Genomic DNA, 72089 nt, shown 5'->3' with positions numbered 1-72089 from the left:
ACTCCTGCTCCCAGAAATGTTCCCATTATTCGGATGAATGGTGCAAAGGTTCTTATTCAGTGCTTCTATCCCAGGTGGGTGTATCTGCCTGTGCCCAATAACTATATCATGGATTTCCTTGGTGTTTATTCCCCCAGGCAAAACTTGGTCCAGACATCTTTAATATAACTTGTCTAACTAATCAACTTTTCAGTTGGTCCTCTATGAAAATCATGCAGTAGCTGCAGCATGTCTCTAGAAACTTTTTGGCTATCTTTTATTGGATGTCCCCAATGAATTCCAATGCATCCCAATTCAGTTGTTTCCCAGGTTGGTGGTCCAAAAGCACCAGTCTGGGTACCTTCTCTGCCGTCTTGCTTTCTCAGTTGTACCTCAAAGACTTGACACAATGCCGAGCATGCCCAATTCTAAGATTGAGAGCCGACTGAAAAACCAGTAAAATGGGTTAGCACTGACAGAAACCACCGTGGGCTGTTTTTTCAAAAAGAGCACCAGCCTGGAGAACAAACTTAAGATTCACAAGGTGGTGCCCAAAATATTGGCAAGCCTATTGAAGGTGAATTTCCTTGTCCTATAAGGTAGTGACCTTGACCTATAAGATGGTGGTGATCAACTGGTAAACTTCTAGCTATCTCAAGAGTAGTTGGGACTTAAAATACTACCACTATTAACACTAGGAATCAAGCCTTCTTATCCCAAAGAATCCTTGTGTGTCAGGACAACCTCAAAAGGTTTGTTGCGGTCTATAAGGCCCTGTATCTTGTACCTCATACTCGATGTGCTTTTTGTGTTTATGATCACAACTTTCTTTTCCAGGAATGGAAATGTTAGTAGTAAGGCCATCAAACCAACGTGGGTACCATTTAGCTCCACCATATCGGCTGAAGATAGGCTAGCATTCTCATTACGCCTTGTGACAGGTTTGTATGTTTAGCCTTCTCATAGGTACGACATGGCTTTAGGCCTATACTAATGTTCTGTTTAAATACTTTCCAGATGACTGGTCCTCTCCAAGGGCTTCAAATCTCTTTCAACTGGGTGACACCTTCCACATAGAAGCTTCTATCAACATTGCAAACCATGCGCCAATGACAATTTATGTTGACAGCTGTGTGGCCACAGTCACGCCCGATATCAATTCAAACCCTCGTTATGAGATAATTAATCAAAATGGGTAATGACTGGGTTATTGTGATTACTTTTAAGGTGGCTAAATGGGCAAGTCTAATTGGCTTTTTGTCCGTAGGTGTCTGGTAGATGGGAAACAGGATGACTCCTCTTCTGCCTTCCGATCGCCAAGGCCAACTCCGGACAAGCTTCAGTTCTCTGTTGATGCGTTCAGGTTTACTACATCAGATAGCACTGTGGTAAGTCTTGAATTTTCATATGTTGTATGTATTTAAGAACTGTCTTTTAATTCTAAATATTAATGGGGGAATGTAATAAATTTGCAAAGAGCAAAATAATTTGCACCAATAAGAAAAAAATCCACGTCTGCAATGTAGTATCATTCCTTAAACTGTAATTGCGTTGTGGACTTTAATTGTGCACCCTTAAGAAGTGCTTGAAGGTGTTTTAATCTTTTGGAGCAAACCTACTACTTTTTCAGTAAGGTTTTATTACATTTACTGCACATTGGTGCAAACTATAAAAATCTCAGTCTTCCACTGTCGGAAGTGGCTGTTCAACCGTTTCCGGGTTCACAAAAGCTATATTAAATCCACGCAAAGCAAAATTTGTTAGTACAATGGCATTACTTTTTGTATTGGGAATAGTTTTTCTGTTACCGACTTATTACATTCCCCCCATTAATGTCTTACTAGATCTACATAACTTGCAATCTGAGAGCTGCTGCAACCACACAAGTCCCAGACACCATGAACAAAGCTTGCTCCTTCAGCAAAACCACAAACAGGTAACTGGAAGGCTTTCCAGATGTAGGACCAAGATAACTGGCACAAATCGAGCATTATAGCCCTTTCCCTAGAATAGGGGATAGCCAAATGTCTTGTGTTCTAGAGGCACACGGTGTATGTTTGTCTCCACAGCTGGTCTCCTGTTCAAGGACCAAGTAACATATGTAGCTGCTGTGATACTGGAAACTGTGTCTCTCTACCAAGCCAAAGCAGAAGATTGGGACCACAATCAGCTTCTAGGTGGAATAGAAAAAGAGAAGCCATACATGGTAAGTAACTGAATACTAGTTTAGAGTTAACTATAGCACCATTTGGGTTATAACCCCCTGGGGTGGCATGCTTACTGCTCAACTGCCAAATGGGAGGCACGACAGCTGATGTATCTACTGGAAAGTTAAATTTAAAGTGCAGGTCTTGGCTCATGGGTTTAACTGCAACAATTGGTTTAAAGGGTTAGGTTATATAAATTTGCCTGGATACCACCAGGTCTTCACAAAGCAAAACTTTATAGGTCACCGGTGCCATCTTCTGCATGTCAGATTCAGAGCCTGTAAAACTAGTATTGACTGCAATGCTCCTGCTTGACTTTTTTTTTTTCTCTAGTGACTAAAATGGAGGAGGAAGAAGAACATAGCTTGGCTACTCTAGGGCCCATATTGGTGGTTGCACCTGAACAAGCCCAAGCCAAAACACAAGCTGTAAAGCAGGAACTGGAAATCAAGACCTTGGAACTGTGGGAGCTGGTGGCATTGGGATCTTTGGGGCTTGTTGTGCTAGCTGCCTGTATTGCTGTCATTGTCACTAAGCTAACTAAAAGGAAGCAATATATATCCACTATCCAGAAATAAAGACAAAGTATCCACATAATCAAAAGGACTGTATTGTTGTCTTATTATACTACTTGTACCCTTATAAGGTAATGTTACAGTGCTGTACCACTGTTAACTTGCAAGTGACTCGTGTTTTTACCCCAAATATAACCCTAATACCATTTAGGGAGGGAGAAGTCTGAAATTTGGAGGGTTTTAATATACCATAGTTGCTTTAGGGATAATGTTAATATTTGTCCTAGGTCTACAACTCGGGCCTGTGCTTGATTGACTGTTGGTGGTTAAACTTGTCTATTGTTGGCAGGGCGCACTTTTTTTTTTTTTTTTATTGCCCATCCAGGCATACCTTAAGCCCCTATTAAGGATAGTCTTATCAAAACGCTTCCAACAGTTTTGCCCGCCTCACAGGGTAAACAACCAGTGCTTACAGGTGAACTGTGGGTGATCAAATCTTCTTGACCTGAAAATAGTTGTCTGGGTTAAATTTGGTAACCAGCTTTGCCATTGCAGTAGGATGAGTCCTCAAAGTAAGTCAGCCTTAACTAGTTGCAAGTGTCTTTTCTTATTACTTAATGGCACCTGTCAGATAACTGGTGTTTCCCTCAGTCACTTGCTTATTTAACCTCAAACCATATAGTTGAGTTTGAGTCTGGTTTTTGTGGAGGAAAGTGGCAAATCTTACTTTAATTTTTCAGTGATTATGGAAAAACTAGAAACGAAATAAAATAAACACTGACTTGTATTAAATCTCGCCAGGCTTTATGTAACTTTTTTCCTTTTAAACTCCAAATGAGTGCAGAAAACTGAAGATTTTATATTAAAGGACCTGAGAATTAAATGGCAAGTGAAGACCCTCCACCCTAGAACTGAGAGTCCTCCCTATTGTAGAGCCCCCTTTCTAACCAGTTCAATATTTTCCTAAAAGACCTTTTTGCCTTAATCCATTCCTTAAGAATCTTTGCTACATATCTGACTGTGACTGCCATCTTGGATTCACCATTATATACTAAAGATGGCCACAAGACACTTGTCAGAAGAAAGAGAAGCCCAATAGCCGGCATTAAAGAATATTAACAAATGGCACACATAGCAGAGGTTCATTATGTTCAGGAACTTCCATTACTATAGAGGTAAGGCGGGCAATCGGGGGGAGAATGAGTCAAGCAAAGGCTACATGATTTTCACATTATCAAGACTTTTTATTCAGCATCATTATATTCATGTACGAACTCTGACTATGCAATGAGTAAAAATTAACGCAAATAAGTACATTCATTACATGCTGAAAGTAAATGTAAAGCTGAACTTCCCTTTAAGGACACCGCAGAAAGTAGAAATGACCAAAATAAACAAAAATTGGAAATTTATTTTAGGGGAAAAAATGCAATTAGTCTTCTGATAACCCAGCTTTGTTAAATGAGCTCTGGGAGTTTATTCCCCAAAAGTCAATGAACTTAAGGATGTTCTAGAAAACCATATCTGCAAATGTGCAGGTCAAGTAAGAAGATTCTAGAAAATAATCTGTTTTTATATAAAGTTTTTTCAAATAAAATCTTGTGTAGAACCCGTGTGCCCTAGTTACTGGAACTATCGAATGATAAAAGGAAAGTAAAACATAGGACTAGCAAGGGGGTTGCCTTTTTAACATTTCTGACCCAAGTTATTTTGGTAATTGTCAAGTGTTTGTTTGGGACTAATGTATGTTATGACATCTGGTAGGATGAAGGACAGAACCTACAAATTATGTGGCAATATGGACAAAACTTTTCAACACTGATTTATAACATATTCAACCCGTGCTCATCTCAGGGTGCCAAATATTTTTATTGCTGATTGACTGTTCCAATGCTCCAAGAAAACCAAACCATAATCACTGAACTTTATTTGGTTTAATAATTTTAATAACAACCATTTATATTATGGCATTAATGAGTAATGTTCTTGTGATCATCTTGATTGCTACCTGCAAGAGCCTCCATTCTCCATATGTATTTCTTACTTCGCTATCCCATTTTTTTCACCTCCAACATTGTGCCCAATATGCTCATATTGGTAGGAGGAGGGACCATGTCTGTAAATGGCTGCATCACCCAGTTCTATCTCTTGGGTGTCCCCGCCATTGCTCAATGTTTGCTTTTGGCTGCCGTGTCTTTTGATCGCTATGTGACTAAATGTAAATCCCTACACTATAATACTATTTTGACTCAAACATTGTAATGTTCTGTTGGACCTCTGGATTCACATTGGCCCTTCTCATTAAAGCAATTTAACTTTTTAAGTTATAATGTACTGTGTCAAACAAGGATTTTTTCTAAGGCTTTTTTACTCCATACTGAACACAAATTGGTTCCCAAAAATCTTAAGAACCCCCTTTAAACAAACTGCTAAAGACTATACAATTAAAAATACTCTTGGCTTTTCATGACTCTAAATCCAAGAGCACTTTTCTTTTAAATTTAACACTAATACCCTGTTCCTAACCTCAGTTTTAATTCATTTTCATTGGACACTTTTATTTTTATTACTTATTAAAAGTTGTGTTTTATCCTTTATACATGAGTTATCGGATTCAATAGTTGGGAAGGCGCAGTTATATGGGTCAGTTATTTTCTCTTTTTCACATGTAAACTAAAACTGTAGAGGAAATATATATTGAACATTGCTAGACAATGAGTTTCCCTAACAATGTCTGTTTGTACACTCATTGTTGATACAGTACAGAGGGTATGGGATGGTTTAGGTGTGTCTTGGTTACAACAACTTATTTTACACTGGTGTAAAAATACACCATGAGTGACTTACTCAGTAGAGTGGACCTCTGGCCAACCCCTACAGTTCTAGCCTTGGTTCTTTTTGATTCCAAAATACTGCATAGGGTGTCTGCAGCTGTGACTCTAGAGCCAATCATAGTTGGCCTTATGTTCAGAAAATGACAATCCTCAGCCTGTCAACCCCAAGTCCAAAAACTATCATAATTGTTAATGCATTAATAACTGTATATAGTAAATGGTGTACTTCTAAAAAGGTCTGCTCATTATTTCCTAGTCCTTATTCCCTATTTTTATTCCATTTAGATACTTATCTTTTCCCCACAAATAGAAATAGGTTTCTGTATGGCTCTTTTAATATCCTTATTTCTGAGACTGTTAATAATGGGGTTGACCAATGGGGTCACTGAATTGCTACTAGGGTGCCGTAGTACACACACACACACAACAATCAAGGTGGGAGCTGCAAGTGGAGAAGGCTTTTTGTCTCCCACAGCTTGAGGGAATCCTGAGGATGGTGATAATGACAATGACTCTAATACATTTTTGACAACAGTTTTCACAGTTCACTCATCACTAGCACTGGCTTATTTTTGACCAGTGTAAGCAAACACAATTTATAAAAATGTAAGATTAGAACTTACCACAGAAAAACTAAAAAATAACTCAAAACATTCTATTCATTCCTATGGAATTTTTTAAACCATGTTTACCAAATGGGGAACTCTATTGATGAATACTATTCTAAAAATCCCAAAGAAATGAATAGAATGTGAGTTCACCTTTACACCATAGAGTAGTCCTATGTCCAACCCTACAGAGTTAACCTTGGTCCATAAGATACCAAATGGTGCAAGGGGTCTGCAGTTGTGATCCTTAGAGCTGTTCATGATGTGGAGCACAACATTCATCTCAAATTTTTATATACATTTTGAACTTATCTTCAAAAATCCACACACTCCTTAGCCTACCACCTCCAATATAACAATATATTAATAGTCAATGCATTAGTAAATGTAAATTGTAAATGGTGCATTAGGAATGCAATGTTGCTAGAAAGAGGGTCTGTTGATTTCATAAGAGCCTTCATTTCCTATTTTTATCTCATCTAGATATTTATTTTTTTCCTATATATAGACACAGATTTCCATATGGCTTTTTTAATATCCTGATTTCTCAAACTGTAAATAATGGGGTTGAACACTGGGGTCACTGAGGTGTACAATAAGAATATAAACTTTGCATTCACTAAATGCTTCCCAAATGGATATATATAAATTGCTACAAGGGTGCCATAATACACACATACAACAACCAGGTGGGAGCTGCAAGTAGAGAAGGCTTTTTGTCTCCCACGGCTTGAGGGGATCCTGAGAATGGTGAGAATGATGGAGATGTAAGTGCCAATAATGAACAGAAATGGAAAAGCAATAGCAACTGTAGAAATAAAAGAGGTGACCAGTTCCAGGCTGGAAGTGTCTGAGCAGGAAACCTCCATAACAGGACCAATATCACAGGAGAAATGATTGATAATGTTGGAATGGCAGAACTCAAGTTGATATAAGAATGCAATAATAAGAATACAAGATGAGAAGCCACAGACCCAACAGAAGATGGCAACACATAGCTGCAATTTGAAGGTCATTACAGATGTATAATGCAAAGGATTACAAATGGCCACATGGCGATCAAAGGACATTGCAGCTAGAAGCAAACATTGAGTAACAGTTGGGACACATAAGGAAAAAAACTGGATCTTGCACCCTGATACAGAAACGTTACCTCCCCCAGACAATATAAGTCGGAGAATGGTGGGCACCATGTTGGAAGTGAATATGATTTCAGATAAAGACAGTTGGCTAAGGAAGAAATACATGGGCAAATGAAGAGTTTTGTTGGTAATAACCAAGATAATAACAAGAAGGTTTGCCTTTAAGGCCATGAAGTAGAGGAGCAAGAACACGCTAAAGAAAAAATATTTTGATCTGTGAAGATCGCCGAAACCAACTAGAAATAATTCGGTAATTATTGTCTTGTTCCATTCTTGCATTTCCTAGGGGTAAGAAAGCTACGGATGGCACTTGATGTAACCTAATCTACTGAACAGGTGGGCTACCAAATATAAAGTCTTGGGGGGTCGATAATTTTGCCAGTGTTCATTTATTCAAATCTGATGAGTTTTGAATGGAATGTCGAAGTTCTGTAGTCTTAAAAATGAAACAAGGAATTTGGGAAACCAGTTTTTGTAAACTTCAAAATTATTTTCCAACAGACCAATTTAATTTAGTCATTTGTGAGTTATTTGAAAAGGTTGTGCCAATATCTTAGACCATGACTGTATATTAATTTAAATTCTCTTCTTCTTATCAAAACAAACTGAATGATACCTTCCCTTAAATGTAAAGTAATCCTGAAACATATTATATTTTTACAGTTGAGTGGAAGTATTGATTTAAAAATATTTCTGCCATTAACATTAAAAAACATATACTTTATATAGCTGTTCTTACCTGTGTCAACTGCAACACCTCTTCTCTGGTACACACTGCCTCAGCGATGTTGGGCTTCAGGGTGATGGTGCAAAGACCCAGTAGGAAGGAGGACTAATGTTAACATTGCCAGGAAGCTTTTTAAAAGTAATATGGCATAAATAGTGGTCCCATGAAAATACTCACTTGTGTTAGTGCTTGTATACTGTAGCCCAGAGCTGTTGTGCCTCTAAGTGATCACAACAGACAACAACTCCGCTCAGAAATGATCGGAAGGCAGGAGCCCATGGGACCAGTCCTTGGCAGTCAACACAAAGAAACCTAAAACAGAGCTGGTGGAAGGTAGTGACACGAAGGGGGGAATTCACAAAAGTGTTGGTAAGTACACAGTTCTTAAAGTGTCACCAAACTGTAAAAATTCGAAAGTAGGACAAATTTACAAAAAGTGTCTTATAGTTTTATGGATTTGATGTAATTCCACCAAATTTTAAAAAGTGTTGTAGACAACTATTTGTGTTGTGAAAATGTTGTTTACATTCCAAAATATTTCCTCTATGCAGTCTTAAGCCAAATCAACCGATCAACATTATTGCTTAATAGATATTTTGTTGTGGAATAAACTCCTACAACACAAAGCACCCAACAAACATCAGCCTGTAAGACGGAGACCTTATACCACCTCAAAAATCAATAAATAAATCAGATAACTATCCCAAATTAAGAATTATGCCACATTAAAAACAATGGGGGTAATGTAATGAAATTCACAAAGAGAACAAAAATTAGCATTAGGTTTTTATTGCTTTGCGAATCTTAATTGCGCATCGCGAACCTTTAACTCCTTCTTGAAGGTGGCGTAAAGCTTTGGAGCAAACTTAACAACTTTTTCATTAAGACATTTTATTACATACACTGCACACTGGTGCAAACTATAACATTTGCAATCCGTATCCTACTGCTGTGTGAGGGGCAAAGTGCTTGCAAGGGTTAAATTGTTTACTTTGCAAATAGTTATTCGAAGAGCAAATAAATTGCTAAGAATTTTTGCTTTAGCGACCAATATTACATCCCCCCAATGTCTCCAAACGCCTACCCCAAAAAAAATAAAGTGATGGGTCTCTCCAACATACATCTACCTAAGCAATAGTAAAATAGATCTTAAAGGATGAAATCTTTTCAGTATATACTTTCCATTCTGTGAATGGGATCTGTTATCTGGAATGCATGAGACCCGGGTATTTAAAGATAGTAGAGCTGTTCGCAGTTTATGGCACATGCCTAAAAGTTACAAAAAAAATCTAAATATAAAAAATAAATAAATAAAGTTTGGACAGATCCCAGGTCAAAAGTCTGCTGAGATAAAAAAGGTATCAATAGATATAAGGCCAGTCTGAGCAAGATGTAAGTCTCTGCCATTACAAACATGGACTTAAAATAATGTACTTAGTTCAAGTCTCCAAACATAACAGGGGCATGGGACTCCCAGATTGTTCCATGTCAAATGTGCCTATGTGTGCCATAGTGAAATGAGCAGCGGTAATATATGCCCAAAAAAATAGAGCAAAATCAGCTTATACCATTTTGGTTCAAGATAATTTAATAAGATCATTCCATTCCAGTGCCTAACAGGACGTGTTATTTTATATTCCAGAGTTCACTCAGAAAAAACACAGGCCAGATTTATGGTTGGGTCCTACCTCACTAGAATTACATTGTCCCAATGGCCATTTCAAGAGTTGGCCAAGAAAGAATCTGTATATGCTGTTACACATTTCCATCAAGTGTCTTAAAGAAAAAAAAACAGTCCTTATGCTCATGTAGAACTCATGATAGTCACGTGTTTTGTTGACAAATTTATTGGTAAATCTTCTCAAAATATTCAAGCTAAGAAGCTATAGAAACAAAGTAGATACCCTTGACAAGGTACAGTTTAAGAAAGAAGGATCTGTAAGAAAAGGCAGACAACACTGGGTTTGGTGCAATTATTGTATACTTGTAAGTTTTCTATATACTTGATGTGTTGATTCTCCCCCCACAGACCAAGATCTTATTAGCAAGTTAATGGTTTACTGATGAAATTGATCCTAGTGTGCTTTTGATAAGGAAATAGGAATTTTGAGCCTTTCTATGGAGGATCGTGTGAATAATCACAAAAGCTGCAGTTTCTAAAACAGGTAGTTTTTATAAAAGGTTTTTTTTAAAAGATAATACTGATCCTTTAAGAAAGAAAGGTGAAGTTCAACCAATTTTTATTGCCACTGCCATGGAAATATGCAGATAATTTGTCAGGGTTGTCAAAAGTTCAGATCTTGACCCAATTTGGCCATCAACATTCAGGGCCAAATTGGGCTGGAAATCCATTGGACAAGGACTGCATTAATGTGCCGATTGGCTCCACATTTTCAAATCTCATCTGTCAAATTTTTTGGCCAGCTATCAGTTGGGCAGACCCTTTAGTTGCCCCCATACATAGGTAGATAAGCTCTCTACTTGGCCTGAAGGGGCCTGAGTATCTTCCCGTGTATGACCACCTTTAGAGAACAATATCTACTGACCCAAAAAAACTAAAATCATATATCAGATGTTTTGACAAGCCCTATCAGAGTAATTTCAAAGCAGATGTTTTATGTTATTAGATACTTACCATTCGCTTTTTAAAAAGTGACAAAGATTTTATAAGTCAGGGTATCATCACAAAAATGTGCACATTTTATTAGCCACTTTGTTAATGGCAATATCAAAACATTACAATACGAGGTGGGGTTGTCTGACACCTCATTGGATTTGGTCAATTAATTTTATATTATCCAAATATCCACCAAACTGTCACAAAACTACAAGGCCAAAATGCTACAAATATATTCCGTTGAATCCATTTTGAAATAGGTCTCATAACATAGTTTTGACTGGCCAACAAGTCTCCATATGGGGAATTATAAACTAAACTGTTAATATTTTGATTTTTTTTTTTTTATTACCTACAGTACAGTGGGACATTGTATTACACTCTTAAAAACAAAATATAATTGCCTGGTGCAACACTCTCAACAAATGCAAGACTTTACGGTCTTAATACAGGTTTCATGTGTCTTTTTATATATAATGTATAATTTGTGTTATCCTTCATAACACATCAGATCATTTTTTTAATTAATTTATTTATTATATCTGTACAATATATATATATAAAAATTGATTTAAGTTTATTCACTGCCAAAACTAAACATAAAATGAAAAAGCTTCAATTTGAGCATAAAACTTTTTTGGATTCAGAATTTGCTAGAAGCAAACTTATAGAAAAATATTAATACTGTATGAAACATTCATCATTATTCCAGTAGGTTCATTAAATAGATGAAACAATACCATCTTAACTGGTAATCTGAGAGGAACATTGAGATTACCTTTTTATATAAAATTATTAGAAATGAAAAAAAATACCATAGTATATGCTGTATATGCTTTAATCTTGCATTTCCTCATAAATATTAAGGGGGTTATTTATCAATGGCTTATTATTCCTTGAATAAACTCACAATTTGAATAAACTTGCCACTTGAAAAAAGCAGATTCAGCGAGTTTTCAATGGGAAAAAAATTGAATCACTCAAATAATTCGAGTTTTCAGGCAAAACCCTCTGAAAAAGCTCAAACATCATGGAGGCTATTAGCATCTTCAAATGGTTCAAGGGACCTCTGCCATTGACTCCTACATGACCTTGACAGGGTTTAGATGGTGTATTCTGGATTCTAGCTGTTTACAGGGTCAGGGTATAATAAATCTCAAAAAATTTGAGTTTTTTTGAAAACCTGAAAATGTGAGTTTTGAACTCAAAAACTTGAATTTTCCTTGAAAACACAACTCGGATCTTAATAAATAACCCCCTAAATATAAATGTTTGTTCGAGACAGGAAAAGCTAGTGTTCTAGAGAAAATATTGACCACCTGGCAGAAACCTTTCTCCTCTACCTAGATCAGTGATCCCCAACCAGTAGCTCGTGAGTAACATGTTGCTCTCCAACCCCTTGGATGTTGCTCTCAGGGTCCTCAAAGCAGGTGCTTATTTTTGGATTCCTAGCTTGAAAGCAAGTTTTGGTTGCATAAAAACCAAGTATAGTGCCAAGTCCCAGTAGGGGACATAGGGGCTACCAAATAGCCAAACACATCCCTTATTTGGCATCCCAAGGGACTATTTCATGCTTGTGTTGCTCCTCAACTCTTTTTACATTTGAATGTGGCTCACAGGTAAAAAAGGTTGGGGATCCCTGACCTAGAGCTTAGCAGAGAAGGAGGAGAATGTCCCGTAACCAAGCAATCCTACCCCAAAGAAATAATACCTCTTCAGAGCCCAAACACTTTGTAAAGATCTACAAAAGCCATTAGATCCAAACACTCTTTTATATGTTTACTTTATCATTAATAAGTCATTACGGAGTTAGGGAAATGCTTAGTATCCTACATAGGGCAGGTAATGTCTAGGGAAATTACAAGAATACTCTAATTTTCTTTGTATTTGTACTAGTACTAAAGAAGTTGTTTCGTGCACTGTCGAAAATGCGAAATGGCAAAATGTCACCCAAATTTTGCCAAAAACAATGGAGTCAATGGGAATACATTTCAGGTGAAACATACTGTAAAACCTGGGTAATAACGATCACACTTTTTCTGGCGCAAAAAAAGCGTATATATGTATATATATATATATATATATATATATATATATATATATATATATATATATATTTATATATATATATATATATATATAAGGAAGGGATGATCTGCATTTCATTGTTTATTTAAATTATATATTATGGGGAGGTGGCACTCTTCTTAAATGCTTGCTCTCCCAACCCCCGCTTAATGGTGTCTTTGGAAGAGATCATGCTAAACAAAGAGAAAAGCAGGTATGGTCTGTCTCCCCGCAAAGATAATACTTTTTTCTCACTTAGATAGGACTGACGCATGGACACTGCCTTGACGGGGTGCTTTGTACAAACTTTGTAAATAAAGGTGTCTTTTTTTATCATTAGAGTTACAGTTCAGTTGTGCAAAACAGGTTTTCCCAGGGGGTTATATGTTGGAGTGCTGGGGTAAATTTTGTAGTTTGTATATATATATATTTATATATATATATAGTATATTTTAGCCAAGCAAACTGAATGGTGAAATTCCGGTGTGGATTTGTGAACATTTTCACTGCTGCCGAAACCCTGAATTATGCAGCAAAACTGTACCAGTATCAGGGCCTGACAGCTCTTAATGATGCAGAATTAGGGACCAAGGAGGAAGCAGCAATGTAGATAGGCAGGAACTGTGCCCAAAGGGGACCCTTAGTCGAAGGAAGGAAGTAATTCCCCATTTCCTGGGTCACAGTATGACCCCTAGCTGTCCCAGGATTGGTGATGTGCTATAATATAAAATGCCTGAGTCATGTTGGCTCAGGATGATTCTGCCAGAGGCTTTTGTCAGGGATATTTGCCTGAATTTCTCCTAAGTGGATCTGAGCTTCCCATGGAGCCATCATTAGTCAGCACTAGTAACAGGTAGCTAGATCCAGTAATGGTCTCTCTAGGAGAGAAAGCCACCTTAGGTCCATATTGAGCAGCTTTGGCTCCACTGAGTAGTCATAGAAGAGATTAGATCCCAAGGGCATAGTTGCCTAGTATGGGAACCAGAGACAGGGCAATAGGGACTTAGATATATCCAACCTGGGTTCCACATAAGAGGTGTCCTCAGAAGAAACAGGAGAAACTCTGGGTAGACTGATATTCCCCTCTAAAGCACTACTCTAGGGAAGACTCTGCTATTGGTCAATTGTGTGAATATACACTGACTACTGTTCAATGACTATTCTTTGTATGATTGCTCTATTGTCCCACGTGGATCTGTTCTAATAAATCGGTTCTGTTGTTCAAAGAACCACTGGTGCCCAATGATTATGCACTGCATACAGTTACTATGGTGCAACACCCTACTTCCACACCATTGCAAGGGCTCATCCCCTGAGAAATATGTCTCATCCGGAGCACATTATTGGGGTAAAGCTACAAGTTATGGGGCAGCTCAATTTACTAGCCTTACACTTTATAGGCACAGTTTAGAGAAGAAAACAACATTAGAGGGTAGATGGGAGTGATATGGATGAGAGAGAAACTATGGTTTGGAAATGTGAGCTTGAAAACATTTTCTGTTTCTGTTACCTGACCTCTATAGGATCTACAAAAGTAAGATCCAACTTGGGGTTTAACATTATACTAATAAAACTATTGCAAGGCAGGACTGAATTCACCTAACTGCTTTGTAAAGACAAATGGTACTGGAAAAGAATAACCAGTCCACAGATAATTCTTTTTTTAGGTAACTCTGAAAAATGATAAATCTGCATCAAAGAATGTCATAGCATTTTTGTGTGGGATATTTTTTAAATAATTTTTTGCTCATTTTAGCTTTCCAATGAAAATAAACAAATTGAAAAGAGGACACATTGTTTTAAAAAGCAAAGATTTCTTTAAATGGAGAGAATTAAGAAAAAAACTGTTGAAATAGAAATGTTTGAAATTGTATTGCTAATGACATCTTTTAGTCAGAATCAGGTATAACAGTTAAACAGTTTATTTAACAGATAAAAATGAAGAAATATGATTGTATACTATTTATTCTAGATTTGGGGGCAGATTTAACAAAGGTGGAGGTGAATTTTCGAATAAAAAAAATTGAATTTCAAGCTATTTCTTGTGTACTAGGGAATAGTCCAAATTCAATTTGAAAATGATTTGAAAATTCAAATATCTAAATTTATCATGTACTGTGTCTTTAAAAATTCGACTTTGACCATTCGACGAATTGCTGTTTTAGCATATGGGGACCTCCTAGAACCTATTTGGAGTCAATTGGTAGATTTTCTGCATTCTCTTGCATTCTTGGCCTGCCCTGACTGGCGAAAAAAATTGCACAAACTGCTTGTCCTGCGGAAGCAACTTTTTAGTTTCCCCAAGTTTTAAAACAAGAACTTCAAATTCTTTACCAAAGAGAAAGGGACCTTCAAAGGACATTGCACAAAGATTATTCTTTGAAGCAAGGTCTGCCGCCAAATGGTTGAACCATAGAGCCCGCCTATCAGCAACTGACAGATCTGAAGATCTGGCTGACATCCTAATACTCTCAACTGAGGCATCACAGAAGTAATCTCTAGCCATCTTAATGATCTCCGGCGAGGACTTCATGTCTTCTCGTGACACCCCATCCTCCATGTCTTGATCCAACTGAGTGAGCCAGAGCCTAATGGATCAGGCACAGGCAGTTGCAACATCTGTCCTGAAAGCTGCTGCCACTGATTCAAAGAGTCTTTTCAAGGCTGTGTCCACTTTATGATCCATGGGATTTCTAAAGGTGGCCCCATCCTCCACCGGAATGGTTGTTTTTTTGGCCAACCGAGCCACCTCTACATCTACTTTAGGAGGATGATCCCAGGCAGCCAATGTTTTATCATCAAATGGAAACAAAGCCTTCAGCTTCCTAGGCAGTGCAAGTCTCCTCTCTGGCTTTGACCACTCCTTAGTAATAATACTTGATATCACCTCATGCATTGGAAAGAACCTAGGAGATTTCTTCCTACTCAGAAAGATCAAGTCTTGTTTGGTGCGAGGTTTATCTTCATCTCTATGATCCATTGAAGCTCTGACAGCTTTAATAAAGTGATCCATATTAACTACAGAAAATATGTATGTATCCTCTCTCACTTCCTCATCCAAGGAATCAAGCAACACTTCATGGTAATCCGACGCCTCCTGGTGGACAGCGGAGGAAGAACTGCCTTGAGGCTGAGACTGAGAAGAGGTCTTAACTGCATCAAAGGTTTGTTGCATACTTGACTTAAACCAGGACATGAAATCTGACACTGATTCAGGCACTCCAGTCTGAAAATTCTCTGCAAAGCAATCAGCACAAATCCGTAATCCTGAGGAAGCCTGGATTTACATAAGGCACATCGCCTGAAACTTTCTCTGTCATCTCTGTCTTCAGAGCGGGCAGACATGGCTTCAAAAAATAAAGGGTTAATTAATTTCAGTCAATAGATCGATAGGATTCATACCAGATTAAACTTACCAGAACCGACAAGCAACCAGCAGAATCCGCACTGTAAGGGAGGCCGCCACGCCACCCAGCAATCTATCATTTAAATATACAGCCGGAGGTCACGTGACCTTCCAACATGGAGCGAAACCCGGAAGTGCAGGATCAGGAGCACACTGCTACTGATAATAATGTGTATTTAACAGTTAAACAGTTTATTTAACAGTTCAAATGAAGAGTTATGATTTTATATTATTTATTCTAGATTTGATTTAATGCTTTATGTACTTTAAAGGTTTGATTGAAATTACACAGGGGAATGTATAATAATAATAATAATAATAAAATATAATCATATAAAACACGAAATTAATTTGGATTTTAGTAAATAATCTCCTTAATATGTAACGAATATGTAATAAGGCTCACAACTACTAACTGCCATTGTTAATTTGGACACTCAGATTTTTACATTTGCTTTTAAACAATTTTTAAATTTAAGGTTTACCCAAATTGCCTAGGGATGTACTTAATCCATATATGTTGGATTTGTCAAATAAGGAATCCTCCACAAAATCAGAACACTGAACCAAATTCAAATCCTAATTTGCATATTTACATTTGAGAGAAGTTTTCAAAAATGCATTATCAACAACAAAAATTGTTCAGATCCAAAACATAACAACCATGTGTCGCCAGACACAAATTTGCGGCGAATTTCCGCGTTTTGCCACAAGCAAATGAATTTGCAATACTGCATTGACAATTCGCCGGCAAAGAATGCGGCGCAGCAAAAAAAACAATTGATGAGCGTCAGAATAGGCGCGTGCATAAAAATTCTTGTGCTTCAGATGCCTATTGACTTTAATGCATTTGGACCAAATAGTCGTTCACATAAAAATTTACTTCAATGTGTTTTGTGAATTTTTTGCCGATTAAAAAAATTCCCGGAACAATATAAAACTATGGGTTAATACCATCTGCTCATTATTAATGGGACAATTTTGGAAAACAACAGCAATTAATCCTGTTAACGATCAAGCAACTATTAATTACAGAGAGTTTTGGGACTCTGGGACATTCTCTCGAGGGTTCAGCAATGTTAATAAAACCAACTGAATGCAGGAACTGCATAACTATAATCTGCTTGGAATGATGTATCACTACACACTGGATTCAGGTAAGAAAATCTAATAACCCCATAGAGACATTGGTTTAAATACAATGTTATCATGTTGGAGCATTTTTAATGCTCTCAGACACCATCTGTCCTTCTGGGTGAAGCTGAGAATAGTCTGACTGTTTCCAATTCCTTATTATTTATATAGCAATTTATATGAAATGCAACCAACCTTGCTCAAGATAAAGTTTCTGCGCAAAAGGTCATAAAAGGAAACTTTCACCCCCAAATTTGCCTGTTTGAAATGTGTCACTAAACTCGAAACAGGAAATATATTAATTTTCCAAGTAATTTCTGCTATGGAGTCGTTACCTTTTCCTTAATTAGTGGTTTTATCTATTATTCTGCTGATTACTCTTAAAAGAATTCTGCAGCAACATAAAGGGGCAGACTTTCGATTTCAATTTTGAGTTGTCGCAGTGATTCATTTTTTTGCCAACACTTTTTTGAGAAGCATCAATTGGCAATCTTGAAAAAAAATGAAAATGTTACCACCTAAAGCACCCAATCTTTTTTTTACCTGTGAGCCACATTCAACTGAAAAAAAGAGTTGGGGAGCAACACAAGCATGAAAATAGTTCCAGGGAATGCCAAATATGGGCTGTAATTGGCTTTTTGGTAGCCCCTATAAAGAAATGGGAGCCTACAAGAGGTTCTGTTTGGCAGTACATCTAGTTTTATGTAACTAAAACTTGCCTCCAAGCCTGGAATTCAAAAATAAGCAGCTGCTTTGAGGCCACTGAGAGCAACATCCAAGGGGTTGGTGAGTAACATGTTGCTTGAGAGCCACTGGTTGGGGATCACTCACCTAAAGTTTCTCAATGTATCACATACGTAAGTCAATGGGAAGTGTATTTTCAGCATGCGAGTAGGTTGTTCATTTTTCTGTTTTTACACATAAAATTATGAGGAAAGTTGTATTTTGCTCACTTTTTCTTATAAAGAAAATAGTTACATAGTTAAGTTAGTTTGAACAAGTCCATCAAGTTCAAACCCTCTAAATGAACCCCAGTGCACATATATACCCACACTTGTACCAACCTATCTATACATTATAGAGGTAGAGTTAGAGGGGCACTCACTTGTTTTCCAATCTCCTTTATTCCGGGTGCACGTCCCACAGTGTCCCTCCACACTGGAACCACTAGTCACACAGCAAAAGGGCAGCACTCCGTGTTTGAGTAAAATTGCCTTTATTTCCACAAGCAGGGCAACATATGCAGCAACGTTTCGAGCCTAGCACGGCTCTTTGTCAAGCTAACAAAGAGCCGTGCTAGGCTCGAAACGTTGCTGCATATGTTGCCCTGCTTGTGGAAATAAAGGCAATTTTACTCAAACACGGAGTGCTGCCCTTTTGCTGTGTGACCAACCTATCTATACACTCACCAATGCCTATAGTAACTAACTGTAGACCTTAAAATCTACAGTCTGAAAGGGGGCACTGGTTCTTTGTTCTTCTCCATGTGACTTCCAACTATCTGTCTATAATGTCCTCTAATGTGCCTTATGGGATAATGTGCTTACAAGCCCCAAGCTCTGAAATTTGGGAGTTTCAAACTCCCAAGTTTAGCTGGAGGCTCCCTCTTCCTACCATTAGTAGTAAACAAAAAATCATCCACTTACCGAACATCTCTTCTCTTGCCTCTAAATATGTTCTTGCCTGGTCTTTGTGATCTAATGCCTCCACACATCCACATACTACTCCCATTTCCATGGAACTTCCCTTGTTGTACATACCAACAACATCTCCAGGGAACTTTTCTTTTTGTCCATGCCCCAGCCACCTCCATGGGACTTCTCTTGCTGTATCTAGTCACACTAGCCACCACAGCAGCTCCCAAACTTTTTACAAGTCATCGATATCTTACCTGTGTATGAAATATTATTATTATTATTAACATGTATTTGTAGAGCCCCAACATATTGCGCAGTGCTGTAAAATGAATGTGCTTATACAAAGAAATCACATGATTTACATACATATAACATACAGAGTTACATACATTACAACCAGTACTGGTACAAAGATCTTATAATCTAATGGGGACGGGAATGAGACATTGGGAGGCACTCCCATAAACTCCCATGGACTCGAAATTCAACCAATCAAAGTTAATTATAAAAATCAAATATTTAAAAAAAATGTAAAAACTTAATTTGACTTAATTTTTTTTCTCTTAAAAAAACTCAAATGTCTGTATGGCTGCAAACAACTCAAAATTGATACCTCAACATCTCCCATTGACTAAAACAGCAATTCAGCAGGTTTTAGGTGGCGAAGAGTCAAATTTGAGTTCTTAAAGGGCCAGAGAATGATAAATCTCAAAAATCAAATTCGATTTTATTGAAAAACTCTAATCTAAATTTGAATAAATCCCTAGTTGAATTTGACAGTTTTGACCAAATTCGAAATTTCAATTCGACCCTTGATAAATCTGGCCCAGGGTGTGTGAGTGGGCAAGTTCATAAATAAACAGGTGAGAGATGTAGAATATGGTATTGAATTTGGTAGCCAACAGAGTGAGGGTAGGCTTCTCTAAATAAGTGTTTTTTAAGAGACCTTTTGAAAGCAGAAAGGTTGGGAGAAAGTCGGACAGAATTCCAGAGGAGGGGTGCAGGCCTTGCAAAGTCTTGAATACGAGAATGTGAGGAGATAATATGAGAAGAGTTGAGGAGCAGGTCAGTAGAGTAGTAAATTGGGTATATTACCAGATTACTACCAGATTGGGAATATTACCAGATTACTTAACTACCCCCCTTAAAGTTTTCCTGCTAAATCTGTAAAAGAGTGAATGGCAAATCTGCATGAGTTTTTCAGTACTAATATTGTTTGGGGTTGCATAACGCATATGGTATAACATGTATAACACAAATCTAACCTGATTTCATTTAAAAGGGTTTGGGTCTATGTACTTATGGTTTATAAATGATTATGGAATAATCCAGTGAATTCATAAAGGTTTCTTTATTTCTGGCAGGCAATGCAACAAAGAAATCAGACAATGATCACAGAATTTTTCTTATTTGGATTTGGAAACCTTCAGAGTTATAAAAATCTATTTTTTGCCATGTGTCTGCTCGTCTACATCATGGTGCTTACAGGAAATGTTCTTGTCATCATCTTGGTGGCAGACAATCAAAGCCTTCATTTGCCCATGTATTTCTTCCTCAGCCAACTGTCTTTGACTGAAATCATTTTCACTACAAATATTGTGCCCAATATGCTCAGGCTGATATTGGGAGGTGGAGGGACCATGTCTGTGATTGGATGTATCACCCAGTTCTACCTTCTTTGCGTCCCTTCTATTAATGAGTGTTTGCTTTTGGCTGCCATGTCCTACGATCGTCATGTCGCCATTTGTAATCCATTGCGTTATACTTCTATTATGACTCTCAATGTGCAGCTATTGATTGTCTTCCTTTGCTGGTTCTCAGGATTCATGATGTCTCTTCTCATCTTTGTTTTTGTATATAAGTTAGAATTCTGCAGTTCCAACATCATCAACCATTTCTACTGTGATATTGCTCCTCTCCTAGAATTGTCCTGTTCAGACACCTTCTCTGTAGAACTGGTCACCTCTGTGGCTTCTATGCTCGTTGTCCTTTCGCCATTTCTGTTCATTATCATTGCTTACATCTCAGTCTTCCTCACCATCCTCAAGATCCCCTCAAGCTGTGGGAGGCAGAAAGCGTTCTCTACTTGCAGTTCCCACCTGGCTGTTGTGTGTATGTATTATGGTACGCTGATAACTATTTATATATATCCACCTGCAAATCATTCACTGAATGCTAATAAGGCTCTTTCCTTATTGTACACTTTAGTGACCCCATTTTTCAACCCAATTATCTACAGTTTGAGGAATCAAGATATAAGAAGAGCCCTATATAAATCTTTTCAGAAATTGAGTCAAAGACTGGTGTTTAAATAATATTCAACAGATTATTATTCATAAAGTCTAACATTAAGGGAGTTATTTATCTAATTTTTTTATTAAAACAAAGTCGACCTGACTCATCTCAGTCATACTACATTATGGACATTTTTGCAAAAACCTTTCCTAAAAGCTCTTTTTTTGCCCTCCATAGTTCTGAGTTAGCAGCCCAAACATAATGTCGATGCAAGAGGACGCCTTAATAGATTTGCTGCTTACAAGTCCCACAGAGATCACCTTGTTATTATCTAGCAGTCCTGGGTGATTACTGTGCAAATTATAAGATAAGGTTGGAGAGCAATGTAAAGATGGAAATGTGGAGAGCATAAGGGTGGCAGATAAAGGGGATCAGTGTAATGGTAGTGGGAGAGAAGGGGAGAATGGAAGAAGAAAAAAAAACAATTGAATGGGGGAAGGCATGAGAGGCAAGAAAGGTGATGTGAATAGGGTGCTGGAGACAGAAGATAAAAAGGGAAGCATAGAAGGAATGGTCAAAATAAGGAAGAGTAATTGTCTATGTTACAAGCTTTAAGTACAGACAAGTAAATGTAGGTGCATCTAAGTTCTGATATTGGACCAGATTCAATCCAGTGAGAAAAACGTATCTCGTGGTTTATCGAATGAAAAATCACGGATGAAATTCAGTTTAAGGAGAACATTTTTTTCTCATAATTCAGTTCCGGTTTTTCCCATATAGTTCAATAGAGTTTTTACATAAAGGGTGAGATAAGGTTTTCAGAATTGAATTGCATCTCAAATTGAATCTTGTACATGAATTTTGATGTAATAACCTTTTTTCTCACTGAATTGGATCTGGCCCATGGTTTCCTAAGAATAATGATTTCACTATTTTCTATGGTCAGAATTATGTCTAAATAAGTTTTATACTCATCTACTTCAAGATATACAGTGTCCAGTGGAGATAAGCCTAAAGCAACTAGGCCTGCAATCTTGGCAACATTTCACCTATAAAATTCTTTTTAGCTTTCCTGAGTAATGTTTGAGTTTTTAATTTTTACGTTGTGGCCTGGATTCTCATGCAGTAAGACCTGTCTCCACTCAAGTTAACGAGAGCCAGAGCCAAAGCCATAGGTGGTTGGTATAGGCTGAAGAGAATGCCTAGACTGGAATCTAGCTACTCCTCAGGGGTTGGGGTTTGCTTTACATGACAATCTTGGAAGGCACCAAAGGGTGTAGCGAAGGGGCAAATGACTGGGAGGAGGGATGACAGGCCAGGGGATTGGTGATGGATGGTTTTAGGCTAGAGGGTTATTGGTGGGAGCAGAAGGGGAGGGCAGTTATATATAGCAGGGAGTGTCTTACCTGCTTCCTTTTCCTCAGGATCCTGGAGCGCTGGTGGAGCTGCTGCCATCAGTGTGTCTGGTTCTCCCAATGGCTGACTCATTAGAGGCACAGGTGAGGGAAAGAGTTAGGCAGCAGGGTTCGGGTTGGGTGAATCAGCTTTTAGCAGAGCTGATTCCCCCTCCTGCCGCAGCCCCGACCGTTCGCAGCAGGACTGCTGCGCGTGTCAATTCAGCGGGTCCATCTAGGCGGTCCCGCCCCCCGTCCAGGCTTAGTCCCAGCCCCCCTAGACGGCGGATCCGGAATGCGGCACGCAAAGCGACCGCTACTTCGGCTGCCCGCCCTGCTAATGCGGCTCTCCCTTCCCAAACCCTAGTAAGTACCGTGCGGCCTCCTGTTACAAGAGCGCGAGCTGCTGCACGTGCAGCAGGGCGCGCTCCTCCTACCACGGCTACTCCGTGTCTGTCACAGACACTGCCTGCTGCTCCTTCTGAGTCCCGCAGCTCCCCTCCTCCCCCTGTTACTGTTTCTCACCACAGGCTGCACGTGTCAGCTAAGTCTCCCCAGCTGCCCGCAGTTCCACCTAAGCACACTGGGGTACATAATAAAAGTATTAATGCACACGTGGCCCCACTTTCTTCCTCTGAGGATAGTTCCCCACCCCATGATTCAGAGTGTTCTGGCTCTGCCATAGGGGGGTTTACACAGGGTCAGCAGCCTTTCCACCACAAAGATGATCTTTTAGCCGCCACTCATAGCACCCCCCATTCACATGCTACTGTAGATAGGCATGGTTCTATGTCTCGGGGAGCTGACCGGTGTATTGGCCATAGCTCCGCTGGTAGATATCAGAACATAGCTGACTCCCCCATTAGGGATACCAGTGGTAGACGAGGTTCACGGGTCCAATCCCCAGTACCCTCCTGTTCTTCGGCTTGGGAGTCGCCACGGTCATACTCCCCCTCCTCTCCCTCAAACGGGAGTTCAGAGGATCGGCAGGGGAAAAAGCGACGCAGAACACATCGGGGTTCCCACCGGCTCCACAGTTCGTGCCGGGATGACACCACATCTCATCAGCGGAGTCATGCTGCTCCTACACTCCTGCCCTCAAGATCTGGTGGGTATGACTGTACGGGGGCATGGGTGGGTACTGGTGAACCTACTAATGACGTTCTTGTTGCGCTTAAACAAATTTTGGGCAAGTTAGTTGCCCATAGCCCTACCCCACAGACTGAACCCCCTTCGGCTGGTACATACAAGGATGTCTATTTTTGTGGGGTTAGCCCGCTGGGCTCTCATTTATCAGCTGAGACCAGGGAAAAAATTTGGAATAATGAGTATATTGATATTTGGTCCCTGATCTCGCCTGATCAAGTGACGGTTGATAAGGAGAGGCGTTTTGACAAAAGCGAGGACAGGAAGCCTAGAGTCGCTAAAACGTTTGGAAATTGGCTGCAAGCCTTTTCGGTGCTTGCGGGGGTTATCGGTCAAAAACATCCCGAAAAGTGCTCTCAACTTTTTGTTTACCAGGATCTTATTTATGGGGCTTACAAAGTGCACGGGGGTTCTGCCTGGTGGAGGTATGACGAGGAATTTAGGAGGAAACTTGCGCTTCATCCGGATCTGGGTTGGGACATGAAAGCTACAGATGTTTGGATTCGGCTTATGATGGCCCAGCGTCCCCCTCCCTTTCTGTCGGGGGCCGCTGGGCACTCACAGGTCAGCTCTGCGGCCCCCAGAAGGCCGGGGGTTTGCTGGTTGTTCAATGAGGGTCATTGCAGATTCTTCGGAACTTGTAAATTTAAACATGAGTGCTCCATTTGTGGGGGAGCCCACTCGGCCGTTAGGTGTTTTAAAAAGGGCAAGCCACTGTCAGCACCTCAACTCCCAGGTAGAACAGAGAACCCCAGTGAACGTGCTAGCAATGTCACCTTGGTTAGATCAGTACCCCAGGAAGCGGGAAGCCGCCCTGCTTAGATAAGTTAAGAAAGGAAGTGGAGTTAGGCAGGATTGCGGGCCCCTTTGGTTCGTTACCTTTTCCCAACTTGAGGGTTTCCCCTTTAGGTGTGGTACCCAAAAAGGAGCCCGGTAAATTTCGTTTAATTCACCACCTATCATACCCTAAAGGCGGATCCGTCAATGATGGCATTAGTAAGGAGGATGCTTCAGTGTCTTATGCCCCCTTTGATCGTGCAATTGCATTGGTCTGTAAGGCAGGTAACGGTGCACTTTTGGCTAAAGCGGACATCGAATCCGCATTCCGGCTCCTGCCGGTCCACAAAGATTGTTTTCATCTTTTGGGTTGTTTCTTTGATGGACATTTTTACTATGACATGTGCCTACCTATGGGTTGTTCAATTTCCTGTTTCTACTTTGAGGTTTTCAGTTCCTTTATAGAGTGGGTTGTCAGTCGCGAGTCAGGCTCTCATTCTTTAACTCACTACCTCGATGATTTCTTGTTTGTAGGCCCACCAGACAGCAGTAGTTGTTCGGACCTCCTAGCCACCTTTCGTTTTGTTGCTCAGCAGTTTGGTGTCCCTCTCGCTGAGGAGAAAACAGAAGGTCCTACTGTGGTTTTGACTTTCCTCGGCATAGAGATCGACACCATTCGGATGGAATTCCGTCTTCCCAGCGATAAGTTGTTTAAGTTGTTAGTGCTAGTCGAGCAGGTACAGGAGGCCTCCAAAGTTACCCTGAAGCAGCTCCAATCGTTGTTAGGACTTTTGGTTTTTGCTTGCAGAATCATGCCCATGGGTAGGGTTTTTTCCCGACGCTTGTCCCTGGCTACGAAAGGTGCGAAATCCCCCCACCATTATATCAGAATCACTCGGCAGTTGAAGGCAGATCTAGGGGTGTGGAAACAATTTTTGCGGGTCTTCAATGGTAGGTCCTGCTGGATGAGCCATGAGGTTCGCAATCACGACTTATCCCTCTTTACGGATGCGGCTGGCTCTATAGGTTTTGGGGCCATCCTCGGCAATCAGTGGTGTTTTGGTGCTTGGCCCGAGTGCTGGGTTGACGCTGGCCTTTGCAAGAATTTGACCTTACTTGAGATTTTCCCTATTGTGGTGGCGGTGGAACTCTGGGGTGACTGCATGTCAAATAAAAAAGTTTGTTTTTGGACTGATAATTTGAGTGTTGTATTTGCGATTAACAACTTGACGTCTTCTTCTTTGCCTGTTTTAGCTATGTTGCGCCACCTGGTCTTGCTTTGCTTGACGCACAATATTTGGTTTCGGGCCAAGCATGTACCAGGGGTTTCCAATTCCGCAGCTGATGCTCTCTCTCGTTCACAGTGGCAGAAATTCCGGGATTTAGTCCCAGAGGCAGAGTCCCACGGACAGGAATGCCCAACTACCTTATGGGAGATAGTGGCGAGCAGCTTATGAACATGGTCCGAACTTCGGTGGCTCCAGCCACTTGGGCGGCGCATGGTAAGGCTTGGGCTGAGTGGTTCTCCTTGTTCCCGGTTACTACCTCCTGGGCACCCGATAACTGTTTTCAGGTGACTGTGGATTACCTTTTACTGCTTCGGGGGCGTGGCCATTCAGTTGCAGTTGCTAAAAAGCGATTGACGGGTTTGGCATTTCTGTTCAAGCTACTGGGGGTTGAGGATGTTACGAAACGTTTTCCCATATTGCAAGCCATGAAAGGTTGGGCCAGAATTTCTGTTAAGAAGGACTCCAGACGACCGGTGTCTTTTCCACTATTGTGCAGGCTGTTAGCTATATTACCCAAAGTTTGTATATCCAGTTACGAGGTTGCTCTTTTCAGAACCGCTTTTGCTTTAGCTTTCTTCGCAGCATTGCGAGTTAGTGAACTGGTCCCGCAAAGCAAATCAAAAGCGGGAGGCCTGTTATCCGGTGATGTGCTCGGCACTTCCTCTTCCATTCGTTTGTGCATCCGGCGCTCTAAGACTGATGTCTTGGGTAAAGGGTGTTGGATCCTATTAACGGCAATTGATGGCCCTGCCTGTCCATGCGCCCTGGTGTCTCAGTTTTCAACGATTAGATCTCTGAGTGACCGTTTTCTTTCACACCTTGATGGCTCCCCGTTGACCCGCTTTCAGTTTGCGGCCATGTTTAAACGTTGCTTGTGTCAGCTTGGTTTCGATCCTAATGAATTTGGAACTCACTCGTTCCGCATAGGTGCAGCAACGGAAGCGAGTCTTTGTGGCCTCAAGGATGAACACATTAAAAAGATTGGTCGCTGGAAATCAGCGTGTTTTACAACTTACGTACGGCCTGACTTACTGACGCTTTAATCTCTTCCAGGGCATCTGCGTGCGACAGTTTGGATGGTTGGCCATTCCTTTATTCGGCGGGCTGAGCAGAGAGCAGCATTTCGTCAAGGAGGAGACACTTTGGGTTTTACTGGGGTGCATTTTCAATGGCGCGGTATTGGAGGTTTGCGGTGGCTGCAGGTCTTACCAGAGGTTGTGGCGATCAGCAGGATTACGCCCCCCCCAGTCATCTTAGTCATTCACGCTGGCGGCAATGATCTCGGCAGTGTACGGGTAGCGGAGCTGTTGTCCCTCACCAGGTCTGATATGGGCAGGTTTCAGGCTTTTTTCTCGGATATGGTTTTGGTTTGGTCCGAAATCGTTCCCCGGCTTTGCTGGAGGGGGGCGAGAGACCCGGGTGCAATTGAGCGAGCCAGGCGTCTTCTTAATTCCCGGATTTCCCGTTTTGTTCGTGACAGGGGGGGTATTGTAGTTCGCCATAGACTGTTGGAAGGTATTGATCAGGGCCTTATGTTGCGTGATGGCGTCCATTTGAATAATATCGGCCTTGACATTTTTCTTTCCGGTTTACAGGATGGTATTGGAGCCGCTCTTATGCGTTTGGGTGGGGGTCGGAGTCCCGTGTAGGTGTACAGGTACTCCTCCGTGGCGGGGTAAAAGTGTCCTTGCCATTGGTTATCCAGACGGTAGTTGGAATGACCTACATGCCCACCGCGGCTGCGGTGGCTGGCATTTGGAAATGAATGGTTGGTAAATTAATGGCAAGTTTTTTCTGTGTACGATTTGAATAAGAATCTGTTTAAATAAAAGCTGTGGCCGACCCTAACCCACTAAAAGGAAGTTTTGCTTCAGTGTTGTTATTTACGATATGGCGTATAGTAGTTAACCGTTAAGTTATCACACATTACCAGGTATACCTCCTCACAGTCTGGAAGGCACCAAAGGGTGTAGCGAAGGGGCAAATGACTGGGAGGAGGGATGACAGGCCAGGGGATTGGTGATGGATGGTTTTAGGCTAGAGGGTTATTGGTGGGAGCAGAAGGGGAGGGCAGTTATATATAGCAGGGAGTGTCTTACCTGCTTCCTTTTCCTCAGGATCCTGGAGCGCTGGTGGAGCTGCCCACCCACCCTCCCGTCATTTACTACTGTCCGTTGTTTCTGCAAGTTTTGTATGTTTATGTCAAAAAAAAAAAAAAAAAAAAAAAACAAATTCTATATATATATTCTATTTTCCAATGTTTGTAATTCCTTGTCACAGCGGGGTAAAAGTGTCCTTGCCATTGGTTATCCAGACGGTAGTTGGAATGACCTACATGCCCACCGCGGCTGCGGTGGCTGGCATTTGGAAATGAATGGTTGGTAAATTAATGGCAAGTTTTTTCTGTGTACGATTTGAATAAGAATCTGTTTAAATAAAAGCTGTGGCCGACCCTAACCCACTAAAAGGAAGTTTTGCTTCAGTGTTGTTATTTACGATATGGCGTATAGTAGTTAACCGTTAAGTTATCACACATTACCAGGTATACCTCCTCACAGTCTCATCTAGGTCTCTCCTAGACAAAAGATAGTGAGGACCATACAGAAAAGGGCTTTCACTGATATAGTGCACTAGATGCACTATATTGAACGTGTCTAATGGCCTTTACAAAAAATGCAATGACCATATTTTCCATTTCAGTAAAATAAAAAAAAGCGAATTAATCTAATGATAATACGCAGTGTTTGGTTATAAAGACTCAAAGACCTGTGCATACCATCCATGGAGATGACAAGGCTAATTAAAGTGTAGAGTTCCGTAATTAAATTCTTATGTTCTTCAAGGGTTCCTGTACTGGCATATATATAAGATAGCTCCAAGAAAGGTTTGAATAGTTTTTTTAGCATGGGAGGAAATAAAGGGTTACTGAAATGAATGCTTTAGTACAAAAGAAAATAAGACGTAACTTTTATTGAGAACTTAAAATACCCATAGCCTAATGTGTAAAATTAAAAGATTAATAGGAAGTGGCATCTTAGGGAACAATGAATATGGGAGCCACAGTAAACAGCACCCAGGGCCGTTGTGCACTGTATTATTGTATTGCCTTACCGGCTTAAACAATCATTGAAATTAGAATGGCTGCATGGAGGTTTAAGCAGAGGTGACCCCAGTAGATTATAGTGCCACAGATAAACACCACCCGGAGCCCGTCCTTACACCGTCCAGAATGTGGCTCTGAAAATGGGTTATGGCGCGTCCGGTGTTGAGCTTAGATCGCTCTTGTAGTAACCAGTCTATTTGGTCCGCGGCTGTTGCAGGTAACTATGCACGATGATCGTCTATCTAAATATTAGACGACCTTGTTTCTCCCGGAGCCCACCCTTCCACCCGTTAAATTTGCACAATCGGATTGAGCCCATGTGGCTCCTGCATCGATTAGTCGGTTGAGGAGGCAGCACCCGATAGTCTGAGCCGGAGATTTCTTAACTGGTGTGTCAACAGCACTAAGTGTACCCTCCACCTTGAGCCCGCCCTTCTATTTGTCCATTGCCCCTTAGTAAACTGAAGTTCCAATACCCTGCCTATTGTAATTAAAAAAAGAGTCTCACTATACTACTTCCTGCTTTTCAGCTCTCTTGGACTCCACTGATTGGTTACCAGGCAGTAACCAATCAGTGACTTAAGGGGGCACATGGATCATAACTGCTGCTTTTGAATCTGAGCTGAATGCTGAGGATCAATTTCAAACTCACTGAACAGTTATGTCCCATGTGGCCTCCCTTAAAGTCACTGACTAACTCCGAGTTAAAGAGCTGAACATCAGGAAGTAGTGTTCTGGCTATTATGTTACACATCCAGTCACTCCAGCCTTTATACATTATATTTTTGGCTAATTAACTATGTTAAATATTTTTTTTTATTTTGCTCAGCCTATTTATTTACCCAGTTTTTATTTTTACACTGAACTGTTTCTTTAAGATGTGGCAATTGCCGATTGATTGATCGGTGTGCCAGTCATTTTAAAGCCCTGTTAATTTTCACCTGGACGGCCCTTTCAAAAACTGTGTTGTCCAGGTGAAAATAGGGCAAGTGGTAACACTTAGCTATTGATGAAAAATATAGCATTCGATCATTACTAGAGTCTCTAGAGTTGGTTAATAATGTGTATTATGTATACTATGATACATACATTGTTACCACAGGTCAATCAGATCCATATACAGAAGTTTCTTGTTACTCATGTTGAGTACTATTGTAGGCCCAACAATTCCTTGTTTTCTTTGTCTGATATTCAAATAAAATGTCCCTTTAAATAATTGATTTGAGAAAGTTCTTCACCTTAGATTATTCTCACCGCAACAATTCAATAAATAGATTAACATACATTAAAGTTGGCTACACTGGGAAGATGATGGTTAGAAAGTGATGCTGTTTTTATCTAATTCCCCGAGTTTCACATATAGGCACTTTCTAGAGCAGATGCTCTCAACAGAGTCAGTGGATCTCCAATGTACCAAGAAGGCTTAAAGTTTTAGCCTCCAGGGGGAAGGACAACCCTGACTTAGCAGACGCCATTCTCCTTCACATCTCATATGCAAATACTTTATGTAGCACAACAAATGAAAAATTCCAATGGGAAATATAGTAAATAAATCATCACATAGTACTCATGTATTATAAGGGATAATGTACCCCCTACTGTAAATGATAAGAATATTCAAAGTCACTGAGGGGTTCCGTGACCATATAAAGGCACAAGGCTACAGGCTGAGTTATACAGGGAACTCTGAGTATCACTCATGTATTATAAGGGATAATGTACCCCCTACTGTAAATGATAAGGATATTAGAAGTCACTGAGGGGTTGTTCTGTGACCATATAAAGGCACAAGGCTGCAGGCTGAGTTATACAGGGAACTCTGAGTATCACTCATGTATTATAAGGAATAATATACCCCCTACTGTAATAGAGAAGGATATTCAAAGTCAATGAGGAGTTCCGTGATCATATAAAGGCACAACACTACAGGTTGAGTTATAGAGGATTTTCAGATTATAGTAAAATCTAGCTGTCCTTACATTATGAATCCAAAAAAGCACAAGAAGATATCAGTTGTGTTCTTCCCTAACCCAGTAGACTACCGATTCAGTTGTACCATTGGTGGCACATGGAAATATACTTACTGCAAACTGGTATTTTTAGGGATTAAGATCACTGCTGACTAAGTGCACCATTATCTGGAAATATTGGGCCAGATTCCATTCAGTGAGAAAAGATAATTTCATGGTTTATCACATGGACAAGATTCAATTTGAGGAGAAAAAACATTTCTCCAAATTCAGTTCCAGTTTTTTCACTGAATTGAATCTGGCCCTTGAATTGATGAGACTGCTAATTCACCTACATTTATCCTTCTGATCCTTGTTATAGTTGTGAGTTTCCTATGTCTTACATACATTTTACAAATGTATTTAACTGCATTTTATCTTCATTGAGTTGGCAGATTGTTAATGTAGAATTAGTGAAATCTAGACATGAATGTGCCTTGGCATTCTGGAACTCTGTTAGGTAGGTGTATTGGAAGTCTTTCGCATGCCTCTCTAGGGTAAGGTAGGTTGTTGAAACCCCTCTAAGAAAAAAATTAATATATCAGCCTGTATCTCTTTTTACTTTAATAATGGCTGTGCAAAAGTCATATAATGTGATAATTTTGAGTTCGAATATATGGATATAACCCTAATTTGGTTTCTGTCTTTTTAAATAGCAATAAACCCTTTGCAATCCAGGGCCCTGAATCCCTTTTGCATATGAAAAGTACTGGGAACTGGTATTTACAGCGCAGTGCCCCCACCTAGGGAAAACTGAGGAGCACACCTTGGGGGGGGGGGGTTCCACTAGAAAAAATAAAACACACAAGTTTGCAATGAAACAAATATAAATTTATGTAAAACTGGAGTGAAAGACCTTGGGCAATCTAATACACAATGCACTACAAAACAGGGGACATGTGGGACCTCCCTAACTCACTGTGATATCACTGTGACTGTCTCTCCAACACAGTTCTTTTTATTATCAAAGTCCGAATCCTCTGGAAGGTGTTAATGCCCACACAGTTTGGTTCAAATGGAATGTCCCTTCCCACAAGCTCTTATACCCCAGGTACCTGTCCCAAGATACCCTTCCCTTTGGAAGTAGTAGCCGCTCCCAGGTGGCAGGTACATGAGCAAGACCTGTCCTCACCCTGGGGAATCCCACAGTGGTCAAAGTATCCACAGGCAGGAGATAGAAACTGGCTCTCCCTGAAGCTCAAATGCTTTCTCAAATCAGAGCACAACACAGCCCTTTCCAAGCTCTTACCTGGGTCCTCCTCCTTTCCCAGGGATGCACTGGGGCACCAGCTAATCGGTTGGCTCTCCAGCCTGTAACTAGGCTGGATGATGTTGCAGACAGAAAAACAGGGGAAGGACTTGTCTGATCCCCTACATGGACATAGAGTACCAGAAATGTCAACACATAGTCCAAACAATAGGGCCTAACTTTTGGCTACAGGCCACCTACAGCTCTGCAGTTCTCTGCCTCCGACTGACTGCATTTTAGCCAACTTCCTGTTATGCAATGTGCCTTTTATGTCCTTGTATTTGGATAGTTAAGGAGAAAAGTAATCGCACAGGCAGCCCTAATAAATGATATGAGTCTAGTGGGTTGCTGTGTTCTGTAAAGCTTTGGATCTCAGGAAAGGCATTCTCAAGCTTGGAAAGGTTTATATGCTTTCTGTACACTTCAAATAGGGCAAAAGAGAATGTGCCCCAAACTGCCCCAAACCATTTTAAGCACTTCACAACATCATTTTTTTTAAGATATTAAGCTAGTTTGAAACTGCTAATAACACCAACCAGTGTCACCTGTTGGTCAGTCTACCAATCATGATATGGTCAGTAAAACAGAAGAAAAACAAGAGAACCCTTCTGATGTTGCTCTACCCAGGAAAGACATGGAAACCTGAGACACCTACATACACAGCTGACTCAAGCTTAATGAATTCACAGGTATGGGATCAGTTATCTGGAAACCCATTATCCAATTACTAATTATTGCAAATGATTTCCTTTTTCTCTGTAATAATAACACAGTACCTTGTACTTGTTCCCAACTGAGATATAATTAATCCTTATTGGAGGCAAAACCAGTCTAATGGGTTTATTTATATTTTATATGTTTCCATGTCTAATGGTTTTATTTAGATTTTATATGTTTTATATGTTTCCATGATTTTATAGTATGAAGATCCAAATTACAGAAAGATCCGTTATCCAGAAAACCCCAGGTCCTGAGCATTCTGGATAACTTAGTACTAATGTACTAATACCATATTTATCCTGGTCTCTCCCTGACAAAAGTTAGTTCATTTCTGCCTAAACCATAATTTCCCAGTTTAGTAGCATAAAATAATGTAATTAGTGGTTAATGATCAATTAGTGAAAATAAACAGGGTTTAATTATACAGATTGAGATTTGGAGACATTCTCATTGGAGACAACAAGGCTAATAAAAACACTGACTAGATAATTCTAAATGTTCTTTTTCTTTCAATTCACTGTTCACTGTTGTCATCATACTGTATGTCTAAAACCTGAAAAACCTGAAAAAGTCAGGATTTATATTTTTTTGCTGAAATGGACTATGACTGGTTCATGCAATGTTTCAGGCAAGTGTAAGAATGCTAGAACTCAGGGGCACATTTATTTATATTCACAAAGGATTCCCAGCAATTCTATCATTGTTACAAAATGCATTTCTTACCGACATCTAGAAAAGTCTTTTGGTGTTTTCATCTTTATTGATATTTTAGTAGAGTAACATAAAAGAAGTAAAGGAGTAACATGTGAGGATATCTAGGAGTTGCAAAGGTAAGTCAACTGATTATCAACCTATATATGCTGCTGTGTGCTAATTATTGCTAGAGCTTCTAGGAATCTTCAACAAGTTAGTTCCACATTTTTGAGGTTCCTTCCCCCATGATGAGTAGACAATGCATGGAGTGTTGTTGTTTGCCGTTTTTGGATAGTCACTTATTTCTAGTTTCTTGATAGCATTGCATTGCTACGTTAAGTGCTACGTTCTTCTAATTTTCTTGGGTTGTGGGAAGTTGGCCAAGAAGTGACTATATAATCCTATAAAACATTAGTCTGCAGCTCTTCAATACCATTTATCACAGCATCGAGACTATGCTATACAGTATGTATACAACCTGAGGTCCAGCACCTGGTTTTCTCCAGGTTTTTAGGAGATCTTGGCCCACTCCACCATTTGTATGGATGATCATTTGTATAAGGCTAAAGATTCATTTTCTAAATCTATCTGACATTCTGACTGTGGAACCAGGTGCTTCTACAACCACTAAAAGGTCTTATTTAGTGATGGGTGAATAAATTCGCCAGGTGTGAATTTGCAGCAAATTTCCACATTTCACCACCAACTAATAATTTAGCGGAACTGACTCGAAAATTCACCGGTGAATTTTTCGGACGCACGGCGGAAAAGTCTCTCGTGTCAACATTATTCGGACACCCATTGACTGTAACGCTGGTGTCAAAATTGATGCTGGTGTCAAAATTCGCGTTTCACTAATTTTTCGCTGTTTCGCGAATTTAACTGGAAATTCGCAAATTTTTCAGGGGAAGCTAAATGGGACATATTCATCCTTCACTAGTCTTATTATATGGGTAATACAAAATCTATTCATGATGGTTTAATGTTGATGGAAGAGTTTCATGTATGGACTGGAATGTTTAAGGAACAGATGTATTGTAAATTCCTTGTGCGAGGCAGTTGCCTAAATTGAGAGATATGTTTAGTCATTGTTCTGTTCTGTAGGTCCTGTACCAAATAAAACTACGGGTTTGGTGATGATGAAGGCTAACTACTCTTAACTAGGGGGTGTAGATGAAATAGACAAGAGAATATGACAAACAGAAGAAAGAAGAGCACAGGCAATGAAACAAGGTGGCAAAGCAAAAGGAGGAATGATAAAGACAAAGATATACTGTAGTAAACACTGTATGAATGCAGCTGCAAGTAGAGGTTCTGTAAAATAGAAACTATGGTGAATGCAGATTGACATAATTCTTTAAGTTAATTGCATCTACATTTTTCTTGCAAATCTTATCTCTACACAATATCCAACCACAAGTACCACCAGCACCAGAGACTTAAGTCACATGATGAATGATGAAAGCCCAACTTCCTGGTGGAAAAACTTGAGGAGATGCGCCATACACTGAGAAGGTAAGTGGAGTGAATTCCAAGCCTGACGTTCTAATTAGAATGAATAATAATGGGACCAGTTTGGATGAGCATAGAGCACAGTTGAATCTGTGATGCAACATCTCTGGTTCAAAGTGGACTGTACCAGCCCAGAGGTTTAGCAACCCTATAGCAATAATGATCCAGGGCTTCAAAATTCCAACTATTGCCATTATTGTTAGTCCTTTTCTTAGGTTTGTAAGTCAAAAATGGTCATAAATACAACTCTCCATAGAAGGGAAAGCTTTTCTGTTATTTTATAGTTTGTACAATGGTTTATAAGATGAACTGGGTTTAGTGGATGAATCAAATGTTTTGATTAGAATACAATTCACAAATAAATAAATAGCTGATAATCAGTAGATGGCAGAAGACTGAATAAATAGAAAAGTTGATAAAAGGAGAGCAACTTGCCATTCTCCTCAGTTCTTAACTTAACTGGTCTTTTGGCTGAGCTTTAACCGAGCGACAGTTCCAAGCCCCCAATGTGGCCCAGTCCTACAGATTGGCAAAACGACTTTAGATTATCAAACAGTAGAATCTATTGCTGCTCTTGAAATGCTTATATCTGTGCACTGTTTTATTTTCTTAGGCAATGCAAGAGGGAAATCAGACACTGATCGTGGAATTCTTTCTGCTTGGCTTTGGTGACCTTCATGCCTTAAAATATTTTTGCTTTACTTTGTTCTTACTCCTCTATGTCATGGCATTAACTGGAAATGTTCTTGTTATCATCTTAGTTCTTGCCAATGAAACCCTTCATTTCCCCATGTATTTCTTCCTTAGCCAGCTGTCTTTATCTGAAATCTTATTTACTACAAATATTGTGCCCAACCTTCTCAGACTTATATTGTTGGGGGGAGGAAACATATCGGTATCAGGATGCAGGGTTCAGTTTTTAGTCTTATGTGTCCCTACTGTGACCCAGTGTATCCTTCTAGCTGCAATGTCCTTTGATCGTCATGCCGCCATTAGTAATCCCCTTCTTTATACATCTATTGTGACCTTTAAAGTGCAACTACATGTTGTCATCTTCTGTTGGTCCTCTAGTTCCATGATGTCTCTTATAGTTTTTGGATTTTTCAATCAACTGCAGTTCTGTCGTTCCAACATCATCAACCATTTCTACTGTGATATTTCTCCAGTCATGGAACTTTCCTGCTCAGACACTTCCACTCTGGAACTGGTCACCTCCCTGGCGTCTACACTTGTAATAGTTTCTCCCTGTTTCTTTATTCTTGGCACTTACATCTCTATTATTGTCACCATCATAAGGATCCCCTCCAAATGTGGGAGACAAAAAGCCTTCTCTACCTGCAGCTCCCACCTGACAGTTGTGTGTATGTATTATGGTACCCTGATATCCATTTACATATATCCACCTGGAAATCATTCAGTGAATGCAAATAAGTTTCTCTCATTATTGTACACATTTGTGACTCCATTGTTTAACCCCATAATTTACTGCTTCAGAAATCAGGATATTAGACGGGCCATACAAAAATATATTCATATTTGTCGGAATAGGATAGAACTATAGAAAATATTTTAAATGCCCTAGTAAATAGCAATACTGAAGTTTCTTAAATTTGATTAAGGATAATTAAATAGTTTTTATCCCCATCTCTGCCCTTGTCAGCTATAACTGTAAATAAGAGTTGTGGGCTACTTGTAGCGAATTCTGATTCAGGCCTATGTTTTTTCCAGAAAATTCTTTGTCACTATTCTGATATCAACATTCAAATTTAACCTTTTTCCACTATTGGGGCAGATTTATCAAGGGTCAAAGTGAATTCGAGGGAATTTTCGAAGTAAAAATTTTTTGAAATTCGAAGTAATTTTTTGGATACTTCGACCATCGAATAGGATACTACAACTTTGAATTTACTTCGAATTCGTTTCGAAGTAAAATAGTTTGAATATTCGACCATTCGATAATCAAAGTACTGTCTCTTTAAAAAAACTTCGACTTCAATACTTAAATACAAATTAAACCTGCCGAAGTACTATGTTAGCCTTTGGGGACCTTTTACAGCATTTTTCTAAGTTTTTTCTCGGTCGTACGTTAAAATCGATTCAAAGTATTTAATCGTTCGATCTAACGATTTTACTTCGACCGCAGAATACACAAAAATGATGAAAAAAGTTCGAATTCGATAATCAAATTCAAAGTATTTTAATTCGATGGTCGAATTTCGAAGTATTTTTTACTTCAAAATTCGACCCTTGATAAATCTGCCCCTTAAAGTCACAAATTTGGATTTAAGTTTCAGAACCTTAACATTTTGAAATTTATTAAGTGCAAAATACTCAAAAACTTGCATACAGTATAAAAATTCAGCTGGCAAATTCATATAGAATTCGATGCAATTTACATTACAAAACTGTAAACTATTTTTCATATCGAGTTTCAAGATTTGTTTTAAATTTGGCAGACTCTTGAAAATGAAGGGTAGAATGTGATTTCGCTGCATATGAATTGTTTCTTTTCAAATCTTTTTACAAGATCAAGTTTTTGAGATTTTATTTTAAGTAAGTGCACATTTGGGTTTGCCAAGTTTTCAACTTTTTGTACTATTAATTGTCTCTTTTTTTCATCATCAGTTAAACAGTTTGGTCAAACCAAAGTTCAAGTCCTTATTATTTAGATTGCAGTTGACCTACCAAGTTTTAAAAAATGTAGTAAGCAGTAGAATAACATCGACTTGAGTTAGTTCCTATGTAATCTCACAATTCAACATGGCTCATGAATTGCCATGTGATTTTGACGTGATTTTGACGTGTCTAGATGACACATTATTTAATGAATCAGCATTATTTAATTGCCTCAGTTATAGAGGTCAGTAGCATAACTGTGGTGTGCTGGGCCCCCACACAAAAAAATCTCTGGAAGGGCCCAGCACACAGCAATCCCTCCTGTCCTCCCACATGCCTACTCTCCAAACCGGCCTACCTACCCCCTCCCACTGCTGACCCTCTCCTGCCCCCCACAAGCCCATTCTGATGCTTCCCTGCATCCTGCTCATCTACCTTTAAGAGGAGACTCCAGGGAGGGAGCCCGGTGGTGGGTAGGGAGTAGGTGGGTGGGGTCAGAGAGTTAGGTGGGTTTCTTTGGAAATATAGAGTAAGTGGAACCTTTAGTCCAGCCACCCCTGTTCCCCATGGCTGAGTGGTCTGCTTCCTCTATAGTTAGAGGTAACTATAGAGGATACATTATTATGTGCAAGCAAATAAAATCTAGATGTTAGAGAAAAACAAAAGTTACATTTTAGTATTTAACACTTTTTCTATTGGTCTTCATTTTTCAATTCTTATTTTGAATTGTCTTTTTCTTCTACTTCTTTCCATTAGGGGGCACTGTTCTCAGCAACAAAATGCAGTTTCATTAACGTTTTTTTAAAGATAAAAAGATATATGAAAAGATATTTAACAATGGTCAGTAATCTGATTTTATATTCCCATATTGTTTTTATATTACTGTATTTGTGGCGGGGAGGGGAATGAGCTAAAATTCTGTAGTAGTTATTAATTTCTTTCTAAAATCCATCGTTTAAACTGCATTGACTGCAAATAATACTACTGAGAATAATTTTGACTTTTAGGGGCAGATTTATCAAGGATCGAATTTCGAAGTAAAAAATACTTCGAAATTCGACCATCAAATTTAAATACTTCGGATTCAAATATCATACGATTTTATCGTGTGATCGAATGATTTTACTTCGACTTTCAAAGACTTCGAAAAATGCTGTAGAAGGTCCCCATAGGCTAACATAGCACTTCGGCAAGTTTAATTTAGCGAAGTATTGAAGTCTACGTTTTTTTCAAGAGATAGTACAGAATGGTTGAATATTCGAACTATTTTACTTCGAAGAAAATTCGAAGTCGTTGTATCCTAATCGATGGTTGAAGTATCCAGAAAATTACTTCGAATTTTGAATTTTTTTACTTCGAAAATTCCCTCGAATTCACTTTGATCCTTGATAAATCTGCCCCATTATGATTAAATAATTCATTTTATGCTGACAAAATATTTTTATATTCACAAAATTCTTTTTGGATTGTAAAAATTCTTATTTACCTTGTTTATATTTTTCTCAAAATTGGTGATGCTGTTAAAAATATTTAATGGAAGCTTTTTTCTAACATTAGGAATCCGATTAACTTCTTATTCCAACAATGGTGCAGTTTATTGCTTATTTTGTTGTTGTGAAGAAGTTTTGAAAATTCAGCGGAATTTTATATTTTTCCCCATTTATTTAGTGGTTTAGATTGTTATTACAGAATATCAAATTGTGGGGACTGAATACTAATAACATTTTTTTTCTAAAGTGAAAGGTTACCTGATGAGAAGTTTCATTGTTCTGAAATAAAAAAATATCACAAACATGTCGGTGTATTATTTATTTATGTCATAATTCTTCAGTAAAATAACAGATGGTTGAGGCTCTGGATACTTCTGGCAGACGTTGGTGGCATTGTTACATTTATTTGTGAGTTGTTGATTCTTGGCTGTCTCTTGTGGTTCTCTTTGACCTATTATTGAAACATTTGAGGTTAGAAATGTATTTTTGTATACATTAAAATGACTTTAGGTGATTGATATGATTACAACATAAACATTATGTGGTGTTGTTAAAATCATAAATATACAAAAAGAAAATATACCATTTTGAAATTTGCCAGTTACCTGTTGTAAGGGATTTATTTCATTTTTAAATAAAAAAATATGTGGTGGCATAATTGATTATTTATTTATACAGGTATTGGATCTGTTATCTGGAAACCCATTATCTAGAAAGCTCCTAATTACAGAAAGGCCATCTCCCATAAACCCTAATAATCCAATTTTTAAAAATGATTTCCTTTTTCTGTGTAATAATAAAACAGTAGCTTGTACTTGATCCCAACTAAGATATAATTAATCCTTATTGGAAGCTAAACCAGCCTATTGGGTTTATTTAATGTTTAAATGAATTTCTAGTAGACTTAAGGTATGAAGATCCAAATTACGGAAAAATTAGTTATCCGCAAAACACCAGGTCCCTAGCATTCTGGATAACAGGTCCCATACCTTTACAGTAGTGGGGTTTACCCGTGGGTGGGTGGGTTCGGGCCGACCTCACACCCCAATTTGCCCGCCCACCACCTTATACTGCCTGCTTCCGACTTACGGTTTTATAGCTGCTCGCCTGCTCACCCTGCCCCTTTTTTGACGACATTGGTGGGGTGGGTCGACACGAGTCTATAAAAGGAACCCAGAAGTCGAACTTTTTGTGGTGGGAGGGCGGGCTCAGGTCTGGTTGGGTGCGGTTCTGGTTTTACCTGACCCGCACATCACTACTTTACAGAGTAAGGGCATGCAAATTAGTGTTGTCAGGTCAGGAAAATCTCTAACCCACAATTGTCAACCTAATTTCAACCCAAACCCACCCAACCATTGGTCAACCCGCACATCACTAATACAAATACAAAACGTAGTTTACATACAGTATGTAGACAAACCCCAGAATTGATTCACAATTACAACTGGATGTTGATGGGAGACAAGAGGCAAGGGCTCTGTTCACAAGAGCTTACAATTAAAAGATAATAATATTAATATTTATTAAAAAAATACTAAGGGGCAGATTAGGGTCGAATTTCGAAGTGTAAAATACTTCGAAATTCGACCATCGAATTAAAAAACGTTGAAGTAGAATATCGAATTCGAAGTTTTTTTCAGCAAATTAGGTAATCGAACGATTCAAAGGATTTCAGCGATCGATCGAATGATTTTTATTCGACGTGTAAAGACTTAGGGGCCGATTCACTAAGGGGCACATTTACAAAGCTCGAGTGAAGGATTCGAATAAAAAAAACTTAGAATTTCGAAGTGGTTTTTTGGCTACTTCGACCATCGAATGGGCTAGTTCAACCTTCGACTACGTTTTCGACTTCGAATCGAACGATTCGAACTAAAAATCGTTCGACTATTCGATCGTTCGATAATCAAAGTACTGTCTCTTTAAGAAAAACTTCGACCCCCTAGTTCGGCAGCTAAAAGCTACCGAACTCAATGTTAGCCTATGGGGAAGGTCCCCATAGGCTTGCCTATGTTTTTTGGAATCGTTCGATTCGAAGGATTTAATCGTTCGATCGTTCGATCGTTCGATCGAAGTATTAGCACTAAATCGTTCGACTTCGATATTCGAAGTCGAACGATTTTAGTTCCTGGTCGAATATCGAGGGTTAATTAACCCTCGATATTCGACCCTTAGTAAATGTGCCCCTAAGGGTCGAATATCGAGGGTTAATTAACCCTCGATATTCGACTAGGAATTAAAATCCTTCGACTTCTAATATGGAAGTCGAAGGATTTAGCGCAGATAGTTCGGTCGAACGATCGAAGGATAATTCCTTCGATCGAACGATTAAATCCTTCGAATCGAACGATTCGAAGGATTTAAATCCAATGATTGAAGGAATATCCTTCGATCAAAAAAAGTTAGCCAAGCCTATGGGGACCTTCCCCATAGGCTAACATTGACTTCGGTAGCTTTTAGATGGCGAACTAGGGGGTCGAAGTTTTTTTTTAAAGAGACAGTACTTCGACTATCGAATGTTTGAATAGTCGTACGATTTTTTCTCCGAATCCTTCGATTCGAAGTCGTAGTCTTAGTCGAAGGTCGAAGTAGCCCATTCGATGGTCGAAGTAGCCCAAAAAAAACGTAAAAGTTTTTTAACTTTGAATCCTTCGCTCGAAGTTAGTGAATCGGCCCCTTAGAAGTATTGAAGTCAAAGTTTTTTTAAAGAGACAGTACTTTGATTATCGAATGGTTGAATATTCAAACGATTTTTACTTCAAATCAAAGTGGAAGTAAATTCGAAGTCGTAGTATAATATTCGCTGGTCGAAGTATCCAAAAAATTACTTTGAATTTCGAATTTTTTTTCTTCGAAAATTCCCTCAAAATCACGTCGACCCTTAGTAAATCTGCCCTTATATGTATGGAAATTGTTGTTACTTATTTCAAGTGATTTATATAATTATGGCATACAAACAATATTTTTAAAGCATAATATTCTAAGAAATAACATTCTAACAATTTGAATAACCATCCTGATTGTGATGTTTCTAACAAGACATTTCCCTTAGTACTTTGCCTCTGTACTCGTTTTTCCAAGGTATTTGAATCCCTAAGAAAACAATTACACGTTTTGAGAAAAATCTAGTAACAACGAGGGAATAAAAGCTCCACAATTAATGTACCAGCGGTGGGTAAATACTAACGGCTGAGGGACTGAGGGATTGGTTCCCCTGAGTTGGAGGGGTCTATATAAATCTCTGTACATTCTGTACAAGTAGGAGATCAGATAAATGTTTCACAGAATTGCCAGGTAAGTACGGCTGCTGTTTCTCCTCTATCGGCAGCTCAGTTTCTACATATTATTTTAGCTTGGAATTGCATTAAAACTGTAATTTCTTGTCCAAATTATCCGAGTCAGTACTTATTGAGCTAATGTTTTAACACACATTGTGGGCAGGTGTGATCCTGTCCATTTTGCCACCTGAGGAGGCCTTCATTTTGCCACCCCCACCCTATGGCACTCACCTGTTAGAGCCGGAGGGGGTCGGGGTAGTCCACGTCGTGCAGGAGGGGGTCGTGGACGGTCCAATAGCTAGTGCAGAGTGCAGTTTCGCTCTCTGCACTAGAAGACCCGAATTTCCGTGTTGAAAAATGGAAATTCTTAGTTACCAGGAGTGGCATTTTTGCCGCCCCTGTCAATAATGGGGGTGCTGCCCCCTGAGGTGAATGTCTCAACTCACCTTATTGGTGGAGTGCCCCTGATTGTGGGGGTTATTTATAATACTCCGCATTTTCTGCTACATAATCCGATCACATCCGCTCTGGTTTTTTACATTTATTTATTATTACATTTTCCAAAAAATTTGCTTTGCAGGAAAAAAAAAACAATTTTCAAATTTTTCCGATTTTTCACCTGAAAGCTCTGAAAACCTCGGCGTATTGCACGAAACCCAATGCATATTAAAAAATCAATGGGACCTCTCCCATTGACATTTATGCAACCTCGACAGGTCTGATATGCCGGATTTTCATATTCAGACTTTTTCATCCTCGGGGTTTAATAAATTCCGAAAAATTCGTGATTTTTAAAAAATCCAATTTTATAAAAAAAAAAAATCATAGATTTTTTGAGATTTAGGCATTTGGAGTTTAGTAAATAACCCCCTGTGTCTTTTGAATTTCTGAGGAGTAAAAAAATGAAACAGCTAAAGCAATGGATCAAATGGGTTTTAACTTGTATGAAGAAAGATTGATAGTAGAAGTTATACCTTTTTTTCTGCAATATATTTTATGGAAAAGGCTGGAAATGACCAAATAGAAATCTCTGCATGTTTCTGCGTCCCTGCTCCTCTTACTTAAGGCAACCACAGCCCTTTAGCAGTAAAGATCTGTGTCTCCAAAGATGCCCCAGTAGCTCCCCATCTTCTTTTCTGCTGATTCACTGCACATGCTCTGTGCTGCTGTCACTTACTGAGCTTAGGGAGCCACTCACAATATACAGTACACATAGAATAGAAATGTCACAATATAAGGCTGATTAGTAATTAATACACATAATTACTACATGGCAGCACAGAAACCAGTGCAATTAGCATCAGAATTGAATAATCAGCAAACCTGTAGCATCAGCTTATATTACAGCCAGGGAAGCTCATTTTCTGCTGGATAATTAGTGACGAGCCCTAAGCTTAGCTTCTCAACAGCCAATCAGAGCCCACTGAGCATGTGAGTGTCACAGACACTTTCCAAGATGGTGACCCCCTGTGACAAGTTTGAAGTCCTGGATCATTGCTGCTATTGACAAGCTCAAACTTTAGCCTCGTGCAATAAGTTCACTATATCAAATAGGCCTTTTTCAGCCACATTGATTTTAGTTCAGTTCTTCTCTAATGGACAGGCTTTCTGGTGCCTAGCTGTGTGTAAATGTGACAATTTGTGATTCAAATCGACAATTTATTTTCTTAGGACAAAGCCACCCTCAATTATCCTGCAAGTCCACCCTGGAGTGGTGTCACTGCATCAATGTCCCAGTCTTTCTCGTACAGACCTCAAGATGGCCAAGGAAAATCAGGTAATCATAACCAAGTGTGTCACAGTGATGTACTGATTAGAACTCTCTAGGGGTTGTTTGTTAAATAAGTGCAAGTAATTGTCATTTTCCCATGTTTTTATAACAATCCAACATCCTTTCCCAGAATTCTAGTGTAATTGTGACTAATGGAAACAATGACGTTTCAAAAACCACAAATAAACCAATTTTCTTGAAAAAAATGAATGCCATATAATTTATTAAAATATCTGTATGTAAAAATTATGAACAAATTAAAAAAGCTGAAGGATGTGCTAAAAAATGCAAAAATCTCAAAAAACAATAAAAAGTTGAGTTTTTTGGACAATTAGGATCAGCACAGCTCCCACTGACTTCAGTAGGACGATGACGGCTTTTTACTTGGAAAATATTATAGTTTTATTTGTTGTTTTTACACTTTAAAAAGTTTCTGTAAAAGTCTAAAAATTCAAGATTTAGTGATAAAAAAATTGATTACTGAAAAAAATTGAAATCTGAATTTTAGTAAATAGGTCCCTTAGACATGAGAAGTAATAGAAGCCAAATGAGTGGTGAGAGATGTGCACTTATGTGCCCTGTAATGTAGTTGACAACTTACTGAGCCCCTGTAAACTCAACACACAAGAGTCCCCCCTGCTGGTACTTTTATATACAGTACAGTCCTTCCTTGTACCTAACCACACCATGACTTGGGAAACAAATTTTCCCTCATATTTAATTGATTATTGGCATTTGCGTATCACTTTTCCACTAGGCAATGATTGGAGAAAACCAAACATCCGTCATGGAATTTTTTCTACTTGGCTTTGGGAACCTTCACAACTTCAAAGTTTTCTTCTTTGTCGTGTTCTTGATCATCTACATTACGGCCTTCACAGGAAACCTTCTTGTTATCATATTGGTTGCAACCAACCACATCCTCCATTCTCCCATGTATTTCTTCCTCAGCCAATTGTCTTTGTCTGAGATCTTGTTCACTACAAATATCATCCCCAACATGCTCCATCTCATACTTAAAGGGGGTAGTAATATGCCCATCACCAATTGTATGATCCAGTTTTATCTCCTTTGTGTACCAACTATAGCCCAAAGTTTGCTTCTAGCTGCCATGTCCTTTGATCGCTATGCCGCCATTTGCAATCCTCTGCATTATATGTCCATTATGACTTTCAAGCTGCAAATTCGCATTGCTATTTACTGTTGGACCTCTGGAGTCTTGACAGGCCTTCTAGCTTTTGCATTTTTACACCCATTAGTATTCTGTTTTGCCAATGTTATCAACCATTTCTACTGTGATATTGCACCCATCCTAGAACTTTCCTGCTCAGATACTTCCGTGGTAGAACTGACTGTCTCCTTGACTTCCACATTTGTATTTCTTTCTCCATTTGTCTTCATTATTGGCACTTACATCTCTATTCTCCGAACCATCTTAAGAATCCCCTCAAAATGCGGGAGGAAAAAAGCCTTTTCTACCTGCAGCACCCACTTGTCTGTTGTGTGTGTGTATTACGGCACGATGACCGCCATTTACCTATATTCACCTGGGCAACATTCACTAAATGTAAATAAGTTTCTCTCCTTATTGTACATTGTGGTGACCCCATTGTTCAACCCCATCATCTATAGCCTGAGAAACAAGGACATCAAAAGAGCCATTCAGAATTCTGTTAATTATTGGAAAGGCAGTTTATTCACTTAGATATAAAGGATGCATGTTATTATGTAATAATAGATAAATAATAGAGTAGTAAATGGTCTTAAGTTTTCTACTTGTCTAGTAACCCATAGCAACCCATCAGCAGGTAGCATTTGCTGCACAGCTCTTTGGAAACAAAAATTTGATTACTATGGGTTTGTAGACATAGACAAATGAATGAATTTTTATTAAATTGCGGGGCAGTAAAGTAGCCACATAGGTGCCAGCATTAGCTATCAGTGATGGGTGAATTTCTCCCGTTTCGCTGAAAAATTCACGAATTTCCATCCAAATTTGTGAAACGGCGAAAGATTCCCAAAACACGAATTTTGACGCAACAATTCTGACACGCATTAAAGTCAATGGGCACCAAAATTGTCGCCGGCGTCAAAATCCCACAGAAGTGCAAAAATCCCTTTTCTGTGTAATTACAATAGTCTTCATGGCCACTGCTAATGATCTTAAACTTCCGTGACTTCAATTCTTGCTAATTGGGGTATGTGATGTTACCAATGTCTCATTGTTTCAAGAGAAAAAAAGAAACAAAAAAAAAAATAAAGAGCAATTTTAGTTTTTGAGGTTTTTTTGAATATTTAAATTTGTAAAAATGAATGCAACAAATACATTTTTGCTGCAATTGGGTTTTTTTCCTGAAAAGTAATGTAATCAGGTTTTTCAGATTAAAGCTTTTTGTAAATATGGTGATGGAGAATAATTAATTGTGATCATGAAAGAAAACATGATTGAGTTTAATCACAATTTTTTTGCAATAGAATTTAGAAAAATCTCAAAAACGGATAAATAGACTACAGTTTAGATTTTATATGGTTATCTAGTTTTTAAATTTAATGTGTCTGAGCCCCCTTGTCTCTCTTACCCTCTTTTGGAAAAATTAGAAGATAGAATATCAAAAAATGAATATTTACAATTTTTAAACAGGCACATTTATTTTCTGGCAAAATTCCTGGCTTGGTCCCATGCCACTATAATAAACAACCCCCTACACATTTTGTGGCCCTATTGAATAGAACCTTGTGTATCAATTTACAGGTTTGTACATTATTATGAGTTGTAAGGATGTTTTCATGGGCAACCCCACCATGCATCACAGTTTCGTTTTTATGATATTTTTCATGCAAAGGGATACGAATCGACAAGACATTGGGCAACAATATGCAGAGCACAGTTGTACTTGTTCCTTTGGTTTTGCACAGATGGCTGAGATGGAGAAGAAGATCAAGTAACCTTATAGAGGGATTATTCCTAAATAATATGTTCTGCACCTGATGGCTATTGTAGTCCCTGTATGTGTTTGTAACGTGAGACATATGCCGGTAAAATGATTATGCTTAATGCACTCTGGAAATGGACAAAGCCATTCACATCTAGGTGTCGTCCATATGAATTCAATGAAGGGCCACTGTGCTGTGCCAAAACTGTTTTCAAACTGTTAAATAAGAACTGATAGGTATAACATTTCATTTAGTGAACAATAGCAGCAGCTGTACCAGAAACCAACTGCCCAGGCTAAATGTGATGGAAATAATTTGTTGAAGAACCTGGAGGACCCAACAACATGTGGTCACAGTGATGAGCTCATCATTAGAGCACAAAGTCACACGGATCATTTAGGGCTGCAAGTGCCGCGTGCCAAGTGCAATTTTGAGCACATCGTGTTTTTTCATTGCTTTTGAACCAAAATGAAGTGTTTTTCCCCATAAATCTTTCATGATTATATGTGCCATTGCATTTGGTGCAATAAAAGGCAGCCAGTTGAGTTGGGATTTTGTCATTTCTGGTGCTCTGTGTTAAAATAACATCTCCGTCGGTGAACACGAGGCAAGAGGAAAGCAGTGACCCCAAGTGCAACTATGTGGAAGTACAAGGAACAGCTTTGGCTGCAAGTACATTCAATGAATGCACCTTTAAATTATACTCACAATTGTGGGTGCCGTTATGAGTTTTGAGAAGTCATAAAGTGGTGTCTCACATTTTCTAAAGAGGCACAAGGGCAGGACAGTCACCAGTCACAATAATATCAGTCTGTTTCTTGGGTCTCCAAACTTGGGAAACTTTGCACAGCCTAAACCCCCTTCAACAAAAATCGAAACGGCCTCAAATTGCTACATTTTAGAACTTGCCATTTGTTTTGCGCTTTCCAACTAAAAAGATATGATCTAACTAGATATGAGAAAGTAAACTAATTGTAATTAATTGTTTTAATAATCGGCAGCACATTCTTCCTTTCTTCTATAGATTTTAAAGAATAACCAGGAGAGGGAGAGAACTGGAGTGTAATAAAGAATCATAACTGTAAATAACAGCATTTTTTACGGGTGCTGTCTGGACATACTGTATACAGTGAATGTAATAAAAAAAAATCTTAAGTTTGCCCCATCTGGTCACCCATAGCAACCAATCAGATATTTGCTTTTAAACAGCTGGACAGTAAATGCTGCAGACCATGGGTTATTATACAAATTTACACCTACTGATTTCATGGTTTTCTGGCATTGACAACATCTTATTGCCACTTTTATTTCAGGAATTTACCGTATATACTCGTGTATAAGCCGACCCGCGTATAAGCCGAGGTACCTAATTTTACCTATGAAAACCAGAAAAACTTATTGACTCGCGTATAAGCCTAGACACAACTCAGAAAAGTCTCAGAAATGGGGCGTGGCTTGTCGTCAGCACTGAATGGCAGCATAGTCTGAGACCTCTGTGAATCTACTCTCCCTGTGAGCACCTAACAACCTGCATTTGAAACCTGCAAACATGAAAAAGCATGCTAAGAACCAACAACAAACTCCCAAACCCAGACCTAGCAAAATCGCTAGGGAATTACCTGATCCAGATGAGTTTTTTGATCCTGTTGATAGAGACACAAGGGGATCCAAGATGGCGGCCGCAAAAAAACGTGAGTCTGCTAAAAACACTGACATAGTCAGTGAAAGCTCGTTTGGCAAAGCTGCAAGAGGGAGAAATCGGCAGACTGATATGCCTATTTTAACTGAATGTGATACTGAGCACTCTGACTCTGAAAGTGAGGAAGAGGAAGATATTCGCTCATATTTAAAATGCTTACCATCTAAAGCTGAAATCAAAAGCATGCTGCAGAACTTATCTGTTGTGTTAACTGATGAAATGAGAGATATAAGGAAAGACATAGTAAACATAGCAGTGAGAACTGACACTATAGAAAAAGCGCAGGAGAAATTACTTAAACACAATACATACTTGCATAAGACTGTAAAAAAGCAAGCTCAACAAATTGAGGAGCTTGAAAGGCAAATGGAGGACTTTGAAAACAGAAGCAGAAGGGTTAATCTGAGAGTAAGAGGCATCCCTGAAATCATTACTCAAGGTGAACTGAGACAAGCACTGTGGCAAATCTTTAACAGCATTCTCAATAGAGATACTGCAACTGAAATTAAAATGGACAGATTTCACAGAGTGGCTAAGACAAAAAATGCACCTCATGGAGCTCCCAGAGATGTCCTTTGCGCTCTGCATAATTTCACAGAGAAGGAGGAAATCATCTCTAAAGCAAGAGAAATAAACAACATCACATACGAAGATAGCAAAATACTAATTTTCCAAGACATCTCTTGGAAAACCCTCAGCAAGAGAAGAAATCTTAAACCTCTCACAGATGCTATAAAGGAAAAAGGCTTACAATTCAAGTGGGGATTCCCTTTTCACATATCGGTGAGAAAGGAGGGACAATGGATGGTACTGAAATCTCCTAAGGACACTGAGGAATTCTGCAAAAAGCTGGACATTGAAAAACCACCTCTCCCAGGATGGGATGTCATCCCAACGCCTGACTTCTCATTGGAAAAATTACCGGAATTTTGGATAACTCCATTGAAGCAAACTAAGAAGATGGCCTCTACACCTGATCCCAGAGGAGAAAAAGACTTGACCTTTGCCATAAATAATGACACTTGAAGAGAACTCTTAACAACCTTATTTCTTTATTTGGGCACAATTGCACCTCCTCTTTATAAATCTTTAAAGTGTGTTTAATATGTTAATCAAATATTTTGTGTCTTGCAGGTTAGACATAATATCTGAATGTTTATATACTTAGATGAGAAGCTCACAGGGTAAGAGTGTGATTTGGTGTAAGATTTACTTAATTAATACTAGTTTTGTATTATCTGTATCGGGCTGACCTTCCATTTCCCCCATTAGGATAGCACTTTTGCCTATCTTATACCTCTATAACCTTTAAAGAGAAATGTCCCTACGGGACAAAACCTATTTCTTATTGGTAATACCCTTGTACATAGTTCTAAATTCCACACCTAAAATATTCTTTGATTTTTTTCATTTTCAATATGACAGAGATACTGACGACTTGATATCGCTTTATTACGAAAAAGTATTATGCAACCTTAATTACACAAAATGGCTAATTGTAAGATTACCTCAGTAAATGTTAATGGGTTAAATGAGCCTATTAAAAGAGCACAATTATTTAATCACTGCAATAAAATGGGATCCAAAATCATTTTCATGCAGGAAACCCATTTTAAAGAAAATAATTATCCCAATATAAAACATAAACAATTTGATAAGCTATTTACAGGCAATAATTGCTTAAAGAAAACAAATGGCGTGTTGATTGCTATGCATAGAAATATTCCATTTACAACAATTGACACCTATGCTAGAAGTGATGGTAGATGTATCATGGTAAAGGGGATTTTGTATGACACAAAAATAACTATGTGTAATGTTTATCTCACTAACAAAGGTCAAAACAAAATATTGAAGAGTATTCTATTAAAGCTTAAATCCTTTCAAGAAGGGATAGTAATTTTGGGAGGTGACTTTAACATCCCACTTAACCCCTTAATGGACACTTCATCCAAAAAATCAAATGTACCATGTTCACTGATCAAAGGTATTAATCAACTTTTACATGACAACTTATTTGCTGATACTTGGAGAGCTTACCATGCAGATGAGAGAGACTATACACACTATTCCTGTGCTCATAAAAGCTATTCAAGAATAGATTATATTTTTCTGGAACACAGATTCCTAGAACTCGTTAAAGGAGAAGGAAAGGTTAAAACTAAGTAAGCCTTATCAGAAAGGTCCATCTAAATATACCAGTAAACCCCCAAAGTAATGTTGCTCTGAGTCCCCTGTCAAAAGAAACATCACATTTCTTTCCTTCTATTGTGTACTCATGGGCTTCTGTATCAGACTTCCTGTTTTCAGCTTAAACCTCATTGCCCTGGGCAAGAGCATGCTCAGTTTGCTCCTCTTTCCCACCCCTCCCTTCTCTACTGTAATCTGAGCCCAGAGCAGGGAGAGACTCAGGCAGGAAGTGATGTCACACCATGTTAATACTGCAGCTCCTATTCTAAACAAACAGAGAGTTTCTAGAGATTTTTACTCAGGTATGGTAAAACATTCTACAGAATAAATATAGCATTCTAGCTTGCACTATTGCAGCTAATCTATTGGCAATAAAATGCCTCCGTAGCTTTCCTTCTCCTTTAAAAGTGTGTCAATAGAAAACTCTCTTTTATCTGACCATTGCCCAGTGAACTTGATATTTAAACTTCCCAATTTGCTGAAACCTCATTTTAACTGGAAAATAAATGACAATCTGATTAGCCAAGAACCCTTTAAAGAAAAAATCACCAAGAGACTCAAACAATTCTTCTTAGAAAATAATGTGAATGATACTTCTTTACATAACAGATGGGAAGCACATAAGTGCACGATAAGAGGTTTGTTGATTTCTTTGGGCTCCTTTGCTAAAAAAGAAAGGGAGAAGAAAATAAACTCATTACTGAAAGATATACATAATTTAGAATCCCTACATAAAAAATACTTATCAGATAAGGTCTTTAAGGAGTTAAAAGAAAAAAGAAAAGATTTAAAAATACTTCTAGATACAATCTCCAACAAAGCCTACACAAGGATTAAGCAATACCTATATGAAAATAGTAATAAATGTGGCAAATATCTAGCAAGCAAGTTGAAATCTCAATTTATAAAATCATACCTTTTAAAAATGAAAAATGATAAGCAACAAATGGTACATACAACTACAGATATAGCAAAATGTTTTCAAGATTATTATACCAGACTCTATAATTTAAACAAACAATATGCTAATAATTCTCACATAGAAATAAACAAAAAACAAATTAACCAATTTCTTTCCCAAATTAAAATCCCTTCCTTAGATAAGGGTATAGCCGAAGAATTAGACAAACCTTTTAATGAGGAGGAACTGCAAAAAGCAATAAAGAATCTTCCACTGGGCAAAAGCCCAGGCCCAGATGGATTCTCGGCGAGCTATTATAAAATCTTTGATAAAATCTTAGTCCCTATATTGCTGGAGTTATTTAACTCACAGAATAGACACTCTCAAATTCCAGAACAATCCCAAGAAGCCCACATTACAGTTATACACAAACCAGGAAAAGATCCTACTGAATGTGCTAGTTATAGGCCAATTTCCCTTATTAACATAGATCAAAAATTATTTGCAAAATTACTTGCCAATAGAATTAGTGTACACTTACCCGACCTTATCCATTTTGACCAAGCGGGTTTTGTACCTGGCAGAGAAGGAAAAAATAATACAATTAGAGCTGTAAACATAATAAAGTATATGAAAAAGAAAAACGAGGAGGCCCTAATAATATCTATGGATGCTGAAAAAGCCTTCGATAGAGTAGATTGGTTATTTATTGAACAGATGTTGGAAAAAATAGGATTCGGTACCGGTATAATAAATAAAATAATGTCCCTATATAAATGTCCCAATGCTAGAATAAGAATTAATGGCACGTTATCAAATAAAGTCCCTATCAGCAATGGGACGAGACAGGGCTGTCCTTTGTCCCCCTTGTTGTTTATTCTAACCATTGAATCTTTACTACTTGCAATTAGGCAAAATATAGATATAACAGGGATTAAAATAGCAAACTCTCATTATAAAGTATCTGCCTTTGCAGACGATTTGCTATTTTATATCACTAAGCCACATTTATCTATACCTAATTTAATGAATCTAATCAATTGTTTTGGGTCTCTATCCAACTTCAAATTAAATTACAACAAATCAGAAATATTAAACATCTCCCTTTCAGAACAAACAATTACTCAATTAAAAAACAATTTTCCCTTTAAGTGGGCTAAGGTATCAATAAAATATCTGGGGATCCATCTCACCCATAACGAAAAATTGCTGTATAAATTGAATTACATTCCTGCTATAGAAACAATAGATAAGGACATTGTGAGTTTTAACAATGTATGTGTCTCTTGGTTAGGAAGAGTCAACATAGTAAAAATGATATTCCTTCCTAAGTTATTACATATATTTCAGAATATGCCTATTGAAGTCCCTTTGAGATTTTTCAATATCGTAAAATCAAAATTGTCCAAATTTATCTGGAAAGATTCGGTACCCAGAATAGCCTACAATACATTAATTAAACCAAAGGAAAAGGGGGGAATTGGCTTACCATGTTTGAAAACGTATTATTTTGCTATGCAACTTTCTAGAGTATTAACATGGCACAACAGTGACTCCTCCAAATCCTTTATTGATGCAGAAAAAGGAGAAGAGATTCTCAGATTAGATTCTTTGATCTGGAAAGATGAAAAGAAATTTCCTTTTATGACCAAAGCAGAGGTGACAGCCCACCCTACATTAAAAACGTTTCATAGAATTAATAGTGAATATGAACTTTGTGTTTATCCCTCTATATTAACACCCATTCCAGAGAATTTATCATCTCAGATCAATTTAAGTAATACCGGATTTCCCCAGAAGGGGGAGTGCCAACCTAAATTATTCAGACTTAATGACTTTATAGAAGATAAAAAGATTATACCATTAGAAAAATTCTTACTTCTATTTGGAAACAATAACAAGAATAAAGGGTTATACAAATCCATAACGGAATATATCGGAACATTTGATATTAATTCTATAAGCAACAATCTATCTTGGTTTGAACGCATTTTTTTGAAAAATATTCATATAAAAAGACCAATTTCATTTTTCTATAGAAGTCTGATCTTAAATGGAGACGCAAAACCTCCATTTGCCCATAAGTGGGAAGAGGAATTAAACTTTAACCTTTCGACGGATGAATGGGAAAAGATTTGCATTAATACATACAAAACATTTACCTCTACAGCATCATATGAATCAGCTTATAAACTTTTGGCAAGATGGTACTTAACCCCAGTTAAATTAAAAAGCATATATGGCACAGAAGATCTCTGTTGGAGATGTAAAGAGGAAAAGGGTACCTATGAACATATTTGGTATGGATGCAAAATTTTAAAACCTTATTGGCAGGCAATACAATCTATTATTGACAAAATATACCCAAATCTTTTAAGGTTACATCCTTCCGCAGTTTTACTCTTATATGATAATAATATTAAAAAGATAATCAACATACCAACTATCAAATATATTCTAGTTTCTGCTAAGTCATTAATTCCTCGTCAATGGAAATCTAAAGAGCCTCCCCTCTTAACAGAGTGGGTAAAACTAATTGAGGAGATAAGACATGCTGAAGAGGCTATAGCATATAAAAATAATGTTTTGCAAAAACACCTGAAAAATTGGAACTCCTGGATTTCTTATATGGAAAGAAATAAATGAATGTATAGCAATATTGTTATTTATTTCTAGGATAATATTAAAAACATCTTGTTCAACTATATGAGTAACTTACAATTTACATATCTGTCATGTAACACAACGGCTTATGTAATATCCTGTTAAATATTGTTGAAAAACATTTTCTTGTAGGTGTGGAAAACTTTTTCTTTCTTTTTGTCTTTTTCTTTGTATCCCCCCCCTTCTTCATCTTCTGTACCCCTGATACTTTTTGTTATTGAAAACTTAATAAAAAGAGATTTAACAAGAAAAGTCTCAGAAATATCAAACAGTCGGTTTAATGTTAAAAATCAAGCCATGATGCTTAAAACATTAATTCATCGTACAATGATAAAAAAAAAACCTCTGGTAGATGAAATAGATATATTAAGAAGACAGCTGCCTTACCGGTAAATTTGCTCCAATGGGGTGGGGAAGAGCGAGAGTTGTAGTTGAGGAGGAGCCACAGGTTGCAGACATGAGGCATGGCCTCCCCATACAAATATATGGCCTCCCCATACAAATACATTGTTCCTACACCCTCCGCGAGCATGGACACTGGGGAACCCGCACTCACTGCAACATGGCGAGGGAAACGACGACGACCCGACTTGTATCAGTGACACATATATACACTGCCCTCCACCCACAGTTAGTGCCCCACTAATGATTAATCTGCAATAATCAATGTACATGCAGTCTGTTTAGCAATAGTTGAATGTGCATGAATAATTTTATATTTGGGTAAGGAAGTTTTATACATTATAAGCGGCGCTGCTTTCTATTGTGGTATATTTGTATATACAGTAAATGTAAGCATTTTATGCTAATTGTACTACCTTCTGCTGAATATGATTGGATATGTATTTAATATGCATCAAATAAAATACTTTATTCCCTGGTGATATTATGTATACTTATGATACTTTATGAAATTGGGTGATGTACTTCTCTGTCTGATGTTATCTTCCACGTCTTCCACATGTAGTGTGGCAGTGACACAAGGAAGGAGGTGTATGTTCCACGGAGCATACAATCTATACACTTATACTGGGCACTGTAGCAAAACACAAGTTTTGCCAACCCCCGGCCACATTTTACAGGGGGAACCAAACAATCACTCACAGGGAAGTCCTGGAAGTCACGTCCGACTCCGGCCCGTGGGCGGCTGCTCTCTTCCCGTGGTAGGTGACCAGAGAACGAGCCGAACACCCTGCGCTCCATGCAGGCCCGCTTTTCGGACAGTGTAAGCGGCCTACTTCACCGAATCCCTCACTTTCCGCTTCTTTTCCCGCGGCCTCTGCCCCTTGCTCGCCCTCCCCTCACAACCCGCTAGGCCCCGCTCCAACTCTGCGCGCTTCCGGGCTCTGACACAAAAGGCCTAGCGCGTATTCACTTCCTGCTCCTCCCCTCCCACTTATTGTTACTGGTATACCTCCCACAGACCGCGACGCCTCCTAGCGCTGTTCTCTCCTCGCTGCTCTTCCGGCTACAGTACTTCATGTGCAGCTGACCCGCGTATAAGCCGAGGTAGGATTTTCAAGCACATTTTGGGTGCTGAAAATCTCGGCTTATACGCGAGTATATACGGTACAGCATTTTGACGCGACCCTCCAATAAACTTAAAATATGGGTTGTACTGTATATAGATAAGATAAGATCATTTATTAAACTACCTCCATGGTCCCCTATTAACTGCATTTTGAGACATATGTATAACTCAAATATTTTGTTGAAATACACCAAACATCACCACTTTAACAACATGATAAGCAACTTAAAATGAAGCCTATTTATAAAGCTGGGTAGTGTGTTTATACAAATGTGTTAGAGTCTGGGGAAAAATAAATTAGCTAAAAAAAACTGCATAAAAATGTCATTTACATAGCATTTTACACTACTGTCTAAAAATGTCCAGTAGACTTTCCCAACAGGTCATGATGTCATCATGATGTCAAATAATTGTATCATTTTAGGAGTTACTCACGCCTAAAAAATATAAACTGCACTCCTTTCTAAATACTTCACTTAGTACTTTGTAATGTATAATTACTGTCATCATAACTCATGGCATTATATCAAATGTGATCACAATGGAGTTTTATTAAAGGGGTGGATCGCTTTTAAGTCAACTGTCAAAGTCAAGTTGAATGTCGTTCATGAGTTTTCACGTGATAAACCATGAGATAAATATTTCCCGCTGGATTAAATCTGGCCCATAATGCCATATGCTCAGAAAATTCTCAATGGGCCTTCATATTTTATTTCTTCATAGTTTTTTAATTATTTCCCTTCCTCTTCTACCTCTTTCCAGTTTGTGAATAAGGGTCACCCCAGCAGCTAAAACTATTACATAGTGTAGTTAGGTTTCAATTTTGTGGTTATTATTCATTTGTATGACTTATCTTTCTATGTAGGCCTCTCTTATTCATTTTCCACTCTCAAACCATTGCCTGCTTAACAGGATAAGCTGGACCCTAGTACCCAGATAGCTGCTGAAATACCAAACTGGAGAGCTGCAGAACCAAAAGCCAAATAATTTAAAAAAAACATATAAATAAATAAGAACAAATGCAGAATAAATATATTTAAAGGTGAACTATCCCTTTAACATAGTTTATTTTCAATCATAAAATATTTTACAAGTCTTTATAAAGATGGCCCATAGTTGTCCGTGTTGGACTGAGCATCTGTACATGCAGGAACTGAGAAGGTTAACAATGAGCTGAAAACTAAATGAGGATTACACCGCTCTCCATTTACAGAAAAAGGTGTGACCACAGCCCATACCTAAAGGAGACAGATCTTAGTTTCAGGGACACAGCCATGACATCCTCTAATCTGAGAGAGGAGCTCAACGGCTCAATTTAAAAAGAACCCGTAACACTTCCATGTGGGCATCACTTCTGCCAGAATTGCATTGAGAGGCACTGAATGCCCAGAAGGGACATGAAGTCTTTACTTGTCCCGAATGCATAGACAAGTTTTCCAAGCCGCAAGCCCTGCAGAGCAGCGGGAAACTGAGAAACATAGCAGAGCAATTTCTATTGTCTCCAGTAGAGGAGGAGATTGGGATCTTCTGTACTTACTGCCATTACTCTGCTGTACTTGCTGTGAAAACCTGTCTGCATTATGAGGCTTCTCTTTGTGTCAACCATGTGAAGTCTGAAGAGCACATATTCATGGAACCCACCACTTCCTTGGGATGCAGAAAATACTCCATCCACAAAAAGATTCTGGAATATTACTGCTCTGATCATCATCATCATTTCATCATCATTTATTTATATAGCGCTATCAAGATACGCAGTGCTTTATCATGCTGTCTGTATTTGTGTTTCCTGCTGCTTGGCTGGAGAGCATCGGGGACACAAGGTGATGTTCCTGGCTGATGGAGTTAAGCAGAAAAATGGAGCAGCTCTGTAACATGGCTGATCCTCTAACTGTCTTGTGTGAAAAAGAAAATAGAGATAATGTGGATATAATGGTTGACTTTAATATGTTCCTTGCTAAAGAGGTTCTAAAAAAGGACAGAGTTAAACATAAAGATGTATGGGCAGGAGGCTACAGGCATGTTGCTGGATATAACGACAGCTGGTAAACATGTGTCTATATCAGGAGACCATAATATGCATCCTGGTCAGACTCAGCTCATAGCTGCTTCCAAGCACCACAGAGATTTGCGCACAATCAGGTTTTAAGCTCCTTGAGTTTTAACTCAGGAGACATTGAAGGCCCTATATCAAGGGGTTAGGGAATTGATATTGCCTACCCAAGTATAGCTAGAACAGGACTAGTTTGGGTATAATAGCAGGTCTTGGGCCTTATGTAGAGGAAAGAATTACTACTCAGTGAGACATAATAGTGACAGAATAGTGACAGAATATGTTTGCCCCATTCTCCCTTCTGCAACAGAGTTCGGGTCTCACTGGACTACGAGCGGGGCGTCTGACATTCTATGAGTGACTCAATAAAGTTCTTACACACATTCAATGCTACATTCACTGAACCTCTTCATGCAGTATTTTGGGTGAGATGGGATGATGGCAGTGTGGAGATTTTAAGCCAAAGATGCAGATGCAAAGAAATAAGCACAGGTCTTACTGCCTGTCAGGGTACAATCCTTTGCCATCTGCACCTACTCCCTAACTTGCTTATCAGAGTTGTAATTTGAAAATTATTGATATAGTACACAAGGGACAAAATTCTTTATTTCTAGATGTTATTATTAAGTTACTGATAAGTAGTGATGGGCGAATTCGGAAAATTTACGAATTTCCCTCGAAATTCACGAAACGGCAAAAAATTCGCGAAACGGCTCCGCCGTCTCGTTTTTGACGCCGGCACCCGTTTTTAGACGCCGGCGCCCATTTTTTTGATGCCGGCGCCTGTTTTTTATGGATTTTTTCGGGCGAATTTTCACGGGTGTTTCGCGAATTTATTCGCTGCCGGCGAATCGCGCAAATTCGCGCCTGGCAAATAAATTTGCCCATCACTACTGATAAGTGGTGATTAATTACCCCCTCTTGAGGATATTAGAAGTTACCTCAGAGTTCCGTGACCTTCGGCCTCGTATTTTATATGGTCATGACATTCCTCGGCAACTTATAATATCCTTATAATTTACAAGAGGGGGTACTTTATTCACTATATTATAAAATACCAACCACTAAAAACGCCACTGCATGGCAAATTTCTAATGTGTATAATTTTTGTATGATTATTAAATATTGTACAATTGTGTTAAAAAACTGTTTATGTTTTGTTGTTTAAAATAATCTGCACATTCATTGTTGCCTTTATTTAGCAGTTTCTCTGGCACAGAAAGCAGCATTTCCAGCCTTCATGGATCTGGGCCAAACTTCTCATACACAATTGCCATTTCCTTACAATCCAATTGCATCCAATGCCATCCAGCGGGCACCACTACCAGCCTCAATATTTATACAAAATAGAGAATTAATATATTATAACAAAACGTATCACTTATCAGAGAGCTTATAACTTGATTACAATGGTCCTTTTATCTAAAATGATAATCAGATACTATAGAACCACAAATGTCTTAGATTTTATTAAAAGATCTGAATATAAAAAGCATGAATTAATAAAAAAAGTATGAACAAGTCGAAAAAAATACAAAAACCTCTTTGAGTTTTTCTCACAATTTCTAGCGAAAAGGGTTTATCAAGGGTCAATTTGAAAATTCCAATTCAAAATTCGAATTTTTGAGTTTTTTTATGGTGAAAACTGTCAAATTCGACTAGGGAGTTATTCAAATTCGATTCGAGTTTTAAAAAAAAAATTTCATTTGATTTTCAAGATTTATCATGCTCTGGCCCTTTAAGAACTCGAATTCGACTATTTGCCACCTAAAACCTTCCAAATTGCTCTTTAAGCCAATTGGAGAGGCAGAGGTATCCATTTTGAGTTGGTTTTGAGTGATAACATTCATCCAAGTTTAAAAAATTAAATTTTTTAAATAAATTTTGATTGGTTGAATTTCGAATTTATGGGAGTTTAGGGGAGTTTTTAAAAACTCACATGAATTCAAAACTTGACCTTTGATAAATGTGCCCCCCAGTAGAGTCCTGTGCGGAACCAATTTCTAAGACCCGGACCCAACCCGAACCCGCAACCTGCAGCCCACGACCCGAACAGCAACCCGCATATTTCCACACTCTGATCCACTACCCGACCTGGACCCGCAACTGCCTTATCCGCAACCCAACCCACAACACGACGACCACCATGGTGCTGATGGTGCTGTAAACCGGAAGTGATGTCATCAAAAGTGGGCGGGGACAGAAACAAGTTTTGTCAAACTTTAAAAGGAGTAAAATATAGACAATATCACATAAGATAAGAAATTTAGATGAGACCCACAACCCACAGACCCCGCAACTCCGCAGACCCGCGGATATACCCGCACCTGAATATCCTCCCCTCATTCTGCACAGTGCTCGCTTTTTTGTGGGTACCCTGCAGGTACTCGAACGCTGCAGGACTCTACCCCTGAGGTCGGAATTGATTAAAAAAAGGTCCAATTGGATCAATGCAGCTCCCATTGACTTCTATAGGACCTCGACAGCTTTTACCTGGGGAATTTTTTATTAGAGTTTCTGTGGGGGTTTTTTTACATTTAATAAATCTCGAATTTTTACAGTTTTAAAGAAATATAGAAAAATCACATTTTAGAGATTCATGAAAAACAATACATTTTAATGTTAGTAAATAGGTTCTTTAAACTCTATTTCTCAAAAATCAAAAATGTCTTGTAATTTATTAGAAAATTTAAATATAAAATGAACACAATGCAGTAAAAAAACACCAAAAATTTGACTTTTTTTTTTAAAATGAAATGTTTTATTGATTTTCCAATAAAAAAAAAATCAACATGTTAATACATGAGTACAGACACAGAACATCGTTAGATATCATGTGTAAGTTCAGTCATGAATATGAAAGCAATAAGATAACATGAAGTAAAATGGATAGTAAAAGAAACAATAAAGAAAAGGGGGAGAAAGGGGGAAAGAAAGAGGAGAAAAAAAAAAAGGAAAAATAAATAAATAAATAAACAGGTAAAGAAGGTAGAGACGGTGGCTGGGCTAGGTAAAATTTGACTTTTATGGACAATTGCTAACTAGCTAAATTGAAAACCTCTCCCAAATTTGAATTGCTAAAAAAAAGTCTAGTGCAGCTCCCATTGACTTCTATAGGACCTGGACTGCTTTTTTTTCCTTGCCAAAGTTTTGTATTAGAGTTTTTCATGGTTTTTACACTTCATAAATCTTGAATCAAATCAATAGAGTTTTTGAGAAATACATTTTTTTAAAAAAAATAGAAATTTGAATGTTTGTTAATCGGCCCCTTAGAGTCTACTCCATAAGGTTTAAATTTGGATTATATCAATTATGCATATTTTGTATAAACAGTGTGGTTGGCAATGGGAGCTGTAGATAGAATTGGGTACAAGTTGCAAAGAAATGGCTGTTGTCTATGAAAAGTTGAGGAGGCTTGAAACTCTGCATTCTGTGCTCAAACAAACGGCTACATTAAGGCATTGTAACACAAGTAGGATGTTGTTGTGAGAATCTAAGTGTATGGGAACACCACTCACAGGTGACCAAAAGGTGTGCAACTACATATTGTATGAACATCATTTCTTTGTTTCTTCCCCTTTATTTGTATGTTTACTCTTTTTTCAAAATTAAAGCAAACTTTCAAATCCAAAATAAGATTTAAAAACTAGGGATGCAACGAATCCACTATTTCGGATTTGGCCGAACCCCCGAATCCTTCGTGAAAGATTTGGCCGAATCCCGAACCGAATCCAAATCCTAATTTGCATATGCAAATTAGGGGTGGGAAGGGGAAAACATCTTTTACTCCCTATTAAAACATGTTTTTAAAAATGTAAATATATTTTTTTTTAATTTTTTGAAAATACAATTCCATTTCTATATATGAAAGTAGGACTTTTCACAAGCATTAAATTCAAAACAAAATGTTTAAGTTATTGGCATTACAGGGGTTATTTAACAAACTCCGAATTTATCTGGTTGGACCAGAATCCAGAAATCCACCATCTCAGACCCACCAAGGTTGTGTCTAAGTCAATGGTAGAGGTCCCTATCCTATTTGGAAGTTTCTGTGGTCTGCATTGGAATTAGCCTGTAAATCCGACCATTTCAGGCTTTTCTAAAAAAAAATCCAAAAAATTTAGCAATTCTGGAAAAAAACTGAAAAGAATCGTACAATTCAGATTTTGCTAGGTTTTATCGTGTTTTTAAAGAAACTGATTAAATCTTAACCGATTAAAGCTTTATTAATAATAAATAAGATAAAATCAGGTATGGGAGCTTGGTCGTGGTTTTTTTATTTAAATAATGAGATAAATTCATATTTTAGTAAATAACCCCCTACGTATTTATACTCAAAAATAGAAATAGCAACAATTATCCTACAGAAAGTAATTAAACAATGACTGTGGATTCCCAGGAGGTTAAGCAGGTTAATAAAACCATTAGCTGTGAGGCAGCGATGGAAGGTTTCATTAAATATCATCACCTGTGTCAGGTAAGAACCACATGGACATTTCTGGTCTCCTGCCACTTTGTTCATATTCATGTAAAAAATAATTGGCCTTTTGCCAATCCATTTTAAAAACAAATCTGTATTTTATTGAAGCCCACATAAATACACATTTGTCAATAGTATATTACAAATATCACATTAGGCAAATCAGTATAGGAAAAGGAAAATTTATGCACAGCTTTATTATTATTTGAGGATCAGGTTCTGGGATACGAAGGCAAACCCTTTTAAAGTTTTGCTCAGCTTTAAAGGTTAGGATTTTTTTACATTATTTTATTGTTCAAAAAGTAAAAAGCTGATTTTTTTTAAAAAGGAACTGATACCTGAAAAACCAAGTAAGTTAAAGAACAAATTTTCTTTTTTTGCCTTTGTATGCCCTGAACCCATAGACAAAATAATAAGAAATCTGATTTCAATTTATGTTCTCCTGTCTGTTATTTCCAAAATTCAATTGTGAAATAAAAATCTAGAATAAAATCAATTCAATTTAGTTTTCATTGGCAATCATGGGGATTGTTTTCTAGACCACTAGCATACTTATTGGTCAAAGCAATCGTGTAAATAAGAGAAAAATTGTGGTGCAAAAAATTACATTATTCCATTCATTTTCAAAAACTAGACTTAATTTTTTTTTTAAAACAAATGTTGAAAATACTCCTTCCATTTACTTATATAAAGGCTTGCCAGGTTTTAGTTGACAAATTTTTTCATTTTAATTTTTTGAGATTTTTCTATTGTTAAATCTAGACTCAGAAAACTCAAATTTGAAAATATTTTAATTTGTGATTTTTGTCAGGATTTTCTCGAATCGTGGGAAAAAATCTAATTGGATATGAATGAATTTGCCTTTGGCTGAACTGTCACTAAATTTGGTTTAGCACTTTGAGATCAAGCATGCAGAGCACACTGTCAGACAGCAGCTGTAAAGCCTAATACAACCATAAAATATAGATTTGTTTGAAAGAATATAGACATTATTTAATCTTCAAACTTTCAGTTAGACCACATTTTATGCATGGGTTCACATGTTCGGTATTATATTAAGAGAAATTATGATCTAACTTTTATTGAAAGATCTGGAACATTGTTTATCACCTTAAAAATTGTGTTTTCCAGAGGAGCAATGTATAAAATATTTTTGTAGTATAAAAATAATAATATGAAATCTCTTTTTTTGGGACAATTCAAATAAAACAATGAGATGAAAAGGGATATAAATGATACTGAACATATTGGGTAGCATCTGACCGAATGAAAAATACTACCTAAATATTTTTTTTACAGATTCAATAGTCCACTCAGTAGGATCAAGAAATTCAAAAGAAACTCAAGAAAGATGATGGCTGGAGCATAATTTAGGAAAATCTTGTAATAAAATTTGTTGGGCAATAAGAAATCTTCCAACATAACAAAAATTCTCTTTACTCACCCATCTCCAGAAAAAAAATCATCCAGAATATTTTTTGAGGAAGACATGTAACTCTATACAAGGATCCCTGATTTTAGAGCACTTACAGATTGTTTTCACCAATGCAAGGTGGAAATGAAACAGCTGTCACTCATTTCTTTTTGGTTGGATTTGGGGAACTTAACAGTTTCAAAATTATGTTTTTCCTGATGTTTCTAGCAATCTATCTCATGGCATTCAACGCCAATATCCTGGTTATCATCTTGGTTGTTGCCTGCCAAACTCTCCATTTTCCTATGTATTTCTTCCTCTGCCACCTGTCTCTTTCTGAAATTCTGTTCACTAATAACATTGTTCCTAACATGCTAAGGCTCATTCTGGTTGGTGGAGGGACCATGTCAGTTAGAGGTTGTATCACACAGTTCTGTCTTCTTTGTGTCCCAACAACAGCTCAGTGCTTACTCCTTGCAACCATGTCCTTTGACCGCTATGTGGCCATATGTAATCCCCTGCATTATACATCTATTATGACCTTCAAACTGCAGTTAAACATTTTTATCTTTTGCTGGTTATTTGGCTTCATGTTGGCTATTCTTATTTGTATATTCTTAAATAGACTAGAATTTTGTCATTCCAACATGATCAACCATTTTTATTGCGATATTGCTCCAGTCATAGCACTTTCCTGCACCGATACCTCATATGTAGAAATGGTCATGACTTTGTCTTCTGTGTTTGTAGTTTTTTCACCATTTATATTCATTATTGTTACATACGTCTTCATTGTGATCAACATTTTCAGGATCCCCTCAAACTTTGGAAGACAGAAAGCCTTCTCCACATGCAGTTCCCACCTGATTGTTGTGTGTATGTATTATGGCACATTGACACTAATTTATATATATCCACCTGGGAAACATTCTATAAATGCAAATAAGTTTCTCTCCTTATTGTACACACTGGTGACCCCACTCTTCAACCCCATTATCTACAGTTTGAAAAACCAGGATATCAGAAGAGTCATATATAAATACCTTGCTAAATGCAGAGAGCATGCGGTTTAGTGACATGTCTAAACACTTTCTTTTCATTCTGATTAAAAATCCAACTGCAACTCCCCTTGGCACTTAGTTCTCCGCCACTTCTGCTCAGGGGACTGATTGTGCCATACACCTTGCACCAGATAAAAAATCTGGCACAAGGAATATAGATCACTTATGTTGATAGTAGTCAGTAGAAAAGTAGAAAAATCTCGGGTTTCTTAGTAGAACTCACCAGTTGTGAAGGGTGGTCCAGGTGCACCGCCCTGAACCCTCAGCTTGGGGTGTCCTTACCACCTGCAAAAGGGCAAGCAGTAAGGACTGAACTCTGTTGCTGCTTAATTCTTCTGAATGACACACAAGGTAGGGGAAATGTAGAACTTAGAAGACAGGAGGGCACCCCTTATATGCCTTATATTTTTATGACTTGAAGAGGTGGGCTTGCCTTGGTAACAGTATGGTTATAGATGCAGCAGCTTGATCTTTCTAATCTGCATCCTTCTGTCATAGACATCTTTAGGCCAGATTCAGATCTTAAGAAGTTAATTGGGACAATCTTCCCCAAGGTATTGTTACTTATCTATTGGGAATGGTTGGGGCATTCTGGTTGCAGGCTGATGGTCTTCAACCTAAATGCTGGGTAACACCAGTAGATGGTAACATGTAAGGTCTGCCATAGAAGAAGAGACAGTAGTAGAGGACTGATGTCAGAATTGTTCGATGTAAGACAATGTAGCAAGGACCAAGAATTATAGGCAAAATCATAGGTAGAGAGCTTTATAACCACTCATCTAGCAGTATAAAAAATATTGAATTACTCTCTGCTGTCCTAAACAAGACATAATGGATAATGGGAAATGAAAATCACCAAGTTCAAAAAGCCTTTTTTTTTCTCCCAAGTCAAGTGCACCGTTGAACAATGACGTTCCATGTTCTAGATGGTCAGGACCTGTTTGGAAGACATAAGAATAACAAGACAGTTGGTTTCTTTGTTATCAGTAGACTTTGTAGCAATCACAATTTAAAGAATTTTCCTCTGCTGAAAGTTATTAGTGAATACTCCACCTAGTAGCAAAAATCAGAATCTATTAAGTAATGTTATCAGTTCAAAATATACACATAGTTAAATTATCTCCAAATAATAATTAGTGAAAAAGCATATGTCATAGCGTTTGTAGCATCAATATCTGCTATTTTATAAGTAGCTATGATTTTATGGAGGGGAGAGGAAACGTGACTAATCCACGAGATCCTGTACAAGACAAATTCACATTTACTTTCTAATTTTAGGGCTGCCCAACTAGATTCCATGTGCGTGTCCTGCTCAATGTCTCCATAGACATTTTTGTATGGCATTGTGATGTTAACATTATCTGTCCCAGTCATGTGTTAGATCATAGGTGAATTGGCTGGCAATATGAAGAACAGTGGCATGTTTGCTCTAACAGATATTTCTGGAAGCCCTAAAGACAGTAAGGGGGAGATTGGTAGTGGAACTATAACAATATATAATGTTGGTGTTTAATGGGAACTCTAATGAATTGTTGACCTACAAAGTGAGACTGTAGCTAATGCTTGCTTTATTGCAAAAATTCGAAATACATTCTCACAACCAGAGCAGCAGCGATTCTGGTGAAGAAGACGCCTGAGTCGCCTCCTCAAAATGCCGGCTAACCCATCCGGTGGGGAGCCTCACGAGGCAGGAACACTAGTGCGGAGAGCACAACTGCAGTGCAAGGAAGTGAACCAGAAGGAGGCACTTACAGTATGTGAATTGCATACATGACCTTTTATAACCTTTATATTTTTATTAGTTTTTAAGGGTGGGCCTTTACCTTGGCAACAGACTGATTATAATGTCTGCATATAGATAGTACTATATATATAGCAGTTTGATTTTTCTTATCTTGCTATAGACTGCTGCAGGCCAGATTCAGACCTACTTAAAGTGATACTGACACTAAAAAATTAATTTTAGCATATGAATGTACATTAAATGTTACCTATAGGTCATGTTGATAATTTTTTGCTGAGAGGTTTGTTTTTGTATATAATTGTTAGTTGAAGTTCCTAAGCCTGACTCTCTGACACTCTGACTTTGCCAACCTGACTGTCCCATCTCAGCCTGTTAGTTACAGTTTCTAATGCTAACGGACTCCTGCTGCACAAACATGGCAGCCCCCTCATAGAGGAACGTGGGGGATCAGACAGGTAATGTAAAAGCATCATGCAAATACTTTTTGGCAAAGTTAGAAGTAGCTTGCAAAGCCAATATTATAATAGATGTAAAAAAAAGTTTAATTTCAGGTGTCAGTATCTCTTTAAAGGAGAGGATTAGTAAAGGCTGAGAGCCAAACAGCCTGCAAACAAAGTCTGGTACACAGAACAGATGTCAGAATTGAGTAATGAAAGACAAGGGAGCAAGGGGCAGGATTTATTACAGTTAATGAAAAAAATCATCCAAAATCACTGTCACGGTTGGCACTCTAATTCAGAACCCTGGTCTCCGTTCTTGCTTCAGCCTTTAGCAGCCGCCTTTCACCTCGTGAGGAGCCCAAATAAGAGAGGTGCAAAGCGAGGGGTTCTGAACAAGCACAGGGGCACAACGGTAAATGCAAAGTCTTTGGGCAGAAGGTCGCGGTACAAGGCTTAGGCAGATGAATAGTCAGATCAGGCCAGGTCGGGGCAGGCAGAGTGCAAACTGAGTCAGGCAGGCAAGGGTCAAATCAGGAGATCAATCAGAGGGGATATAGAATAAGCGAAGTCGAATATCAGGCAGGGGTCAGTCAAAAGCCAAGCGGGGGGTCACAACAGAAATCAGGATCAAAATACAGATAGCATAAACGCTCAGAAGCACCAGGAACAAATCCTATAATGGACAATGAGGAAAAGTACAATGTCAACATGCCAGCGTACATGCGCCTATGTCAACAACACGTGTGCCCGTAGTTGACCGGAGCAAGAGGAAGAGGACTTACACGCGGCGGGCGTCACTGCCGCCCCCCCACTAGACCACCACGGTATGTTACAGTCACAGGCAGAACTCCTTGACCAAGCATCTAGCAGTATGAAGAAGCTGGTTAACATAGGCCCTTCATTTTTGGATTTTTGTCACCTCACCTGCCCTAATCAAGACATAATCGATACTTGGAGATGCAAAAGCTCAAAGCTCAATTATTGTTAATGCCAAGCTCCAAAAGCCTCTTGTTTCTCTACAGCACGGGTCCATAACCATTTTTACCCCTGAGTCACTTTCAAATGTGAAAAGATTTGAGGAGCAACACAAGAATTAAAAAAAGTTCCTCGGGTTGCTACCTTAGGGCTACGATTGGCTATTTGGTAGCCCCTATGTGAACTGGCAGCGTACAGGAGACTCTGTTTGGCAGTACATCTTGTTTTTATGCAACTAAAGCTCCACTCCAAATTTGGAATTCAAATAAGAAGCTGCTTTGAGGCCACTGGAAGCAACATCCAAGAGGTTGGTGAGTAACATGTTGCTCATGAGCCACTGGTTAGGGACCACTGCTCTACAGGCAAGTGCACTAGCAAACCACTGTATTCCATGGTTTTAGATGGGCAGGACCTCTCTAGTAGACAAAAATAATAAGACAGCAATGGCAAGTTTAAGAATTTTTCTCTGATGACAGTTGATGACACCTTCAATTGGACTGCCACTGGGTGCCCATCCTTTACCAGATGGACCCTAGGGCTCCTAGGAATCTTCAGGCCAGTTGAATTGTTCCCCAATCTGTAACCAGGCTGAATGATGTCACAGGCAGATAAAGCTTAGACACAGGAGCTGGTTGGACCAGAGGAAACAAGCAGACAGCAGGAAACTGGGCACAGGATCCTCTGACTCCCTACAAATACAAGAGAGAATTTGTTATAGGGTTCTATAACACTGGTATCTCACTGCACCATTGTAGATCACAATAAACTGCACCTATAGTACAACAGTGCAAAACTATGGTGTATTCTCCTGTTTTTGCATGGGACATTAACACCTTTAAAGATGTGTATTGGTGAGTTAGACGCTTCCTATTGTGTTTCTGCTCAGTTGCTCAAGATTTTTATTATGGTCATTATTTATTCTGCAGTAGACCCAAAATGGGTTTTCTTTTTCTACCTTTTTTCTAAAAGAAAACACTTTAACAAAATGAAGCTTACTGTAAGGGTTACAGCGTGGAACCGCTGTGATAGTGGATAGCCATTCCATTGGGAGAGGATATGGCGGAAGCCCAGGGGTGTACCCATAGATGGTAAGGGAGGCAGACATGGTGAAAATAAAGCAGGTTTACTTGGAGCTTGCAAATAACACAGGAACAGTTCAAAATAAGTAAATTTATACTTACCGTAATTTACTTTTCCCTTAGTCCCTTAGGCAGCACCATGAGATTTATTTTGCTTTCCCTTACATGTAGGACAAGTGAGAAAAAAAGAGTTAATTCTCCCCACCCATAAATACCAGCTACTCAAAACCCCCTCTAGTGTTTTTTTTGTTTTTTTTTAATAAGACACACAGACCGATGCTTAAGTATTTTATTAGGGCGGGTAATTTATTGCTGCCTAAGGGACTAAGGGAAAAGTAAATTACGGTAAGTATAAATTTACTTATTCCCTTACGTCCCCTACGGCAGCACCATGAGAGTTAACGAGTAACAAGGGAGGGTATCTTCATATCGCCTTCTGTAGTATGCTACTGCCATAGGAAGCTTCCTGTGAAGCCGAGATGTCTACCCTGTAGTGCTGGATGAAAGTATTTGGATTACTCCAGGTTGCCGCTCTACATATCTGATCCAAGGATACATTGGCTGCCTCTGCCCATGAAGCAGAAATTTTCCTAGTAGAGTGTGCCTTGACAGGAAATGGAGGATTGAGATTATCCTTAATGTAGGCCGTCTGGATAGTCTCTCTAATCCAACGTGCTAATGACGGTTTCGAGCTCTTTAGCCCCTTATTTCTTCCGCAAAAACTGATGAATAGACTTTCAGATAATCTAAATTCTTCTGTACTCCTTAGGTAGGCTTTCAGAATTCTGCCTACATCCAAAAGGACTAGTTGAGAGCTGTGGCCTTGGGCTTCCTGAACGTTTGGTAGAACAATCTCCTGATTGATATTATATGTATTGACAACCTTAGGTCTGAAATTAGGAAGGGTTCTCAAGACAACACGGTCTGGAAGGAATGTCAAGTAAGGCTCCTTTATTGATAAAGCCTGGATTTCGCCAACTCTTCTAGCTGAAGTAATGGCTACTAAAAATAAAGTCTTGAAAGATAGACACTTAATGGAGATATTTTCCAGAGGTTCATAAGGTGCTTCACATAATTTCTTCAACACCCGAGGTAGGTCCCAAGTAGGAGAGGATTGAATGAGTCTAGGCCTGATCTTTGAAATAGCCTTGACAAATCTTTTAAGAAGCGGTAGAGTGGACAAAGATCTATTTTGGAGAGCAGATAAAGCCGAGATCTGCGCTTTGATAGTATTTACCGATAACCCTTTATCAAAACCTTCTTGAAGAAATTTTAACAACACCGGCACAGAAGGTTGAGTCTCCGAAATCTGTTTCCTCTTGCACCAGTCTCTGAATCTTTTCCAGACTCTAGAATAGGACTTGATAGTAGAAGCTTTTCTGGATTGAATCAGTATGTCTACTACTCCTTTAGAGACTCCCTCCGACTCTAAAATGGACCTGTCAGTCTCCAAGCTGTCATCTTCAATCTCGCAAGATGCTGATATGCCAGAGGCCCCTGGGTCAATAGCTTCGGAAAGTGCGGGAGAATCCAATACTGTCCTCTGGACATTCTCATTAACAGAGAGAACCAACTCCTCCGAGGCCAAAATGGGGTTAAGAGAATTGTCTGCACTCTCTCCAATCTGATCTTCTGTAAAACCTTGGGAATCATAGGTATTGGGGGAAAGATGTAAACTAGTTGGAATTTCCACCTGATTGACATGGCGTCTATATAATCCGGACGATCTAGTCTGTTTAAGGAGCAAAACCTCTGTGTTTTGCGATTCTTCCTGTTGGCCATGAGATCTATCTCTGGCATTCCCCATCGATCTGTAATTCTCCAGAATATGTGTTGATCTAGGGACCATTCCCCTGGAGCAATCTTTTTCCGGCTGAGATGATCTGCTATGAAATTCTCCTTTCCTTTTATATGCACCGCCATCAGACGAGGACTGTGTCTCTCTGACCAATTCAAGATCTTGAATAGCTCCTGATTCAACAAGGGAACTCTGGTCCCCCCCTGCTTGTTCAAGTAAGCCACTGTGGTGGAATTGTCTGAAAGAATCTTTATGCTTTTGCCTTTTAGTTGTCTTTGGAAACTCATAATGGCTTTGTAGACCGCTCTCAATTCCCTGAAATTTGAGGACATGGAGCTTTCCATTGGATCCCAAATGCCCTGTGCCGTTAGATGGCTCAGATGGGCTCCCCATCCCCATTGAGAGGCATCCGTAGTTAGCACTATCCATTCCGGCTGTTGAAAAGATAGACCCTGTACTAGGTGATTCTCCTGAAGCCACCATTCCAACCTGGATCGTGTCTCTGCGCTGAGACATATCTTCATATCTATGGAGGAAACTTTCCGATTCCAACTCATAAGTATCTCTGTTTGTAAAGGTCTCATGTGTAACTTCGCCCAAGCGACAGCCTCTATTGATGCCGTCATGAGACCTAGGACTCTCATTAAGCCTCTGATTGTCGAAAGAGGGTTTCTGATTATCTCTTGAACAGCTTCCCTCAAACTGTAAATCTTGTCCTGGGGAAGATATAACTTCATTTCCGCAGATTTGATGATGAGTCCCAAAAATTTTATTGCTCTGGATGGTTCTAGGGTTGATTTGTCCCAATTTATTATCCATCCTAGATACTGAAGCAGCTCGATGGTTCTGTTTAAATGTTTCTTTAACAGCGCTGCTGACACTGCTGTAATCAGCCAGTCGTCTAGATAAGGTATAAGAGTTATCCCTTCTCTTAGAACCGCTGCTATCGAGGTCACAACCTTGGTGAACAC

General features: G+C 38.6%; 4 protein-coding genes across 4 annotated transcripts in view; all 4 read left to right on the top strand.

The window, feature by feature from the left end:
• XB5888885.L (provisional ortholog of zona pellucida glycoprotein 3 L homeolog) overlaps nucleotides 1–2783 on the top strand; it is a 4164-nt gene extending 1381 nt beyond the window's left edge. Inside the window, exons 2-8 of the mRNA XM_018253831.2 lie at nucleotides 1–74; nucleotides 817–920; nucleotides 997–1174; nucleotides 1247–1367; nucleotides 1824–1915; nucleotides 2049–2185; nucleotides 2520–2783. The exon at nucleotides 1–74 is cut by the window's left edge and continues 42 nt beyond it. Of these exons, the coding sequence (XP_018109320.1) occupies nucleotides 1–74; nucleotides 817–920; nucleotides 997–1174; nucleotides 1247–1367; nucleotides 1824–1915; nucleotides 2049–2185; nucleotides 2520–2764 (951 nt within the window). The 3' untranslated portion in view covers nucleotides 2765–2783. The remainder of the gene's footprint in view (nucleotides 75–816; nucleotides 921–996; nucleotides 1175–1246; nucleotides 1368–1823; nucleotides 1916–2048; nucleotides 2186–2519) is intronic.
• A 17478-nt stretch (nucleotides 2784–20261) lies between these two features.
• Nucleotides 20262–21188, top strand: LOC121401306 (olfactory receptor 10A3-like). The gene has a single exon (XM_041585691.1). It carries the CDS (start codon nucleotides 20262–20264, stop codon nucleotides 21186–21188), a length of 927 nt encoding a protein of 308 aa, XP_041441625.1.
• A 14428-nt stretch (nucleotides 21189–35616) lies between these two features.
• LOC108710465 (olfactory receptor 10C1-like) lies at nucleotides 35617–36561 on the top strand. The gene has a single exon (XM_018251602.2). It carries the CDS (start codon nucleotides 35617–35619, stop codon nucleotides 36559–36561), a length of 945 nt encoding a protein of 314 aa, XP_018107091.2.
• An 8354-nt stretch (nucleotides 36562–44915) lies between these two features.
• Nucleotides 44916–45860, top strand: LOC121401305 (olfactory receptor 10C1-like). Its single transcript, XM_041585690.1, has one exon. The coding sequence runs from the start codon at nucleotides 44916–44918 to the stop codon at nucleotides 45858–45860; it is 945 nt and encodes a 314-aa protein (XP_041441624.1).
• The last annotated feature ends 26229 nt before the right edge of the window (nucleotides 45861–72089 follow it).

Source organism: Xenopus laevis, chromosome 3L, assembly GCF_017654675.1.
Source record: "Xenopus laevis strain J_2021 chromosome 3L, Xenopus_laevis_v10.1, whole genome shotgun sequence".
Lineage (NCBI taxonomy): Eukaryota > Metazoa > Chordata > Amphibia > Anura > Pipidae > Xenopus > Xenopus laevis.
Note: the sequence above shows the minus strand (reverse complement) of the source record. Positions and strands in the feature narration are given on the sequence as shown.

Excerpts from the sequence above, each read along its gene's own strand:
- LOC121401306 (XM_041585691.1), top strand. The coding sequence starts at position 20,262 with ATGATCACAGAATTTTTCTTATTTGGATTTGGAAACCTTCAGAGTTAT.
- LOC108710465 (XM_018251602.2), top strand. The coding sequence starts at position 35,617 with ATGCAAGAGGGAAATCAGACACTGATCGTGGAATTCTTTCTGCTTGGC.
- LOC121401305 (XM_041585690.1), top strand. The coding sequence starts at position 44,916 with ATGATTGGAGAAAACCAAACATCCGTCATGGAATTTTTTCTACTTGGC.